The following is a 72,089-nucleotide window of genomic DNA, read 5'->3' as shown; positions in this document are numbered from 1 at the left end:
TTTTCTTTTGGGCTGCTGTGAACCCTTGGATCTCGCCAATACAGCCTCCTATGGTTTTCGTTACCGAGATATCTTTTCTTTTTTTCCCAGGGATTTTTTGGGTAATCAGCTCCCATGCTGCAAACAGTCAAATCTGAACCTTGTCGCTCTTCTTTCCTCGTGGGCAGGAAGCACACCAGCAGCGTGCGTTGCGTGATTCCACTGTGTTTTTTGCACTTGACTGGGTGGACAGTTGACCGGAAGATAACTTCGATTCGCCCGGCCAGCAGGCGGACGGCGTGCTTATCTTGTGTGACAACACTACAGAGCGAGTAGCTCTTCTAGTCGGGCAGCTGTGTGACAACACTCCTGAGAAAGCGGCGCTTTTGTGTAACATGCTATGGTCTCAACGCCCTTACGAGGTAGTGATGAGTTTCACGTGCTCTAAGCCCGGCCCGCGCGCAGTTAGGAGGATTGGCCGCTATCTGAGCGGTACCACCCACCCTACCCTACTACCTATAGGGGGCCGTCCGTCCTACAACCGCCCGAAAAGGAACTGCAGTAATCTTGAATAGGAATCCTACATCGATAAAAAGAATCCCCATAAAAATACCACTAGATCGAGCACCAGTGATTTCGTATCCGGTCAAAATCTTGGCTAATTGATCGAAGTGGGTAGCTCCAGTAGACCCATAGATCATGGAACAAATAGGGTGGGTAGGCCCAACCACCACACTACACGTATAGACGCGAACCCCCCTCCTTACCATACGTGTGACTCTCACCGCATACGGCTCGCACAAAGACTCCAAAATCCATCCCGAGCTTTTTATTCCACCTCTCCCTCCTCTCCAATCCTCGATCAAACTAGCCTTCCCCAGCAAGAAAACGTATCCGCTTTAGCAACAAAGCGCTCATCCCTTGCTTGTTCTTGAGCACGCAAGGCGCTCAAGGCGGTGATTCTTTCTTAAAAAAGGGCTAAAGCACTCCAGCTTTGAAGCTGGAGTTTGCAACTTCAAAACTACAGGTTTTAGCCCTCCTGCTGGGTGGGCGCTTCCTTCGTCTATCGTATGTCTCGCTTGGCTTCGTCCCGAACCAAGGAGGCATGATGGCGGGCGTGTGCGTGTGCCGACTGCAGAGACTACAAGCCGACGCCGGAAGCGACTCGCTTCTATTCTCGATTGGATATAGATGGGGAATCTCTATAGATCGTCTTTTTTCGACAACCTCTCTAAAACGCATACGAGAAAATTGCACTTCACGGCACGGCAAAAAAAAAGAGCTTCGCTCGGTTGGCCCTCCTAGGCTTCCGCCTACTTTCTCTTCTCTTAAGTCTACAACAAGTGGGAGAGGCAGGATTCGAACCTACGTAGAAAACCTTCAACAGATTTACAGTCTGTTGCTTTTGACCGCTCGGCCACTCTCCCCTTCCCGGGGATACGCCCTCCTCAAACAAAGGGTTCCTGAATAAGAAGGATGGCGGCCTTCGTTCTTCAGTTAAGAAGAGCAGATGGAACTATTAGATTTGCTAGCGTTCCGGGAGAATAAATAAGGTCATTTAGTAAGTTCATAACAATTTATGTAAAGCAAGGGACAAAGCTTCTACGACAGCTTCCCCCTCATTGCCATCGTCGGCCTTCCCCAGCTCCCCTCCTTCGTCGCTTCTGGCTAAGCATCTTTCGGCGGAGGAAAGGAGGCGACTAGTCGCTTCTGGCGAAGCAGCGAGTTCATGAGCAAGTGAATGAACGAGCAGCGAGTGAAGTGCAACAGTCGTAAGTAAGGCTCGCCATGTTCCTAAAAGGAGTGACCATCTTTTCTTCCCTTCTACTGACACTGAGCGAGCAGCAAGCATAGGCAATTGTTTCCGTAGGGGTGGGGCGCAAGCAAGCGTTTTCAGGCTCCGCTAGCTAGCGTACTCTTCTGCTATCAATGAAACCGAAAGAAAAAACCAGTGCCCTTTCGTATAGATCGAGACACAGTACTTTTTCTTTACTTCTTCCATACTAGGAAGAATGGAAGGAAATCCTTCGATAACACTTCTTCCTTATTTGAAGAAATGATATCCGACGCCCGTGGAAACTCTTTCATTTCAAAAAAATTCTTCTTCTTAAGAAGCAAATAGCATTTCCTATTGATTTGTCCCCTGGACTAGACCTATGTAGATTCGGAATTATCCGTCGCTACGTTGTTCCCAAGGACTAGCAAAATCGAAATAGCGAAATTCTTGGGTCATCTCAATGGGTTCAGAAACCACACGTTTCTCTGGATCATCATAGCGAACTTCCACATATCCACTCAGAGGAAAGTCTTTTCGTAATGGATGACCCTCGAAACCATAATCTGTTGATATACGGCGTAAATCCGGATGATTGATGGAAGAAACACCAGACATATCCCATACTTCTCGCTCCCACCGGCCGGCTGATGGAAATAGACTGACTACCGGAGATATTCGTGTTACTTCGTCTGCACTTGTTTGTACACGAATGCGTGAGTTATACCGAGTACTCTGTAAATTATGGACAACTTCAAATCTTCGTTTTCGAGAGGGATGATCCACTCCGCAAATATTGATCGAAACTTGAACCCTTGTATAGGTATGCCATTTTAGAAAGCACAACAATGGAAATGGGTAGTCAGTATTGGTATAAGATCTATTCCCATGTTCCGATCTTTTCATTTTATGTACCCATTTCTTGGGTAAAATCTCCCAACTATATTGGAAAATGGATTGGTTATCCATAAATGAAAATAAAGAAAGCTTTATTTTGGTTCCACTTCTTGCTCTAAGCAGAAAGACTTGTCGGAAATCGCCGGTTGGGTTGGTCCGACCAAGAAAGGCATGGGAGTGGAGAGGCAGAAGTGAAAGACTGGCTACCAATAAAGATCCAAAACTGCACACTTTATATAGTTATGTATCCAGGATCGGCTGCATGCTCTAGTGTTGAATCGGGTATAGAACCCAGGATGCTTGGTTACAATTCCGAATCCGCTAAACCATCGCTCGGGGAAAAGTATTATACAAAGCATTGGTACTTATTCTGATCCTTTCCTTATATTTAGATTCTAGTAGTTTATTTCAGTCGTATTCGTATCCTTACTACGGTTTAGTAAGGGTAACAAATAAAAGTATGCAGGTTCTATTAATTCGCACTGATTGAATGAATGAAATGCGTGCCCGCCTCCCATGCAAGGTGGGTTAATTCGTCCCTTCCTTTCTTTATTTCTGTCACGTCACTATTCTTTTCTTCACTTCTCTTTTCCTCCCATTTCTTCCTTATTTCTGCAACCTTACTTCTCCTTCCTTCTTTTATTTCTCATGTAATTAGCCTCAAATTATCTTCCCTCAATCGATCCAAGGCTGCTTGGTGATGTAATACAGCTCATGGGCCTATATAAATTAATGGAATTTAATTGAAAGGGGCAAGGTGGGACTAATTAGTTTAGCAATGAACCATGTTTTCTTACAAAATCATAAGCCTATTGAGTTGGATGCGCCCTTTGAGGTTAGAACGGAGGTCTTGAGATCGAGCCCCAATTAGTGAAGTTATATATTTTTTCTTTTTTTCGCTGCTCCCCAATCCATGAAAAAAAAAGTGTAGACCAGGCCCAGCTGGGCCCATGCGAAGGAACAGATGAGAGAAAAAAAAATCTCAAATAGGAAAAGTTTCCCTGTTTTGCATGAAACATCAGCTAGCTGAGTTGGCTAGCGGCTACGTGCTCTTTCCAAGACAACCTTGGTTTGACTCCGCTTGTTAGCGATTTTTTTTTACGTTCCGAGGATGACCTACAGGTACATGCTACGAACGAAGAAAACTCAGGAAATCGAAACGAACGAAAAAGACAACCCGGGTTTGACTCCGCTTGTTAGCGACTTTTTTTTGACGTTCCGAGGATGACCTGCAGGTACACGCTACGAACGAAAAAAAACTCAAGAAATCGAAACGGACGAAAAACAAGTACGCGATGGACCAAAAAAAGTGGAGGAACAATCCTCACTTTAATATTATATTTTCTTTTTTTCGCTGCTCCCCAATCCACGAAAAAAAAGTGCAGACCAGGCCCAGCTGGGCCCATGCGAAGAAACAGATGAGAGAAAAAAATCTCAAATAGGAAAAGTTTCCCTTATTTGCATGAAACGTCAGCTAGCTGAGTTGGCTAGCGGCTACGTGCTCTTTCCAAGACAACCTTGGTTTGACTCTGCTTGTTAGCGACTTTTTTTTACGTTCCGAGGATGACCTACAGGTACATGCTACGGACGAAGAAAACTCAGGAAATTGAAACGGACGAAAAAGACAACCCGGGTTTGACTCCGCTTGTTAGCGACTATTTTTTGACGTTCCGAGGATGACCTGCAGGTACACACTACGGATGAAAAAAAACTCAGGAAATCGAAACGGACGAAAAACAAGTACGTGATGGACCAAAAAAAAGTGGAGGAACAATCCTCACTTTAATATTATATTAGGTAAAGAAAGAAAAGAATTTTCGGCGAGCATGTCCCAAAAAAAACGAATTTTCGGCGAGCAACTGGCGGTGGGTACGGCTCAACTCGAGATATTTCGTTAGTTTTTGAAAGAGGAGACTTCCAGAAGCGTTCGCTTAACGGCGAACGTCGTCGACGCACGGCGGCCGTCCTTTAGAGCAGAGGATCCAAGGGCCTACTTTGTAAAACAATCTTTTGTGAGGTCTTTTGTGCAAGTTGTCTGCGATGGTGCCATTGGATGTATCCTCCTCGTATGGTGTGTTACCTGTATTTGTAACTGCATATGTGTACTGTTTTCCAGCTCCTATATATACAGATAAGCTTATGCCTACGTGAGTACGCTTTCAAAAAAAAAACACGAGTAGACTGGTCAAAATCAGTCTAAAACTTACCTCAATCTGTCTCTATAAAAACTGTAGCAAAACAGCTGTCAAGCTGTGGTAAACCTCAGCCTGACAGCACACCCCACCGGTTAGAAATGGTGTCAAACTTTCCTTATTGCCATTTCAGTGCTATTAGAAAATTTATTACACAATCTTGGTGCTTTCTTGTGAAAAAAATGATGGTGGTTATTTTAAGATAGGGAAATTGTCGGGTGAAAATGTGGGATTTTGTCCGGTCTTCGGTCGGGTGAAAAAAACTTTTTTTCATAAGATTCAACGTCTTGTTTTTTGGGTAACAAGGTGATCGCTTTGTCGAGTCAGGTCCCCAAGGATCAGACTTGTGAAAAAAGTGTTTGTTCTTGTGAAAAATAATTTTTGTGATCCGACTTGCTCGTCGCAACCTCCCACATGCGGATGTGTATGCCTTTTGTGAGCAGGCCCCGAGGATCTCCAACACCTCCTGGTTAGTTGCTCGTTCTCCCGCCAGGACTGACATGAGATTCTATCATGTCCACAGTCGCTCTGTCGTCGCCGGCGATGGCCTTCGCGGATTGGTGGAACAGCTCGTGCTTGCACTCCCCCAACACTCATCGCCATGGGTTCTCCTCCATCATCATACTCACCACCTGGTGACTACGGAACCATTGTAATGGTTGCATCTTCGATGGCCAGCGACCTTGTGTCTCGTGCCTCGTCCAAGCGACCCAGGAAGACGCTCGTCAGTGGGCCAGGGCGGGCACCATAGGGTTACCTAACATGTTATCTGAGTAGTCAGCTTGCATATGCTTCCGGCTGAGCAACCCATGTCTCCTACTCCAGTTATCACCTTCATGTCGGCTTGTGTATGTGTAATGGTGTAAACGCTGCAGCCGTGATGGCACCACCGCCTCCTCCTCCTCTGGAGCCAGATTAGATTTTGTTTTCTTAGCTTGTATTGGGGCTTGTTCTGTTGTGCCCCCAGTGAGACCTCCTCCTTTCCCCTTGCTGTGACTTATGCTTTATTTTCCTTTTCTTATTCTCGAACCTTGTTGTTGTCGGATGCTTGGTGTTGGTGCTTTATAATATAAAGCGGGGGGCAACCCTTTTTCGTAATGGTGTAAACGCTCCCTATTCAACTCTGTCTTCATATGGATGATTGTATGTTCGTGTGTGTATCTGAACATTTACGCTTATACAATATCTTTTTTTAAAGTCATCCGGACTGGACGTTTCATCGTCAGCCCTCACGAGATTGGCATCCGTGGCAACTTCGTTAATCTCAAGATGATATGCCGACTTAGTCTTTTGAAGATGCTCATAGGGATAGGGTGTGTGTATATACGCTTATAGGGGTGAGTGTATGTGTGTACATATGAGCATACGTGTTTGTAATGTGTTCAGAAAAGAAGATTGGGCAATACCATAAAACCAGCAAATGGGGCCCACGTGGCGGCTGGACAGCGTCAAACAAAGGGAAGGACCTAACTGCAAAACATCAGGAACTCATATAATAAAGTAAAAATAGGCAGACGGACGGATCGCCGGACCAGATGGACGTCAGGATCGTCGGACCAGACGGCGTGCGTCGAACGACGCGTCAAGCACCACCTGCACTCTCGCCGCAGCCACACTATATAAGGATACCGCGCGCCCGCTCTTCATTATCGCTCAATCACCTTGCAAATTCTTCCAACCCAAAGCTGTTGATACTGAAGTCAGAGAATCGATCAGGTCCCGTCCGAAAAGGATTTTTTCGATACGAAAAAGAATCGATCAAGTCCCGTTCTTGGGCCAGCGCCAGCAGCAGCAAGCGTAGGTACTCCGTACGCAGAAACCATCCCATTCCCATGGCTGAGCGCTTCCCGACGGTGACGATGGGGCGGGTGGCGATGGGGCAGACCGAGGAGCGCATCTACAGGGATGACGTCATCGCCCAAGACTACGGCAACCACCGCATGGAGGCCGTGATCATGCCACGGCCAATCAAGGACACCTTCTCCATCCTGTTCGGCGGCGACATTTACGAGGTACGTACTCCTCTGTCGACATACAGTGTAGAACATATAACATACGTTCTCGAGCTAGTACAAGGGCGCCGTAGCTAGCTAGGACGAGATCTTAATTAGCTTTGTCCTCTATATGCATCCTGCCCATGCCAGATTGCTGGAGTCGTGGCCACTGAGCTGACCAGCGTGGAGGCCGGTGAGCAGACGAGCGGCGGCCTCGTGGTTCCCATCAACTCTGCGCCTGCGCCTGCGCCTCCACCAGAGGTACTACCTGAGACCAGTTACTTCGTCGTGACGTACTTCTCTTGGCTTGATTGATTCTGAGATCCTCCAGCATACGTCCAATTTTTGTGATTATTAATACTTTGAACCGTTCTTTATTTCATTTTTCAAATTCTAATTTGCTAGAAATCGAATGACGGTCCTGAATCCCACCCCGGCCGGCACATAGTTTGTTCCTGGTAGTTTCTCATGCTATAATCCAGGACTGTGTGAACACCTATTTGTTAATCAAAAACAGATTTTTTATTTTCATAAATTCAGAGACAAAAGAAAATGCTCATCGTGTAGATGTGAACTATGTATGTGAATACGTTTGTTTGGGCAGCTTTTTTCAGTTGTAAGCTATACAGTAAACAGCACAAACATCTGGGAATCCAGTTACAGATTCACAATTTTATCTTTTCTAGCCTATGTATTATATACGAAATTGTACCGAGATATGAGGAACACATGGACATGTAGTACACATCAAAACGTTTCGTAACTTTCCGATTAATATATTATCATGGAATTTACAACATGGAATTTACATAAAATAACGGGCTCACTTGAGTACGTTATACAAATTTATGAACTCTTCTTCCAATAAACTATTGATTCCATTCACTTTCTTCCCAAATTTATTCTTGGGCACATTTAAATCGATACGTAACCATTCGCTGGTTTATGGAAGAACAACATGGCTGAAAATTCTACAAAAATACATATGTGAGGCTGCTTGGTTGGAGTATCACCTACATATACGTTTAGCTTTAAGAATGTGCAACTCCAACGGCGCGTTAGGAAGGATCTTGCTTTGCTTGATACACCTGAACCCCAAGTGTTTGGTCTTCCTGGCCATGGATGGCGTCCACCCGATCAGGGTTGGGTGAAGATTAACATGGATGGCGCGCTGAACTCTAAGGCAAGCATGGCAGGGGCTGGTGCTGTGGCTCGATCTGCCACAGCTTTGTTGGGTGCTTGGTGCAAACCCCATGTTGGGGGTTACTGATCCGATGATCGCCGAGGCCTTATCACTGAGAGATGGCACCATCTTTGCAAAATTGAGATGATACTCACATGTGATAATGAAAATGGATTGCCTGGAGGTGGTGAACCTCTAGAACGCTCGCGGGCAACTGATGTTCTGGTGTGGCACAGATACTCTTAGAGATTGGAGAGCTTACTTTGTTGTTTATTTCTTTAGTTATTCAACATGTAAACAAATCTGCTAATTTTCTAGCCCATCTAAGCGCTAAGCATGCCTACTCGCTGATGGTCACCTAGAGTTGGTTGGATTCTAAACCAACCTTCCTGGTGACCCGCCTTCTAGGCTTCTAGCTGATTGTCGCAGGAGTTCTTTTGTTTGAATAAAGCTCTCTAAATTTTCAAAAAAAACTATAAAATATTAAAAAATATGCTACTTGTTGTTTTTCACGGGTTACAAAATTGCATATTTTGAGATGAAATTTGTTCTCAGATACACTTCTTTTAGCTTTCCTCAGATATACTTCACCATATAAGCTACATGACGTGAGTGTTTTTCCCCAAAAAGAACGCCTTTAAAGGTTCTGTTTTACTAACAAAACGGGCTAGGAGCTAAAATGCTTCTCACATAGTTGTATTAATTATGGAAGGTTCAATGAGCCGAATCCCCCCCCCCCCCCTCCCCCCCAATTAATCACCTTGGATCTCGCATAGGGAATTGTGACATGCATAGTTGTTTGACTCCGTGAAACTAATTTTGTTAAGCAATATAGGTAAGGTATTGCAATTCATGGCCAGTACAATGGAATACACTACCACCTCCTGGCACATGTTCCATGTCCATCCATTTCAAAATGGGGAGCATCATGATCCCAAAAAACCAATCTCTATTGAGTCTACATCTGTCCCATGTTCTCATAAGAAAAATAATCCACTCGATCGAATTAGTTTGTACGCTGGTCCAATCCAAAGAATAGTTTGTACGTTGGTAGCTATATATTTCTTTCCTCGTATTTGCACTATACTGAACTACTCCACAAGTACTGATGATATGTGAGGCTCTTTCATTGTATAGGGCGACGACGACCACGAAGTGAGAATCAACATAGATCAGCATGTGAATGTACCCGCTCAGGAGTCTGCGTTGCAGTTAATCGCACGTGCGCTGGGAACAGTGGGTTCCCACACCCTGGTTATGGACGTGCACACGATGCTCCACAAGCCGCCCAGTGGAGTAGTCTTCGGCCACAACAAGCTTGCCTACTATGTCATCCTCACCACCATTTTTGTCTTCAGCATCGTAGAGGTCTTCACTGCACTCTGGATTTGCCAGTCTAGCCTCACCTACAGGCGCCGTATATGGATCGGGAGTGTTCTTCTATTAGTCTCCATTTGGGTGTTCGGCGTCATACTCAGCATTGGCGGTGTCGCTTAATATGACATGGTTAGTAAATTCCTTGAAGTTACATTTTTCTCTGTTCTTCACAAAATAGCAAAATAGTTTTTAAGAAATTGAATAGTTTCACAAAGCCACGCTTCCTTTTGTATCGCTGCTTCAACAGCCATGGTGCACTTGGGATTTTACAAAAAAAGTCCCACCTGTCAACCGTGCAGCCATGGACCTGAACAAGTTTGTTGGGTCAGCAAAACTTCTTATTCAAGGAAAATATTGTCATATAGACTTGATCGAACTTATAGAAGTTTGACTTTGGATGAAACTAGAATTTCAAATAATTTAGATTTGTGGAAGCACCAAGAGGCCATATAGAAAGTTGGCTGACATTTGGTTTGCTATGATCCCTCTGAAAGCAGCATAGTTCTAGTTTTGTAGCTGATTAGGGGGGAGGGGTTGGTTTCTGAATAGAAATGGGATGGCATATAAGCCTGTAATTGAGAAATCTACATTACCGTTAGCTCCTAACGCTATTAACAAATTGTTATCTTTAATTTAACAGTGTCAAGGAGAAGAACAGGGACGCTGATCAGTCTAGGTTCTCCCGCAAAAATAAAATAAAGAGATCAGTCTACGTTACTTCGTGATCAGTACTATCATCATGTTTGTATTTTTCTTATTTAATGTGTTGTTGTATGGAAATATTTCTTGATCTTGTTCTTTGTATATATGATTAAATAATCCTATTTATACTGATACCAATCTTAGGAGCTTTATTTTGGGTAAGCAGTTCACTTTGTACATCTTGCATGGCTCGCAAATGGGCATCTGGGACATGCAAATCGGCCGTCTGATAAATCACCCCAAAATTAATCCACACTCGAAGAATAAAAATATGTGCCCAAAATTTGAGACGGCAATTTGTTCCCGTCATATTACTTCAGCCATAGCTATGACACAAAACAATAACAACAGTAACAAAGAGATTAAAAAAATAGGGGCAAAGAAAAGATCAGAGGTTATTAGTACCCATAACTAGATTGATCGGGCAAGGCCCTAGAACAGCAACCACCTTGTTCCTATATATTTTGGCGCATTAGTCCCACCTATATGTGTTGTCGCTATCTCGCTTCTTCCCTTTTTAAGACCAACTTGCTAAGGCTTATTGATCATGAGAAATGTTTACAGAAACTATTATGTGATCATAAGGCTATACAATGCCATACATGGCAACCCAAACTGAAAGTTAGTACTCCCTCTGTAAAACAAATATAAGAGCGTTAGGAAGTACGTGCTCCGACGGAGGCCAGGGAGCGTTTGGTTACTGGATCTACCCGCTGGGAGATGGTAGCACGGGATATCTTCAACCGGTTTGGATGGCAGTCATGTAATAGGATATGCAATTAGTTTACCTGTCTCTCTTATGCCAGCTGGTTGTGGCTTTTCATGGCCAGTTTGTTTTTGGCCCTTTTGGCTCTTTGTGAGCTCTCCTTTATTTTCGTTTTGAGACTCTAAGATCTTGTTGAACCTATTTATCTTTTTAATAAGTTGCCCGTATGCATCGTTCTGATGCAGAGGCCAGGGAGTTCCCCCTTTTCGAAAAAAAAGGAAGTACATGCTTAGCTAAGTTGTGAGACTCATAGCTTCTTCCTTTTTGCGACGTGGGATTGTGGGAAGGCCGGAGCAGAGCGGGCTGCTCCAATTTTTTTTTTTAGTACCGGGATGCTCCTAGGTTGCTTACCAAGTATTCTTCCTTGCCCCCCTAAAAAAAGCATTCTTCCTTCAAACAGAAATACTTTATTTAACACACACGAACATTCACTCAAAACACACACACACCGACACACGTGCACAAATCTCACAAAACTGTATGAAGAAATGTAAGGACAGATAAAACATTTTTCATTGACTTATGGGCAGAGAGATTCTAATAGCAGATCTGACTGGTGGACTCCACATATCAGGCCTAACGTGGCGAAGGGAACATGAGAAAACAGTGCAGTACCTGGAAGGCTGCAGGCTGCAGGCACGATCGATCTCCACGCCGTGTGTTGTTGTTCGCCGGCGAGACCACGCGTACTGCTCCCTTGTTCTTGCTCTCCAGGATGTACCTGGAAGGATGCTCTATGCACGCCACGGCCGCGCCAGGCATGGAGTCGAGTTGTCCTACATGGCGAACATACCCGGCCCGGCTGAGAGAGTGATCATGGTCCATGGTCGGAGGAGAACGGGGCTGCGCTCTTGTATAAGAGATGTGGAAGCGCTAGAGATTCTGGACACAGTTAATTGGGTGCACACATGGTCTGAGTGCCTTTGAACAAGTCTTCTCATTACAAGCTTTGAAAAGTCTGAACGAAAATTCTGGACGTAAATCATCGCACGACGTGTTCCCTTGTGAACTACTACTCCATACCAGTTTCAATTGGACCCTTTTTCTTGAAGAATAAAGAAAAAAAAAAGATGATTTCTTAGCAAAATACTCTCTTTTTTTTGCGGTTGATTCTTAGCAAAATACTGTAGAACTTATCAACTCATAATATTGATATTGGTGTCCTGTCCCCTAGCTTCTGTGTTCAAATAATGTATTATAAATGTACGGATGCTCTTTGCTGTAAATATTCATTTGAATGTGCTTTCAGTCCATGGGGTGTGAGGGAAGGAGATTACTGTTGTCCTTGTTATCATTAACGTTTTAAATAGCGGGCTATGCCATTTAGAGGCAGCTCGGGTAGAAGCTGCTGGAATTTCGTTTATTTTGGGCCTAGTCCAATAGCAGTTTCAGAAATTCCTAATAAATCCTAAAGGCCCACGCAACCCATTTGTGCAAGGCAAGAGGTGGAACTAAAGTTTAGTCCCACATTGCTAGTTTAGAGGGAGTTGGACCTCTTTATACGGGAGGTTCTTTCCCCACATGTATGAGCATGAGAACAAGAGGGACATCCACGCGCGCTCCTCCGCCGCCCGCCGCGGCGCGCCGCGGGTTGCGGGAATGAGCCGAGCCGATGTCTAAATTTTTGCCACGCACTACGGGTATACGAAAGGCCACTCGGGAGCTGGAAAGTTATCCCTTCAGCTCCCGGCGCAGCCTCTCGCCTCCTTCTCTTGCGTCTATAAAAGGGGAGGTCGCTCCTCCCAGAGAGACGCACCAGAAGATCCTCTTCCTCTCGCACCAGAAGTTCCTGAGCACTGAGCTGTTGCTGTCTTCCTCATCCCGGCTTGTGGCGTGCACCGCGAGTCGGGACAGTAGGCCTCCGAAACCGCACCACTTTGAGTCATGTACGGGAGAAGGGTGATAAGGTTTTTGGGGAGCACTCCGCGCGACTACTGACTTTTCCATCACGGACTCCGACGACTTCTTCCCCGACGTCGACAACCTCATCGACGACTTGGCTGGAGAGGATGTCGACCCCAAGTCCAGTGCTTCTGCTGCTGCTGTCCCGTACGTGTTCTTCCTCTTTCTGTTAGAGACCCTGCTACAGTTCCTTGTTCTAGTGTTTGCCCTAGATATGTTAGACTCTGTTTCATATATGCAACTTGCTAAACTATATGCTCTAGATGTGTTTAGTTATATGTAACTTGCTATACTATCTGCTCTAGATGTGTTTAGGTTACAGTTCATATATGAAGATGTTGTTTACCTTCTCTTTATCAAATCGCATGACTTGTTTTATCACTACTATACTAGTCGTGTTTTATCTAATATTTTTGATAATAAAATCATTTGGTAAATTGCTCATATTTTCAACAATCCAAAAACCTTATTATTGGCAATTTACCCCGAGTGGTTTTGCTGCTTCCATGAAACCTCCTATGTTTGAGGGTATCCACTATAAGAGGTGGCGCGTGAGAGCAGTCTTATGGTTTCAAACCATGAGTTGCTATGACGCCACTCTTAGCAAACCTGAAGGAGAGCTTGATGCTCAACAGGCACAAGCTTTTCAGAAAATGGATACTCTATTTAAGGCTGCTCTCTTGAGTGTTCTTGGTGAGAACATAGTTGATGCGTATGCGTCAATTGATAATGGAAAAGATATGTGGGACGCACTCGAGGCCAAGTTTGGGGTCTCGGATGCTGGCACTGAGCTGTACATCATGGAGCAATTCTATGATTACAGGATGACTGAAGAGCGCTCCGTGGTTGAGCAAGCTCATGAGATACAGTCATTTGCTAGAGAACTTGAGCACTTCAATTGTATGCTACCGGACAAGTTTGTTGCCGGAGGTATTATCACTAAGCTTCCTCCTTCATGGAGGAACTTTGCTACCTTACTGAAGCATAAGAGACAAGAGTTTTCCGTCCCGGATCTCATTGGTACTCTTGATGTGGAAGAAAGGGCGAGAGCAAAGGACACACATGCTCGAGGTATTGAGGGAGGATCTAGTGCCAATTTGGTACAGAAGAAGAACTTCCAGCCCCACAAGTTCAAGAACAAGGGCAAGTTTGATGGAAAAGCAAAGTTTGATGGGAAGAACAAGGCTGTGCAACACACGAACTTCAAGAAGAAGAATGACAAGAAGAAAGGTGATTGTCATGTGTGTGGGGATCCTGATCATTGGGCTCCTAGTTGCCCTAATCGCTATGACAAGCGTCATCCTGGGAAAAGCGGCAAGACCGCTAATGTTGTCATTGGAGACACTGGCATGAAGGATGCTGGGTATGGTATATTTCCCACTATTCTTTCAGTATGTCATTCTCCTGATTGGTTGATTGACACGGGTGCTAATGTGCATGTATGCGGTGATATTTCCATGTTTTCGTCTTATCAGACCGCAGGGACTTCAACCGTGTTGATGGGCAACGGTTCAAGTGCTTCTGTTCGTGGTGTTGGCACGGTCGATCTGAAGTTTACTTCGGGGAAGATCGTGCGGCTGAAGAACGTGCATTATGTCCCCTCCGTCAGTCAAAATCTTGTCAGCGGATCTCTTCTGTGTAGAGATGGCTACAAGCTTGTCTTTGAGTCGAATAAATTTGTAATATCCAAGTATGGAACCTTTGTTGGTAAAGGCTATGAGTCAGGAGGCCTGTTTCGTTTATCCTTGTCAGACGTTTGCAATGAAGTTGTTAATCATATTTGCAACAATAGTGAATCAAATGTGTGGCATTCACGTCTTTGTCATGTTAACTTTGGTTGCATGTCGCGACTAGCAAAGTTGAACTTAATCCCTAGTTTCACCACTGTCAAGGGATCTAAGTGTCAAGTGTGTGTGCAAGCTAAGCAACCTCGTAAGTCTCACACAACTGCAGAAACGAGAAATCTTGCACCACTAGAGCTCATACATTCAGATCTATGTGAAATGAATGGTGTTTTGACAAAAGGTGGAAAGAAATATTTCATGACGTTAATTGGCGACTCCACTAGATACTGCCGTGTGTATCTTCTGAAATCTAAGGATGAGGCTTTGAACTTTTTCAAGATCTATAAAGCTGAAGCGGAAAACCAACTTGATCGAAAAATCAAGAGGCTTAGGTCCGACCGTGGTGGAGAGTATTTTTCCAATGAATTTGATGCTTTTTGTGCGGAACATGGTATAATCCATGAGAGGATGCCTCCCTATTCACCTCAGTCAAATGGGGTGGCCGAAAGAAAGAATGTACTCTAACTGATTTGGTTAACGCCATGTTAGACACATCGGGTCTCTCCAAGGCATGGTGGGGGGAGGCGATATTGACGGCATGTCATGTCCTAAACCGAGTTCCCACAAAGAACAAAGAGATAACTCCATTCGAGGAATGGGAGAAGAAAAGGTTAAAACTCTCTTATCTACGAACATGGGGTTGTTTGGCGAAAGTCAATGTTCCAATTCCAAAGAAGTGGAAGCTTGGACAAAAGATTGTGGATTGTGTTTTCCTGGGATATGCTTTTCATAGCATTGGCTATAGATTCTTGGTTGTAAAATCTAGGGTACCTGACATGCATGTCGGTACGATCATGGAGTCGAATGATGCGACTTTCTTTGAAGATATCTTTCCCATGAAGGATATGGCTACCTCATCTAATCAGGAGATGCCTAGTTCATCGAATCAGGAACCAGTTACAATTACCGAACCTACAATTTTGATGGAACACTTTGAAAGTCCTGTGGAGAAGAACAATGAAGTTCCTATTAGGAGCAAGAGACAGAGGACTGCAAAGTCCTTTGGTGATGATTTTCTTGTGTATCTCATAGATGACACTCCCAGTTCTATTTCAGAGGCCTATGCATCTGAAGATGCTGACTACTGGAAGGAAGCGGCTCGTAGCGAGATGGATTCCATCTTGGCGAATGAAACTTGGGAGATAACTGATCGTCCTTATGGGTGCGAACCTATAGGATGCAAATGGGTATTCAAGAAGAAGCTTAGGCCTGATGGTACTATTGAAAAGTACAAGGCTCGGCTCGTGGCTAAGGGATATACCCAAAAGGAAGGTGAAGACTTCTTTGATACTTACTCACCTGTGGCTCGACTGACCACTATTCGAGTTCTACTTTCACTAGCTGCCTCACATGGTCTTCTCGTTCATCAAATGGATGTTAAGACTGCTTTCCTAAATGGAGAGTTGGACGAGGAAATCTATATGGAACAACTAGATGGGTTTGTACTAGATGGTCAGGAAGGAAAAGTGTGCAAGTTGTTGAAGTCTTTGTATGGACTCAAGCAAGCACCTAAACAGTGGCATGAGAAGTTTGAAAGAACTTTAACAGCTGCAGGCTTTGTTGTAAACGAAGCTGACAAATGTGTGTACTATCGCCATGGTGGGGGCGAGGGAGTTATCCTTTGCTTGTATGTTGACGACATACTGACTTTCGGAACAAATCTGAATGTTACTAAGGAGGTCAAGAATTTCCTATCTCGCTGTTTTGAGATGAAGGATTTAGGAGTGGTTGATGTCATTCTGAACATTAAGTTGTTGAGAGACGATGATGGTGGGATTACATTACTTTAATCTCACTATGTGGAAAAGATCTTGAGTCCCTTTGGCTATAGTGACTGCAAGCCCTCTCCAACACCTTATGATGCAAGTGTGTTACTTCGAAAGAATCGAAGAATTGCTAGAGACCAATTGAAGTATTCTTAGATTATTGGCTCACTTATGTACTTAGCCAGTGCTACAAGACCTGACATCTCTTTTGCTGTTAGCAAACTGAGTTGGTTTGTCTCAAAATCAGGAGATGTGCATTGGAAAGCTCTAGAAAGAGTTTTGCGTTATTTGAAAGGCACTGCGAATTATGGAATTCACTACACCGGGCACCCAAAGGTGCTTGAAGGGTATAGTGACTCAAACTGGATCTCAGATGCTGATGAGATAAAGGCCACGAGCGGTTATGTATTCACTCATGGAGGTGGCGCTGTTTCTTGGAAGTCTTGCAAGCAGACCATCTTAACGAGGTCAACAATGGAAGCAGAACTCACAGCACTAGATACAGCTACGGTCGAAGCAGATTGGCTTCGTCGGTTCTTGAATGACTTGCCGGTTGTTGAGAAACCTGTACCGGGTATCCTTATGAACTGCGACAATCAAACTGTGATCACGAAAGTGAGCAGCTCAAAGGATAACATGAGTCATCAAGACACGTTCAGAGAAGGTTAAAGTCTGTCAGGAAAATGAAAAACTCCGGAGTTATTGCATTGGATTATATCCAACCGTCTAAAAATCTGGCAGATCCTTTTACTAAGGGTCTATCACGTAATGTGATAGATAATGCATCGAGGGAGATGGGTATGAGACCCACAATATGAGTTGTTCATAGTGGTAACCTATTCTTTGTGATCGGAGATCCCATGAATTAGATGTGGAAGACAAGCTGTTGGTCAACTGAGAGGAGAGTATCCTTGCTATTCACAATACCACTCCATGAAGATGCAATACTCTCCTAATCTGCATGGCAGGTTGATGTATATCTCAATATGTTCTAAGTGGCTCATTTAAGCAGAGATGTTATAACATCTTTTGAAGAACACACCTATATGAGTCTGATTGTCAAACGTCGCAATCTATGAGAGTCGGATTCTCTCTAGTAAACTCATGAAAGGTCATGGAGTATGACGCATAAGCTCCACCCGCGGGGAAGACCCACGGTAGCCACGTATCGGTCAAGGCTTTATGTGAAGCTAGATTCGCAGAAAACTTACAGTTCAAGGCCTAGTCCACTGTTCAAGTTGCTTACTAGTGTAGCATAGAGTTCTAGGTGGAAGTTCAACTTAACAGTCTCCACTGCAGTACCGGTATATAAAACAGTGTTTTGGAACCAAAGGCAAATTTTGTGTGCCTCTAGGATCCGGTGGGGGATTGCTGGAATTTTGTCTATTTTGGGCCTAGCCCAATAGCAGTTTCAGAAATTCCTAATAAATCCTAGAGGCCCACGCAGCCCATTTGTGCAAGGCAAGAGGTGGAACTAAAGTTTAGTCCCACATTGCTAGTTTAGAGGGAGTTGGACCTTTTTATAAGGGAGGTTCTTTCCCCACATGTATGAGCATGAGAACAAGAGGGACATCCACGCGCGCTCCTCCGCCGCCCGCCGCGCCGCGCCGCGGGTTGCGGGAATGAGCCGAGCCGATGTCTAAATTTTTGCCACGCACTACGGGTATACGAAAGGCCACTCGGGAGCTAGAAAGTTATCCCTTCAGCTCCCGGCGCAGCCTCTCACCTCCTTCTCTTGCGCCTATAAAAGGGAGGTCGCTCCTCCGAGAGAGACGCACCAGAAGATCCTCTTCCTCTCGCACCAGAAGTTCCTGGGCACTGAGCTGCTGCTGTCTTCCTCATCCCGGCTTGCGGCGTGCACCGCGAGTCGGGACAGTAGGCCTCCGAAACCGCACCACTTTGAGTCCTGTACGGGAGAAGGGTGATAAGGTTTTTGGGGAGCGCTCCACGCGACTACTGACTTTTCCATCACGGACTCCGACGACTACTTCCCCGATGACGACTTCTTCCCCGACGTCGACAACCTCATCGACGACATGGCTGGAGAGGATGTCGACCCCAAGTCCAGTGCTTCTGCTGCTGTTGTCCCGTACGTGTTCTTCCTCTTTCTGTTAGAGACCCTTCTACAGTTCCTTGTTCTAGTGTTTGCCCTAGATATGTTAGACTCTGTTTCATATATGCAACTTGCTAAACTATCTGCTCTAGATGTGTTTAGTTATATGCAACTTGCTATACTATCTGCTCTAGATGTGTTTAGTTGCAGTTCATATATGAAGATGTTGTTTACCTTCTCTTTATCAAATCGCATGACTTGTTTTATCACTGTTATACTAGTCGTGCTTTATCTAATATTTCTGATAATAAAATCATTTGGTAAATTGCTCATATTTCCAACAGAAGCTATGAAAAGCTACAGTGAAAGCGAAACCAAGCCTCATCTAGCGTTTTTCTTAAACCACGAGAAACTGAAGAAAAAAACGAGTATTCAGTCAGGCATCATATATGATATATCGCATATACATGAAATATACACATGTTTGAACATCAAAATCAGGTGTTCTAATTCAATAACCAAGCTTTGCATCAACACATAATATATATCAGAAACAAGAATAAAGAATAAGGCAGACGGATGGTTTTGTATAGAGGCTTAGCGGGCTAAATCTCTCCAAATTTAGCGCTATAGCGGGAAATAACAGGCTATTAGCGTCATTTTCAATTTAGCATTAAAAGTGCATAGCTTTGGCTGGAGAGCTCTTCAAAGGCTATAGCTTGACTATTTAAAACCTTGGTTACATACTAAAAGCAATCGCGCGCGTTGCTGCGCCATTTTCTTTGTTGCGTTTTTTCATTGACCATCCACTCATTGAACTGTTAAGGTGATACATAAAATATACATTTTTATGATGATATGTAAAAGATATTTGTCTTGCATGACAATATCCATCGGTTGCACCTTGTTTTGTCCTAAATATTGGTTATATATGTGATCCAGGAACAGTTATTTTGCTTGCTTGTGTTGTAAAACTATCAATTATCTACCAATGCAGTCTAAAAGCAATCACACAATTATGAATACAACTTTAGCAAACATGAAGCAGTATTATATACGATGTATAAAATGTTTCACCCTCACTCCCAAGGAACGCCAAATCATTTTTACGAAACATGACAGCCTTGCTTTATATCCCCCAAAACATAAAACACTCACCGCAAAAAAATCATCAAAATGCAAGTACACTTGGATTAATAGTTTCAAAAATAATGTATACTAGTGGATGCTTAAGCTTTACATGATTCACAAGTAGTTGTTTGTTCTGTCATAAGTCTACCAATATATCACCTTGACCTATGATCGCTGCATTCGAAAGGATGTTAAAAACATACTGGTTACTCCCATAAACAATTTAAGTGGATCAATTATTGCACTTGAATTTTCCAAGCATGAACATGTTTGCACATGGAGCCTATGTTCTCTCTCCTCTTCACCTAGTTCAGAAAGTTCTGAATATCTACAAAATATAATCATCGGCATATCTTGATACTATGTCAACATGAAAAAACTATGCAAATGTAATCATATGGCTCTTGCACAAATAGACATTCATACATCGTGTCAATGAAATGAAATGATACGCGAATCAAACTCTGCATTCAAAATCGAACCCTAAATGTAGTGGCCTTTTAAATTGTCCCTGCCAGAGAAACCGGAAAAAATCAAATTATTTGTTTTTGCTCATATTTCAGAGGTTATTTGAAGTATGTGGTATTCGTAATCCTATATCAACACTTCATCTGTACTTTTATCTTGCACACAGCGTGTCCGTACTGTACAGTATAGTACAACCACATAACAGGTACACATTTACGTTGAATGTATCGGCTACTCTGGCAGTAACCACTATACACTAAGCTTGGGACGGTAATACACACTCGCAAATTTCTTCGTAATTGAGTCAACACACGCCATTCTTATTCTTTCAGGCGTTGCCGGGTTGTCGAGAGGGAACCAGTCGAGATGACCCTCCTCCGCCCTAGCTGCCGCGATCGCGTCTTTTATCGCAAACAAGATGGCGGAAGCGAGGAAGAACGGTGGCTCTCCTACAGCCTTGGATGAGTGTATAGCCCTTGGATTTGGAACACCCTGCAGTGAAGAGAATAACATGCAGGTTAATCAAGAGACACCAGGCAAGCGAATATAAATACATGCCTTCCCAAACAACAAAATTCAGGAGTGCCTTGTGAGAAGACAGCTAGGAAGTTAATATGTACTCTGGAATGCCTATGGCCTCTGGAATGGTATCCTGTCAGGTATCAATTGCCATTCCTTTTGATAAAAAGCATTAATTCTTTTCAGATCCTAGTTACCATGATTCGATGATGAATTAGCTATGTAGCACAGGGTTACATTTAAACACCAAAGGCAACACAAGGCAGAATAGCAACAATTGACTGCTACGGATAGTATAAGACTGGTTAAACGATGTCTGATTTCATTTTAAAATGATTTTCTCAGTAGTTTCAGCGAGCATTTCTTGCGAGATCTGGTGAGCATGTTACAGTATGTGTATAACAATGCCAGATATGTTCAACGAACTGATGTTGTAGCAGCTCACTTCTAATGTTGCAGTACAAAACAACACTTTTCCGTTGTAATATTTTGAATCCAACTTCTTCAACCAGGTCTAATATCCCCCTACACACCTTGAAGACATAATGCGTTTATATATTGGGAACTTACCTTCAATAGTGAAACCTTGAAATTGAGAGGTATATCATTTACAGAGGGTATTTTGTAAGAGCCAGGACCACAAGTGAAAAGGTATCCAGGTCGAATCCACTTGTGGTTGTCATCCCCCCATTTTAGCTCTTCCATGGCAGCCCAACCCAAACCTTGGATGAAAGCTCCTTCAATCTGAAATAACGCATCGAAGCTGAAGAACAATACAAAAAAAAAGGGGGAGAGGATATCACTGCTCCAGAATCCTAATCCATCATATCCTGTAAACATACCTGGCCAATATCAATTGCTGGATTAATCGAATAGCCAAGATCCATGACAATATCAGCTGTCCTTGTGTGGAAATCCCCAGTTAGGGTGTCAATCTCAACTTCTGCAAATGCGGCTCCATAGGTGAAATAATTAAATGGACTCCCCTTGCCAGCAATCCAGTCAAACCCGATATCAGGGGTGATATAAAACCCATGAGCAGAGAGATCTACCCGTTCCATGTAGCATGCTTGAGCTAACTGAAAAACAGAAGATAAAAGGCCATACCAAAATTAATTGGACTGCTAATTTTTTAATGTTATAATACAATATTTTTGAATTAAGGTTAACTATCCATTAACATACACCTAGGTTATGTGTGCATAGCAGGAAGCATCACCAAGCCAGCTGCATCAATCAATCTAGAAGAATACTCGCATGCTCACAGCTGGCGACAGAGGCACCAAAAAGCTTGAGCTCAGAGAAGCTAATGGGATCATCTTGGCTCAAGCTACAACCCAGATGAGCTTGAGCATGGACTCAAAATTGTGAATCTACAAAGTTTGAATAGCCTGACAGGGTTCGCTTAGATGTATATCCCTAATTTTGACAACTTGTCAAGTTCAGCTTAACCTTTATCAAACGATTTATATTTCATATAAGTGAACATTATTCCTTCGATGGCACACTCACTTTTATCAAATTTTTAACAAACACAATCTCAAAGGGGGAGAGCTAGAGCTCTACTCATTGTCAGCCCTAGTTGTGAGCTGTCAAATGTCAGTACAGGGCAAATATGACATCACTGCCACTTCCTCAGATGAAGGAGAAATTCAGTACCTACAGCAAAGAAATGGGTTGTATACTGCAATCCTGGAGGTGGCAACTTCGTGGCAGTAAGCACTCTCCCAAAATGCAGGCATAGTATGCTAGGGAAGCACACAAAATTCTACAATATGGTGAGAGAACATATATTTGGGTTAGAAATCAACAGTCTTCGGTGCTTGGCGATCAAGGTGAGGGACTGAGGGTTTCAAGGGATTTCACAGAGGGGAAAGGATGATTTCAAGTGGCTAGATGGAGTTACAACGTCAAGCGCACTTTGTAACACCTCTTTACCCTTTTATTTTCAGAGTTAAAAGTCAATAGATGTCAAGAAGATGCGACACCGCCGACGTGCTCCTCAAGCAGGGATGCCCCACAGCCCTATCTGCTCTCTCTGTCGCATTCATCTGGAGTCAGCTTTGCACCTAGTCGTGAACTGCTCATTCGCACGGTGTGTAGGGACAAACTGCTTGCTGCACTTCGGACTGCACTTCGCCTCTCCTGCGCCTAAGGAGCACAACTCTGATGATTGGTGCTTCCGTTCCATCGGCAACACCTCCAAGCCTGCTGCCAGGAAGATTAACTGCAGTGACGATCTCTGGAGTAATGTCAACGGCAGAGGCTCCGTTTTATCCATCAGTCCTTCCAGAATATAGCCACCAATCCGTCACCACCAGTGCATATCGTGGAAGAATGGAATAATGGAGCATCATCGGAGGAGATGGGAACCTACAAACCTAACCAAGGATGGCCACTGTCGATGCGTGCAAGCCAGGACCAGCAAATGCGAAGAGCAGCGTTCAGTAGATGCATATCATGGATCTTTTTCATACTTGATGGTACAGACGTTACAAACTATTTTACGTGCTTACACTCCATTACACTGACTCCCGATGGTTTTACTAGTCAAAAGATTGGTACATTGCCTGTAGTCCTGTACTGGTTACCCAGTTGTTGGTCCCAACACTAGGCCTATACACCGGCAGTATCATTAGAGATAATGCATTGTACAAATGGAAAGAGCCATGACCGAAGGATTGCTACGATAGCATAACCAGGTAGTAAGCATTACAAGGTGTCAACATAGCATAATGACAGTATTGATCATATTTAGTTGTCTCAGAAATAAAATAATGAATTCATACAGTTCACCAAGATTCTTCAAGCAAGCATCAATAATGTTGCCCAACTACTCAAAGATATAGAATAGGATATTGGTAGAATTACCTCAGCGAAGGACTTATGATTCCCCCTACTAGCAATGGGTTCCATCCGAGCCTTTATTTGCTGACAAGCATCCAAAACTGCAGCACCATACAAATCCGAACTGGCAGAGGCTGCTGTTGGTGAAGCATTTGGAACCTAAACACATGAAATACATTATCATCCCATCGTTGCTAACACAAATAGTATAATTAAAAAAAAAAGTAAATATATCTTGTGTAGAGGGAGACTTGTTGGCCCCCCTTACCAGGCATGGGTTCCAAATCTCACCTTATCGGTACTTGTCTCTGAGATAAATACACAGCTTAGAGGGATATCTAGTGATGAGGCGGCAACTTGGGCTATCTTTGTGTGTAAACCCTGTCCCATCTCAACCCCGCCATGCGTTACCAGGACAGTGCCATCAGTGTAAACTTGCACAAGAGCACCAGCCTGCAATTGTTCATCCATCAAAACTTATGTTATATTCAATTACGATGCAAACAAACATATAATAATGTAACCCATAGCTAATTTTTTTACTTGTTTAATATTTTTCAGTGGAACATCTCTAATTTAAACAAGGATTCAAAATATCATCATGGTACTGGAGTATACACTGGCGAGAAATGGCACAAAATACAGCATATTAATGAAATTTCGTTCCAATTCACAATCCACACCGAGCACAAATGCTTCCCTAGTACCAGAACCAGCAACTACGATGGGCTTGTGACATGGTAGACACTGCTAGCACGTGTTCTGGGGTACATATGAGATGACTACGACACCACCCACACCGGGGATGCCCCCATTATCCGTTTAGCTATCAGGTGGAGGGCCCAACGAGGCTAAAATTCATAACCTCTCCACAATTTTGTTTTAACTTGCTTTATGATATATCTAAGTATAGCTGGTCCCAAGCCCGGGTAAAGGAGGAGGGTTGTGATAGGCTTGGCGAGCCAACGTAAAAACTCAGCCACTCTTATGGAGATGAAACGCAAAAGATTTTCGTTGGGGCGTAACCCTCTCAGCGACGCACCACATCGGAACCCGGGTGTGGTGGAAAATGGGCAAGGGCCGGGCCGTCACCCCCCAGGTGGCGCGCCGTATCTTGATCCAGATACGGTGGCAAGTGAGCAAGGATCGGGTCGTCGCATCCTTAGTGGCGCGCTACATCGGCGCCTGGATGTAGTGGAAAATGAACAAGGGTCTTCGCATTTGACTCGACGAGTGCGAAGGGTAAGGAAGCTAGCCGAGCCTAGGAGGATTCGCTTAGGTAGCTGGAAGTAGGGTCTCTGACAGGGAAGCTTCGGGAGCTAGTTGATGCAGTGGTGAGGAGAGGTGTTGATATCCTTTGCGTCCAAGAAACCAAATGGAGAGGACAGAAGGCGAAGGAGGTGGAGGATACCAGCTTCAAGCTGTGGTACACGGGGACGGCTGCAAATAGAAATGGCGTAGGCATCTTGATCAACAAGAGCCTCAAGTATGGAGTGGTAGACGTCAAGAGACGTGGAGACCGGATTATCCTAGTCAAGCTGGTAGTTGAGGACTTGGTTCTCAATGTTATCAGCGCGTATGCCCCGCAAGTTAGCCACAATGAGAACACCAAGAGGGAGTCCTGGGAAGGCCTGGAAGACATGGTTAGGAGTGTACCGATTGGTGAGAAGCTCTTCATAGGAGACCTCAACGGCCACGTGGGTACATCTAACACAGGTTTTGAAGGGGTGCATGGGGGCTTTGGCTATGGCATCAGGAATCAAGATGGAGAAGATGTCTTAAGCTTTGCTCTAGCCTACAACATGATTGTAGCTAACACCCTCTTTAGAAAGAGAGAATCACATCTGGTGACTTTTAGTAGTGGCCAACACTGTAGCCAGATTGATTTCATCCTCTCGAGAAGAGAAGATAGGCGTGCGTACCTAGACTGTAAGGTGATACCTGGAGAGAGTGTTGTACCCCAGCATAAGCTGGTGGTTGCTGACTTTCGCTTTCGGATTCGTGTCCAGCGGGATAAGCGTGCCAAAGTCGCTAGAACGAAGTGGTGTAAGTTCAAGGGGGAGGTAGCTCAGGCGTTCAAGGAGAGGGTCATTAAGGAGGGCCCTTGGGAGGAAGGAGGGGATGCGGACAATGTGTGGATGAAGATGGCGACTTGCATTCGTAAGGTGGCCTCGGAGGAGTTTGGAGTGTCCAGGGGAAGGAGAAGCGAAGATAAGGATACCTGGTGGTGGAATGATGATGTCCAGAAGGCGATTAAAGAGAAGAAAGATTGCTTCAGACGCCTATACCTGGATAGGAGTGCAGACAACATAGAGAAGTACAAGATGGCGAAGAAGGCTGCAAAGCGAGCTGTTGGCGAAGCAAGGGGTCGGGCATATGAGGACCTCTACCAACGGTTAGGCACGAAGGAAGGTGAAAGGGACATCTATAAGATGGCCAAGATCCAAGAGAGGAAGACGAGGGATATTGGCCAAGTCAAATGCATCAAGGACGGAGCAGGCCAACTCTTGGTGAAGGACGAGGAGATTAAGCATAGATGGCGGGAGTACTTCGACAAGCTGTTCAATGGGGAGAATGAGAGTTCTACCATTGAACTGGACGACTCCTTTAATGAGACCAGCATGCGTTTTGTGCGGCGAATCCAGGAGTCTGAGGTCAAGGAGGCTTTAAAAAGGATGAAAGGAGGCAAGGCGATGGGCCCTGATTGTATCCCCATTGAGGTGTGGAAAGGTCTCGGGGACATAGCGATAGTATGGCTAACCAAGCTTTTCAACCTCATTTTTCGGGCAAACAAGATGCCAGAAGAATGGAGACGAAGTATATTAGTACCAATCTTCAAGAACAAGGGGGATGTTCAGAGTTGTACTAATTACCGTGGAATTAAGCTGATGAGCCATACAATGAAGCTATGGGAGAGAGTCATTGAGCACCGCTTAACAAGAATTGACAAGCCTGACCAAAAATCAGTTTGGTTTCATGCCTGGGAGGTCGACCATGGAAGCCATTTTCTTGGTACGGCAACTTATGGAGAGATATAAGGAGCAAAAGAAGGACTTGCATATGGTGTTCATTGACTTGGAGAAGGCCTATGATAAGATACCGCGGAATGTCATGTGGTGGGCCTTAGAGAAACACAAAGTCCCAGCAAAGTACATTACCCTCATCGAGGACATGTACGATAATGTTGTGACAAGTGTTCGAACAAGTGATGTCGACACTGATGACTTCCCGATTAAGATAGGACTGCATCAGGGGTCAGCTTTGAGCCCTTATCTTTTTGCATTGGTGATGGATGAGGTCACAAGGGATATACAAGGAGATATCCCATGGTGTATGCTCTTTGCGGATGATGTGGTGCTAGTTGACGATAGTCGGACAGGGGTAAATAGGAAGTTAGAGTTATGGAGACAAACCTTGGAATCGAAAGGGTTTAGGCTTAGTAGAACTAAAACTGAGTACATGATGTGCGGTTTCAGTACTACTAGGTGTGAGGAGGAGGAGGTTAGCCTTGATGGCCAGGTGGTACCCCAGAAGGACACCTTTCGGTATTTGGGGTCAATGCTGCAGGAGGATGGGGGTATTGATGAAGATGTGAACCATCGAATCAAAGCCGGATGGATGAAGTGGCGCCAAGCTTCTGGCATTCTCTGTGACAAGAGAGTGCCACAAAAGCTAAAAGGCAAGTTCTACAGGACGGCGGTTCGACCCGCAATGTTGTATGGCATTGAGTGTTAGCCGACTAAAAGGCGACATGCTCAACAGTTAGGTGTGGCGGAGATGCGTACGTTGAGATGGATGTATGGCCACACGAGGAAGGATCGAGTCCAGAATGATGATATACGAGATAGAGTTGGGGTAGCACCAATTGAAGAGAAGCTTGTCCAACATCGTCTGAGATGGTTTGGGCATATTCAGCGTAGGCCTCCAGAAGCTCCAGTGCATAGCAGACGGCTAAAGCGTGCGGAGAATGTCTAAGAGAGGGCGGGGTAGACCGAATTTGACATGGGAGGAGTCCGTTAAGAGAGACCTGAAGGATTGGAGTATCACCAAAGAGCTAGCTATGGACAGAGGTGCGTGGAAGCTTGCTATCCATGTGCCAGAGCCATGAGTTGGTTGCGAGATCTTATGGGTTTCACCTCTAGCCTACCCCAACTTGTTTGGGACTAAAGGCTTTGTTGTTGTTATGATAAATCTAAGTAGAAATAAGTATAGCCGTATGCTGATCTGATAGAAAATGAGTTATAGAAGGATTACACAAATGCAAGGTTAGAGCAAAAATTCATGCTTTTAAAGTTTAGACACACAGGCACACCAATAGCATGTACATGAGCAAATCAGGGAGCGGGGTTGGGAAAGCATTCCCATCCATATCGACAGCAGGAACAAATCATCCGAATGCGCTAGACTCGTTTGCCATCCCGCCCCAAACATTCACCACAAAGCAAATAATGTAGTACTACATCGACAGCGGGAACAAATCATCACAATTCGCTAGACTCGTTGCCATCCCTCCCCAAACATTCACCAGAAAGCAAATAATGTAGTACTACATCTACCAACATCCATGGCACGATTGGCATCCCGGAGATCGGCGAATACCTCTGCCTTTGGCGCCTGATTGCCCAAACCAACCTCAGCGATGCGCCGGACAGCCTTCGCTCGAAGTGGACTGAGAATGGAGCGTACTCGGCCAAGTCCGCCTACCTCGCCACCTTCCACGGTTCCACCCATTGCCAGGCTTGGAGGCTAACTTGGAAGTGCTGGGCGGCACCACGGGTGCGTTTCTTCCACTGGCTTGCGAACCTCGACCGCTGCTGGACTGCTGACCGCCTCGCGCGCCGTAACCTGCCACACCCGCCCTGCTGTCCGCTCTGCGATCAGGCCCCAGAGACACATCACCTTCTCCTGGGATGCCCCTTCGCTCGACAGGTGTGGCACGAGATCCTCTCATGGCTGCGCCTCCCTTGTCCGCCGCCTAACAACGACGCCACGCTTCACGACTGGTGGCGACTGGCTAAACGGAACACGCCCAAGCCGATGCACAAGGGCCTCGCTTCCGCCACCCTGCTCGTGCACGATCAAGGCCGAGGCTGCACTTTGGGCCAGAGCAGGGGCCCTAGGCCTCCGCGTCATCCTGCCTCAAACCTGGGATGTTCAATAATGCTCCTGTACTTGCCTTGTAACTCGCCTCCTAGGAGGATTGTGACAAACCCCCTCTTTTCAATACAATGAAACGCAAATCTTCTGCGTTTTCTCAAAAAAAAAAAACATTGACATAAACTCAATAAACATTTAAGCAGAAAAACACGAAAATATGTTCTCAGACTTACAACTGGAAAAACAGAGCATGTGGACTGTATAGTTTTAACATATGTTGAATAACTTGTAGTCTTATGGAATTCCCAAACATTAAGTAGCCAAAACTGAGGCCCCAAAAACAGAGCTTTCTATGTGTAGTCTGTGAGGGGAAGCTATTCACCTGATTCATAAATTTTGCAGTGAAGGATATGCCAAATTTTGTGGGAACCATAGCAATGCCTCGCTTCCTCCAACGATTTTCACTGTTAAAAACATTTACAGCTTTGCGAGCCTCCAAAATATTACAAGATGCCTTCAGTTCATCCCAAACCGAATGCATTGTACAATTCTTGAGCAACTGGCCATAATAAAGCTCAGTTCCCTCACTTTGGAAATTAAGTTCCTGTAAACAGTATATTAGTTAACCAACAATGGTGTGACAAGGCTAGAATTATCCACTAAGCTGTGCATGCTTACTTTTATCTCCTCTGGACTCCGCTTGAGTTCTGTAGCCATGTGATGAATCCAATTCTCTGCAATCAACATGCCTTGTGGACCACCAAAACCTCTAAAAGCAGTATTGCTTGGGAAATTTGTAAAGCATACTTTCCCACTGACTCTGATATTTGGTATAGCGTACACATTTTCCGAATGGAAAACAGCACGCTCCAAGACTGCAAGGGACAGATCTAGTGAGTTACCACCGTTGTTGTAAATTTCAAGATCTAAGGCCTGTATCTTCCCGTCATTGGTAAATCCAAGCTGAAAGATCAACCATAGTTAGGTAGAATACAAAAAAGGAAAGTGAAGTTCAGTATTAGTCATATCAGAGCTAAGCATCCACTTGTTATTGTCCCCAATTGACTTCAACATTACATGACAGTGGTCCAGTGTATTTACTGGTTATCAATTAGCATTCAGATTTATCTTTCAAATCTCAAGAAATGATGCATATGGAGATATTGAGTCCTTCAGAACCAATCAACCAAGTTGCTGAGATTATTTGCTATAAACTCAGCAAACTCCAGTCATCAAACTCACAGTATTAACTATCAGACTGAAACGAATGTACTGTTTCAACTCCATACCTTATATTTCCCTAGGAAACTGTGCCTCTGTCCAGTTGTTATCATGTCAACATCCCTGTCCAAAACAATCTTTACTGGCCTTCTTAGACAATAGGAAGCTACAGATGCCGCGGCAGCAAATATTGCTGATCTAGTTTCTTTTCCACCAAATCCGCCACCAATACGCTTAGTCTTGCAAACAACTTTTGATAGTGGAAGACCAAGAGCATTAGCAACATACTTCTGATGCTTCTGGGGAGCCTTCAGATAGAGAACATTTAGTCAAATAAGAGTATAAGACCGACTACACATGTCATGTTGAACAAAACATGACATAAGACACCAGTAGCAAGAGACAAGTGACTAACAAATAAGGGCAGGAAAGGCAATACTACTAACCTACAAACTATAGCGAAATATACACCATTTTATATATGTGTTTAGTATGACATTGTTATGTTAGTGCTCCACATCCATCGTATTAAATAATGTCATACTTGTTTCTTGTATTTATTTTGCATATGTTCCCCGTGCATCTATGCCACACGCTGCACTGATAATTTTTCTAAACCTAAAGTTTGACAGATAACTAAAAAAAGTTTGTCAGCACCACCTTAACCAGCTCGGCAACTTCCACGTGGCCTGGATGAATGGCGGGTGATGGATTTGGGACCACGTAATAACTAGCAGCAGCATGTCGTGTTCACACTGAAATAACATCACGCTGAAACCTGCCAAGGTCTGAACCGAGACAGCACTCAACCTTAGGACACACTTCTCTTTGACGAAAGAACGCAGTGATGAACCTTGGGTAGATGTGATGCACATGAGGCTTAATTTATACTCCCTCTGTTCGGCTGTGTTAGGCCGGTAAGCACATCCAGGTAATCCCTGTTTGTAAGGTCATAGTTACGATACTCTCACCCTTCCACGTGGTAAGATTTCATGCCCCCATGGGCTGAAAAATTCAGGCCCAAATCGACTTGAATCCACCGATTTGGCCATCAACAAACCCGAACAGAGGGAGTACTGAAGATTACTGTGATTGAGTTATTAGGTGATTAAGGACTACATAATATACAAATTCTTAGAAGTGAAGGCTACTACGAAAATAAAAAGCAAAGCCTACTGCGAAAATTGAATGCACCAGATACTGGGCCATAGCCTACAACAAGCAGAAACACTAGTTGCAGTGGATCCCACTACCTCTACCCCTGCCTCTTAACCTGGCATGTTAGAAGAGTAGCAAGTGAGATGTTTCCCCTGCCCTGCATACTGATGTCCAGTAGGGTATTACTTTGCAATATCTCCAGGCAAGAGAAAGGTTCATACTCCTTTTATTTCTAGAGTGCTTACATTTGTGAAGAAGCTATAACTCTGGGAGCATGAACCATATTATCAACATGCAATTCACATTGTAAATTCAAAACTAAACAACAGAGCATACTTGAGTAGATGAGATCATATGAATTTCATTTCCAGAATCAACTGGCCAGACAAAAGTGCATTGAGGTTCCATGTAGAAGTGCTCTTGACCCCCGACTCGAATTTCTCCTTCTATAATTTTATCGCATGTATTGGATGCAAAACATTGTTCAACATCCCCATTTGAAAGGCATCTTGTGGTATTGGGATGAAAGCTACCAGCTTTGACAGCTTCCGATATTGAGAGGATTGCTGGCAGCTCAGAATACTCAATATTTACTTTATTTGCAGCAGCTTTTGCGTTATCATGGGTATCTGCCACAACAATTCCAATAATCTGCCAATGAGAAGAGAAAGGTGTAACTGAAAAATTAACAAAAAATGTGGGATTCCCCACCTCCCAAGTCATATCAAAACTTGTATGCCTAAAATATCAGATCTAGCAGATATACCTGGCCAACACAAGTAACAACATCAGATGCAAAAACCTCCTCGTCATGGATAATTGGCCCAATATGGTTAGAACCAGGCACATCTTTTGAAAGAAAGACACCAGCAAACCCAGGGGAACATTTGGCAACTGAATCGTCGATAGACAAAATGCGAGCATGAGCCTTCTTACTCAGCACCAGAGCAGCATGTAAGTTATTCGGGGGTGTTGGTGTGTCATCAACATATTCTGCCTCACCAGTGACCTAGCATATTGGATTGAGAGATCAAGCAAGTCAAAAAAGAAAAATATAGTTTCCTTTTTGCTGTTTCTTTTCTGTTTTTTTTCTTTGCTCCATTTGGAGTTTGGTTGTATTTTTGCGGCACTTGTAACAGAAAAAGGTGCACATTTGGATGTTTGCTCCAAAAATAATTTGTTACAGCGTAGGACAAATAATTATCCAGTAGTGGAGGAAGCTACAACAACATAACACGTTTCTTAGTTCAAGGCTCGTCCGTATTTATTTATTTGTGCCTTTTACAAGAAGGTTGATCCCACGTGAGAGTAAGAGTATGTGTTCACTTATAACTTTTGCAGCTGGTTCTGCATATGAGTAAGTGTGCAAACGTTATTTGTGCCTCTTGCAACAGTGATGGTCCCGCTTGCGAGTATATTGCATTTATTAGTTGTGACTTTTACAAGATTGTTAGCCTCATGTGTAAGTAAGAATGCAGAGAGGAGTGAACTCACCACCAACTCCAATCTTTATAAGTAGGAAAGGTAAATACTACAAGGTTAATAATACCTGAAGCATAGCTGACATATGAACCATTGGTTGTCCCACAGCAGTTCCTTGCCCCACTGATTCATAACCTTGAGTTCCAATAGAAACAGGTCTAGTGTAAGACTGTATAGCTGACATATTAGCTGCATCCAGCCCAACCTTCCGTAACCCTTTAATGTTCATCTCATGCGTAACATAAAGGAAAAATTTGAAAAAGAAACTCAAAGTGAGTGAACTGCGAAATTCAACCATTCCACCTGGTGCATTCTCTGCTAGTGGGATGTCCTCTTTTAACAAATTAAAGGTCTCATCCAGCAATCCATCATCCAACTTCTTTCCAACAAGGAATTTTTCAGTTTTTGCAGCAGTAAGTGGAACCACAGCTACCCCTCCGTAGACAATAGAGACATCGGATACTATCCAGTTTCCTTCAGCCTCTGTTATATGCATACGCATTCCAGCATTCACCAAAGCAATGTCATCCTCCCTTCTATGTGCCTGTTTAAATTCTTTTACATATTCATATGGTCTTGTCCATGGTAGTATAACAGAGAGCAATATTTCATCAGCCTTTAAATCAACTTTGCGATAGCCAAGAAAGAAATCTTTTGCAGCAGTAGTCCTAACATTATTGTTGACATCAATTATCTGGAAATTTGCACCAGTGGCCATCCAAAGTGGGTTTAGATCTGATATTGGACTAGCAGTACAAATATTACCACCAACAGAAGCAACATTCCTGATTTGTGTTCCTGCAAACCATTTTAACTGCCGTAGTATTGCGTGGCAAGACGAAGTTTCATGAGAACCACGCTCAGCAATAACATTTTTGAGGAACTTCTGGAGCTGTGCGAGTCTAACTGCAGAACCAATGTGTAAGCCATGTTCTTCCACTTTGAGGGTATGAAGTTCTGGAACATGGGTAACTGAGATCATGACCTTATATTGAGCATTCTTGAACTTTGTTTCAACTCCCACTTCGGAGTTACCAATGATAAGTTTCGCATCTGGGTAGCAAGATCTCAAATACAGTAGCTGCTCTAATTTCAGAGGTCTATACCATCTGATCCCATTAAACCCATTCAATTTAAGTGGCATAAATTTTCTCAACTGCAGTTCTGGGGGGAAAATGAGCTCCTTCTCGCTGTATGAATTTCCATCGATTTCGTTGTATGAACAAGGTAAGTAGACTTTCACGGAAGACAATGTTGAAGATTCATTAGCATTGACATCTGTCTCATTTCTGCATGAACATGGCTTTCCAGTTGAAGGGCAGATAGCTTGGCCATTAGCATTTTCTGAAGGTGAAGCTGTGTACAAAGAATCATCCGTTTTCGCAAAGACGCGGAAGGCATCTATTATTGGTCTGTAGCCAGTACAGCGACACAAATTTCCTGCAAGGCTATCTTCAATCTGCTCTTCAGTAGGAGGATGTTTACTTGATCTCAGCAGTGCATACATGGACATCACAAAACCAGGGGTGCAAAATCCACATTGTGAACCATGTGCCTTGGCTAAACGTTCCTGTAATGGACATAGTGTCACGAGAAAGGCAAATAGATACAAATGGATGTAGGGAACTGATGAGTAATGTTGCTCAATATTTCACTTAATTTTTCCCAGCATACAGAAGGCTGTAGAAACTTAACACAGCACGAACATGTGACAGCTTTATAGTTTATACATGACCACATTTTCAATAAATGGATTTCAAGTAATAAACTCTAGACAGTAAACTCGTTTAGTGAGAGGGTAGGTTTTTTGTTAGGGTGTGTATAATGGTGCTATTTTAGCAATGCCACCTAAGATAATTGCTGAGTTGGAGAACAGAGAAATGAGAAAAAAGACTTGCCTTCCCTTAGCTAAGAGCATCTCTACTCCATCCCCCAAAATCTAAATATGGGGGAAATTTTCTGGTTTGGGGAATTAAGCACTAGCTAGTCCATCCCCCAAACTCTACACCTCTAGCCCATTTTTGCTCCAAAGAAGCGCAAGTCTCAGCAAACTGGGACAGCCCACTCGTCCCTCTCGGCCATTGTACCCATTGTACTGTTATGGATGCAACTTGATTGTATTGAAGGACCACGGGGCATATGTATATTACACAAGACTTGGGGTACAAGGAAAGGAAACAAAGTCTAATAGGACTCCTAATACTAATATTCCTTAACATGTACAAGATGTCATCTCTTAGTTACATAGGAGTATTTTCTAGTATGAATGTATGATTCCATAAATTTAGGAGTAACAGTAACATACAATCCATTGCATAATATCTTTGTTTGTCTTCTCTAAATGATATGCATGGTATAAGATAAGGCTGTCTTATCAACAATTGTACATGCCCTTAGTCCACTTGACATCTTTGGAGAGTGGAGAGACTTGACCTGATTGCATAATATGGTGTATTCATATAATAAAAAATATAACCTATCAAAATAGAAAAATATATTTTCCTGTACTAAGCGTAGGTAATTCATCATTTGATCTACTCAATATTCCTAATATGCCAAATTGAGCTGCTTAGTTGTGCTCACCAAGTTCTGCAACTTCTTTTAATCATATTTTACCTGGATACTAGTCTTACAGTAAATAGTGTATCGGTGTGTCAATTATTTTATGACATTGTCGTCCTTGTATCAAGCTAAATGGGTTAATGTCACATGTCAGAATCAGACCTGATGATGTTCTCAAAAAAGAATCAGACATGATGTAAAACCACACCTGACCTACTGCAGTATACATGGATAGGTTTTACTGCTATAGAATCTTAACCTTTTTCAGTACGTTTTAATCAACAGAATATAGTATTATCATAAAAGAATTTAAATATTCCATATTCATCATTTCACTAGCCAGCATGGGAAAAAAAATACTACCTTCTACCTTGGTAGTCAGGATCATATCAGTAACAGATGTAGCTGCCACAAGTCATACAAAAACAGTGCATCACCTGGACTGGGTGCAAACCTCGCTGGCGATCTCCAATTCCCTCTACTGTGATTATGTGCATTCCTTCCAAAGAATAAAGTGGAGCCAGGCAGGCGTTTATTGCATAATGCCTACATAAAGTAAGTAAATTATTTGGGCCAAAATGGAGCTCAAATTCAAGGAATAGGCAATAACCACAAAAGATACATGGCAGTTAATATACAGGATTTACATTTGCCACTCAAAAATGGCTCATTAGCAATGCACACCACTATACCCTTTAAACACCACAGGTTAAGAAATGCATGCAAGCTACAGTATGCAAATGCATGTTGTGTTTCAGCTGGAAGAAAGCGGAATGAATAAGGGTGAATGTACTGCAGAATCTATTTCCATTGCTATGTGACCCACAGTTTTTTTAGGATTGTTTGGTTGGCGGATCCAAGTAGAATGGAATGGAATGGTTCCACCTCAGTGTTTTCCATGAAGAATGGAATTATTCCAGATTTTGTTTGATTGGAGGGATGGGATGGAACGGGACGGTTCCATTAGGTGTTTGGTTGGAGGAATGGGATGGAATAAATATTTTTTTGAGGAATGGGATGGGATAAATATGGTTCAAGGCACGTCGTGTATAGAAATAGCGAGGTTACCTCTAGCATTTGCAAATTTGCATATGTATAAATTTCAGCAACAGCTCATTTGCATTGTCAGCAACATTTATTCGGTTTTCCAGAAACAGTAATTCAAATTAGATAGAATGAGTATGACATCACTTGTTGAAGAAATATGATTCTCACTGTGATTTCTTTGTAGTTTGATCATAGCATGAAACCATGACAGTGCAGGCACCACAACCGCCTTCACCGCATCCAAGCTTTGTTCCTTGAAGACCGATATCTACAATACATAGCTACAGAGAAATTAGGAAGTAGTTTGCAAAGCACCAAATGTAAATGATGCAAGTACTATGTGTTACGTTATATCTTGAAGGCTTGAAGCTGACAAATGCAGCAGTCTACGACCCGAACGGATGCTCTTGAGCTGCTCACAAGAAGGTGGTCGCTGACTATGATGATGCTATAGCGTCCATTGAGGCTCAGTTTGCTGCCTACAAGACATGGGCTGAGGAGGATAGTTGTGCCTCCACTATTCTCGGTTTCTAAGCAACGTGGTTGTTCTTTCTTAGGCACAGTTGATGTGGGCACGTGTTCATGATCACTACGAGCCCCCTCTATGTACCTCGCTGCTATGCGACAGGAGCAGTGGTTGAATCAGAGTGATGCGACGGTTGATGACTTCTTATTACCCAGCTATCCTCGGCGTGACATCAGATTGACTCTCTTGGACCGGAGGTTGGACAAATCTACCAGTGCTCTGAATGTCAGCACTCTCACTTGGAGCTTCATTGCATCTACAATTTCTTGACACATCTTTGGGCTGAGTTTCAACAGTTTCATGCTCAGCTGCTAGCTCACCAACCTTGTGAGTCTGTTGGAGGTCCTTGAAGCTATTCATATGCATACCAGGCTTTATGGCGTGAGTCTGCTTCTTTATCCTTCAGTTCTGGCTGTCTGGGCTCCACCTCCTGCATCTAGTACGACACCTTCCATTGTCCGTTCACCACTGGCCCTTGGTGGTGGTTCTCTTTAGCGCTAGAAAGTTTGTCTTGTGCAACGTGGCTTTCATCAAGAGAATGGTCACTACTCAAAGAGCTGGGCCCACGACACTGAATCGAACGCATGGGCTATATCCAGCTTGAGCATGGCACGCGGCTCACCCAGCCAGTGCAGCTATATCGCCGTTTGCTGAACCAACATGAAATTATCATGTATGCAGCGTTTTCAGGTGAAAATGCATTGGTTCTCCTCTGCCAAAGCCCCCAGCCTAGGTGACAACCTGGCGGCCAACGTCTTCGCCACCAACATGGAGAAGATGTGTATTGAGACTGAAGGCGTTGGTAGTCGGTAAGGGCCAAGGCAGCCGGTCACTTGGGAAGGAGCATTAACAGGGCCTAGTTCGGTTCCTTTTTCTTTAGCAAAGGAGGATGGCCCCCGGCCTCTACATCTGGGCGATGCATGCGGCCACTTTATTAATTATTCTCACAAGACCTTACAAAGTCATGCAACAGTAAGACTAAAGCCACCGTCTAGGCAACATCTGCCGCTACTCCTATCCAGTTGATGTAGGGATGCTGATAGTCTGGGCCTAATACCAAACAGACCTCGCAGCCAAACCTAACAACTATGACCTGAGGTCCCAACCAGGACGCCTACCGGGTATGGGGCACCCACCAGTCCGGCGCACTCTTCAACCCGGACGCCTGCCGGGTATGAGGCCGCCGCAGCCACCTGCCACCAACCCATCTTCAGAGCTGTACTGCTGCATCTACCGTGCCAGGTCTCTCTGCCATCGACGCCACCACGACGCCAGACAGCGTCGTCCTCCTGCGCGAGTCCATCCTCGCACATCGGACGCCGAATCTGCACTGCGCCACGCCGTCGAGATCTGTCGCCATCAATGTGTAGGATGAAGCACCGCTCCACCTAAGATGCGGTCCACTGGTCCCTCGAGACCGTGCACACCTCCAAGAACGACGCCCCCAAGGGGGGAACGACATAAGAACGCCGCCGTCTTCCGATCAACTGATCTAGGGTTTCCCCCGGAGGTAGCAGACAGTGACCTTGAAACTCTCCTCGGCGATGCCTTCAAGAAGGGAATGTCGCAAAATAGCGCCGCCACCGCCGGCTTTGGCAGTAAGCCGAAAGCAAGTTTTCACCCGGATCTGTTCGAAGGACCTTCATCAAGCATCTCGTGCACGGATCGCCACCATCTCTGCCGGGGACTGGACGATGGATCCAGGCCGCCCCCACCTGACCGGCCACGGCACCACCGCGGTGCCTAAGCCGGCGCCGTCAGGCCCACCATGCCCGCCTGTAGACGCCTCTAGATCTGCCGGCCCGCGGACGAGGCCCGCGATCTGGGCTGCCGCCACAGGTGCTCCTCGGCCGCGGGGAGAATGCGCCTGTGCGCCTAGTTCAGTTCCTGGAACCCCCGTCCATAGCGAATGCGGCTTGAGAAAGGCAGCCATAACATCGGCCTTCATGGTCCCCGTGAAACCGTCTAGACCTAGCGCCTTCCCGCAGCAATCGACGCACCAGTCTCACACTTTCCCCTCCATAAAGGGTTCGCCAAGGCTAGCCAAGTCCTCTGAGCGTGAACCTTGAAAGTCCAGGTCCAGCAAGAACTCGCACCCCTCGGCCGTACCAAGAAGCATGGTGAAGTGGTCAAAGGCAGCCTCGGCCATGGCGGCATGGTCAGAGACCACCCCATCATCGACTGTGAGGCTATGAATCACCTTCTTCTGCTCCCTGTAGATGGCGTGTTTGTAGCACCCTCCCTTCACTTATTATCGGTTCAGGATTTTGATCAGTTTAACGAGCTCTTACACATTTTATATATTTTGGGAATAATGGCACCCACTCATCTTCCTGAACTTTTAGTGGCTATGAATCAGTTATGGTAGACTAACTACATCATGTCTGTTTGTCAGTTCAGTTTCATTTCTACATTAGCAGCACACTCCAAAATCAACTGTGTTCAGAGAACATTTTGTGTTGATTCCGTGTCCCACTGTACGATTTTTGTACAAGCAAGTATCCACCGTCGTGTGGTTGCATAAACAGAGCAAAAACATTACTTTGAAGCATATCCGACAAGTTTTCATTTGCTACAGGCTTTCGCCCGCTTTATAGATAAAGCTAAAGCCACAATCATGAAACAGAGTCTGAAAGTATCACGACACATGGGTTCAGGCTGGGGGCAGCAGCACAACCGATTCAGGTGCAGACAGCGCGCCACAGATGCTTTCGTGATACGATACAAGTTAGAGAGCGGGAAGGGGGGCGACCTCGGAGGTACTGGAGGAGGGTGAGGTGGGCGAGGCCGTCGGGAAGCACGCGGCGGACGCCGTTGACGTAGATGACCGCCTCGTCGGACCAGTCCACCGCCGCGGACGGCCCCTCCTCCGCCGCCTTCGTGAGCGAACCCATGGGCAATCACCGCGGGGCGAAGGCTTACTGGAAGCGCGCACCGCTCGCGCCGGATGAAAGACCGGGGTGGGGGAGGGAGGATCCCGATTTGGATCGAAGTGTTGTGTGGAAGGTTGTCTGCGGCCGCGGGACTCTGGCAATTGTTTAGAGACGGGTCGAATTGGACTCGTGGAGTGATGCGGCGAGGATGATACAGCACGTGCGGTAGTAGTGAGCAAGGCGGTAGTTCCACCTGCCGCTGAGTCACGATTCAGTCGACAACGACAAACCGCCAAAACCGACATAAAAATGGAGAAATTTAATCTTAACCCATACTCCGTCCGTCCGAAAAAACTTATCCCTACCTTATTTCTTAAATTAATGTGTCTAACACTAACTTCTAGGAGAGTGTGGCCTCGAGGATATGGGTTGTATTGGTGACCCTTTCACTTAAAGGAGAGGCGATACTAGAGAGAGACTCGACCGTGCGGTGTGTAATATGGAACGCAAACAAATTCCCTCAGGCAGCAATTTTCGGTGACGAACGTGTTCATTCGGAGCTGTTGAGAAATTAAGCAATTGTTCGATTAATTTAATCCAATAATAAATCATGAACATGACATAGGCAGTGCTAATGACATATTGAATTTTGATGATGTACGCATGTACTAAGCAGATAGTAGAAACATCTACGAAAACCACTAGTACTGCACACATGAAGATAAAATAGGAGCGGGGTAAATGTGTTATACCCTCCAGTAGGCCAGCCGGCCGTAGCAGCAGCGGAGGGGTTGGCCTCGTCGGCGATCGTCTTGTCAGCAGCGACCTTCTCGGCAGCAACACGATCGACGTCAGTACTCATGGTGAAGACGAAGATGACGCGGAAGTAGTCGACGTAGAGGAAGTAGACGAACAGAGGCGAGCAGTCGCGTAGGAGACGCTCCCCAAAAACATAATCGCCTCTCTCCCGTACAGGATCTGGAGAAGCGGGGTTTCGGAGGCCTGTTCTCCCGTCAGTCGTGTACGCTGTAGACGGGATGGGATCACCGAAGGCAACAGCAGTGAAAGGAACGACCAGGGAGCAGTAGAGGTGTGAAATGTTGTGTTTTTGGCTGAGCTGCGATGCCTCATATATATAGCCAGTCGGGTAGGAGAACGGTCCAGCAATAAACACGTTTAATTACAGACGTTTCCATCTCCACAATAAAACGTATTTATTATGGACGTTTCCATTTCCGCAATGAATATGACGTCTCATATTCATTTTGTGTCTGTAATGGACTCTCCAATTTTGACCGGCAAAACATTGCATCGGTTCGGCTCATTCCCGCAACCCGCGGCGCGCGCGTCATGACGAGGCGCGCAGCGGAGGAGGAGCGCGCGTGTGGAACACCTCTCCTTCCTTCACACCAACTCATACTAGTGGGAGAAGAGCTCACCTTATAAGTTGGTGTACATCTCTCTCAACTAGCCATGTGGGACTAAACTTTCCACCACTCCCTTGACAGCATGGGCCCTTAGGAATTTTCTAAAATTGTTAAATGGGCCTATAGCCCAACTAATATTCAGCAATCCCCCACCAGATCCCGAAGGCCCATGGTGTTGTCCTCTGTTCCAAACTCTGTTTTGATATACCAGTATTTTCAGTGGAGACCCGTTAAGGTTGAACATCCACCTAAAACAAATAGCTACACTCCTCCACAACTGAACAATGGACTAGGCCTTGAATTGTCAATTTGGCATGAAGGGGTTTCACCAAGTGTCTTACCAGTACTAGGTTGCCGAAGGCTGACCCCTCGGGTGGAGCATATTGGTCACTCCTGGCCTGTTCATGAACTTACTAGAGATCACCCTAATCTCATAAACTGTGACCAGCAATCAGGCTCATATAGGTGTATTCCTCCAAAGACCGTTCTGTAGGATAGCATCTTGCTTTTACAAGCCTTGGAACACATTAAGACAAAAGCCAACCCGCCATACAGTTACCGAGAGTTGTGCATCTCCAACGGAATGGGTTAGTTAAAATACTCTCCTCAGTTAACCACTAGCTCGTTTTCCCAGGTCCTAATTCACGGGATCTCCGATCACATAGGTTGGGCTACCACCATGGAAACTCATGTGGGTCTCATACCCATCTCCCTCGATGCATTATCTATCACAACACGCGATGGCCCTTTTGGAAAGGGATCTGCCAGATTCTTAGCCGTATGGACATAGTCCAATGCTATCACTCCGGAGTTTCTTAATTTTCTGACAGCTTTTAATCTCATTCTTATGTGTTTGTTGGACTTCATGTTGTCCTTTGAACTCTTCACCTTGGTGATGACAGTCTGATTGTCACAATTCATAAGGATAGCCGGAACTGGTTTATCAACCAATGGCAAGTCCATCAAAAGATCTCGAAGCCATCCTGCTTCGACACCAGATGTGTCTAATGCTGTTAATTCTGCTTCCATTGTCGATCTCGTTAAGATCGTTTGCTTGCAAGACTTCCATGAAACAGCGCCACCTCCAAGAGTAAACATATACCCAGTTGTGGCCTTCATCTCATCAACATCAGAAATCCAATTCGCGTCACTATACCCTTCAAGTACCGACGGGTATCTGGTATAGTGAAGTCCATAGTTCATAGTACCCTTCAGATAGCACATAACTCTTTCAACAGCACGCCAATGTACATCACCCGGTTTTGAAACAAACCGACTCAGTTTGCTCACAGCAAAAGTGATGCCAGGCCTCGTAGCGCTCGCTAGGTACATAAGTGAACCAATGATTTGAGAGTATCTTAATTGATCTATAGCCGTGCCTTTGGACTTTCGAATCAACACACTAGGATCATATGGTGTTTGAGATGGCGTGCAGTCCGCATATCCAAAACGACTCAACACCTTCTCAACATAATGGGATTGCAGAAGTGTAATCCCACCCTCATTATCTCTCAGTAGCTTGATGTTCAAGATAACATCAGCCACACCAAGGTCTTTCATCTCAAAGTTCTGAGATAGAAACGACTTGACCTCCTCAATGACTTTCAGGTTGGTTCCAAATATCAGTATGTCATCAACATACAAGCACAGTATAACTCCTTCGCTCCCACCATGGCGATAGTATACACATTTGTCAGCTTCATTAACAATGAAACCAATAGATGTCAGAGTTGTATTAAACTTATCATGCCATTGCTTAGGTGCTTGTTTTAGGCCATACAAAGATTTCAGCAACCTACATACTTTTCCTTCCTGGCCATCTATCACAAAGCCATCTGGCTGTTGCACGTAGATTTCCTCGTTTAGCTCTCCATTCAGGAAAGCCGTCTTAACATCCATCTGGTGGACGAGAAGACCATGTGAAGCCGCCAACAAGAGTAATACTCGAATGGTGGTCAGTCTGGCCACATGTGAATAAGTATCAAAGAAATCTTCCTCTTCTTTCTGGTCGTAGCCCTTGGCCACAAGCCTAGCCTTGTACTTTTCAATCGTACCATCGAGCCTAAGCTTCTTTTTGAACACCCATTTACATCCCAATGGTTTACAGCCATAGGGGTGATCTCCCATGTCCCATTAGCCATGATGGAATCCATCTCGCTAAGGACCGCTTCTTTCCAGTAGTCAGCATCCGGAGACGCATAAGCTTCTGAAATAGAAGTGGGAGTATCATCCACAAGGTACACAAGGAAATCGTCACCAAAAGACTTTGCAGTACTCTGTCTCTTGCCCCTACCTAGGGTTTCCTTGTCATCCTCCTCAGGATTTCCATGATGTGTTTGTTCATAATATTCCATCGGAATAGCAGGTTTAGGAGTCTCATCAGATTCCAGCCTAGAAGTGCTTTGCATATCTCTCATAGGAAAAATATCCTCAAAGAATGTAGCATCTTTAGACTCCATAATCGCACCGACCTTCACGTCAGGTACCTCATATTTCGCTACCTGAAATCTATAGCCAACGCTATTCTTAGCGTAGCCCAAATTAACGCAGTCCACAGTCTTTGGTCCAAGCTTACGCTTTTTGGGGATTGGCACATTGACTTTCGTCAAGCAGCCCCAAGTACGTAAGTATGAGAGTGTCGTTCTTCTCTTTTCCCATTGTTCATAGGGAGTGATCTCATTGTCTTTTGTCAGAACTTTATTTAGGACATGATATGATGTCAATATAGCCTCCCCCACCATGCCTTGGATAAACCCGATGTATCTAACATGGCATTAACCAAATCTATTAGAGTACGGTTTTCTCGTTCGGCAACCCCATTTGACTGAGGTGAATAGGAAGGCGTCCTCTCATGAATAATTCCGTGTTCCGCACAGAAAGAATCAAAACTCATTTGAGAAATACTCTCCACCACGATCTGACCGGACTCGTTTTATTTTCTTTTCAAGTTGATTCTCAACTTCTGCCTTATAGATTTTAAAGTAGTGTAGAGCCTCATCTTTAGTGTTTAAAAGATATACATATCAATATCTAGTAGAATCATCTATCAGCGTCATGAAGTGTCTTTTTCCACCTTTAGCCAATACACCATTCATCTCACAAAGATCAGAATGTATGAGTTCTAACGGCGCCAAATGTCTCTCCTCCGCAGCCTTATGGGGCTTGCGAGGTTGCTTTGCTTGCACACACGAATGGCACTTAGAACCTTTAGCTAAAATGAAACTTGGGAATAAATTCAATTTTGCTAATCGCGTCATACTACCAAAACCAATGTGACAAAGACGTGAATGCCAAACTTCTGTTTCATTAACACTCGAATGAATATTGTTCACGACTTTATTACAAAAATAAGCGAGGGAAAAGCGGAACAGACCTCCGCATTCATAACCTTTTCCAACAAACAGTCCATATTTCGTAACAGCTACTCCCTCTGTCCCAAAATAAGTGACTCAAGTTTATACCAACTTTGTACTAAGGCTAGTACAAAGTTGAGTCACTTATTTTGAGACGGAGAGATACTTTATTAGACTCGAATACCAACTTAAACCCTTCTTTACATAGAAGGGAACCACTAACGAGATTCTTCTTGATGGCGGGACATGCTGCACGTTCTTCAGTTGCACGATCCTTCCCGAAGTAAACTTCAGATCGACCGTGCCAACACCATGAACAGAAGCACTCACGTCATTCCCCATCAGTACGTACCCGTTCCCTGTGGCCTGATAAGAAGAAAACAATGAAATGTCAGCACACACATGAATATTTGCACCTGTGTCAATCCACCAATCAGTAGACTGACAAACTGAAAATACAGTAAACAAATTATCGTACCCAGATGGCCCACTCTCATCGTTGCTCACAATCATGTTGAAAGTCTTGGAGTCATGTCCTGGCTTCTTAAACTTGTTTGGGCACTTGGCAGCCCAATGTTCATCTGAACCACAAGTGAAACAGCCACCCTTCTTCTTATCTTTCTTGAAGGTCTTCTTGCCCTTCTTCTTAAACTCGGTATTCTGTTGGACACCAGTCTTCCCCTTGGGCTTGTGGGGGTTGAAGTTCTTCTGCACCACATTGGTGATAGAGGTCCCTTCGGTCCCTTTTCCATGCGAGTCCTTTGCCCTCGAATTCTGCTCGACACTCAGATGGCCAATGACATCCTCAACTAAGAATTCACGCCTCTGATGTTTTAGAGTAGTGGCAAAGTTCCTCCAGGAATTGGGTAATTTAGCGATAATGCAACCCGCGACAAATTTGCCCGGTAGCACACACTTGAGAAGCTCAAGCTCCTTAGCGATGCACTGTATCTCATGAGCCTGTTCCAATACAGAACGGTTTTCGACCATTTTGTAATCGTGGAACTGCTCCATAATATACATCTCGCTCCCAGCGTCCGTTGCGCCGAATTTAGATTCGAGCGCCTCCCACAAGTCCTTGGCAACCCGCATATGTAAGTATGCCTCAACCAGCTTATCTCCGATCACACTCAGAATGCATCCAACAAAGACGACGGTGGCCTCCCTGAACGCCTTCTCCTGTTCAGGAGCGATCGTTCCCGTGGGAGTAACACCGGCGACCCAGAACACGTTCATCGTCGTGAGCCATAAGACGGTTTTGGTCTGCCAACGCTTAAAATACGTCCCCATAAACGGGGCTGGTTTCAGTGAAGCAGCAAAACCATGGATCGAAAATTCCCTACATATATTAGGTTTTTTGGATTGTTGAGAAATTAATCAATTGTTCGATTAATTTAATCCAATAATAAATCATGAACATGACAAAGGCAGTGCTAATGACATACTGAATTTTGATGATGTACGCACGTACTAAGCAGATAGTAGAAACATCTACGGAAACCACTAGTACTACACACATGAAGATAAACAGGAGCGGGGTAAATGTGTTATACCCTCCAGTAGACCAGTCGGCCGTAGCAGCAGCGGAGGCGTTGGCCTCGTCGGCGATCGTCTTGTCCGCAGCGGCCTTCTCGGCGTCAGTGCTCATGGTGAAGACGAAGATGACGCGGAAGTAGTCGACGTAGAGGAAGTAGTCGAACAGAGGCGAGCAGTCGCGTAGGAGACGCTCCCCAAAAACATAATCGCCTCTCTCCCGTACAGGATCTGGAGAAGCGGGGTTTCGGAGGCCTGCTCTCCCTTAAGCCGTGTACGCGGTAGAAGGGATGGGATCACCGAAGGCAACAACAGTGAAAGCAATAATTACAGACATTTACATCTCCACAATGAATATGACGTCTCATATTCATTTTGTGTCTGTAATGGACTCTCCAATTTTGACCGGCAAAACATTGCATCGGCTCGGCTCATTCCCGCAACCCGCGGCGCGCGTCGTGACAAGGCGAGGCGTGGCGAGGCGGGTGGCGGAGGAGGAGGAGCACGCGTGTGGAACACCTCTCCTTCCTTCACACCAACTCATACTAGTGGAAGAAGAGCTCACCTTATAAGTTGGTGTACATCTCTCTCAACTAGCCATGTGGGACTAAACTTCCCACCACTCCCTTGATGTAACACCCCGAGAATCATGCTACAGTAATCTCCCCCTAATGGTGACCATGTCATCGTGATTACTATGCAGCTTGCCACTTGTCCAAAAATCAAAGCCTTTTTCAAATTTTAAAATAAGTCAAATAAATTATTTCTTCGAGCAGGAAAACTAAAATGTTCATCATGTGCGAAATAATCCATAACTAATATTGGTGGTGAACCAACATTTTTGCAAAATGTTTAAGTGGCCTAAACTAGTTAAAACAGTGACCTAAGCGATAAATTAAATGCCTTTTAAATTTATAAAAATTGCAAACTTTTTCAAAAGCCTCACAATCTTTTTATGGCAGTGCACAATAATTCTTTGAAATTGTTTTGGCTAGTGGCATATTTTTGCAAAGTCCTTTGTGGATAAAAGAAAGAGCAAAAGCTGCTGAAAAAAAGAAGGTAAAAGAAAAGGAAAAACAGAGGGGAGAGAGAGAGAGAGAGAAAACCCCTGCTCCACTGGGCCAAACGGCCCAGCTGGCCCCTAGCCGGCCCACTCCCCCTCCCCTGTTGTCTTCCCCTTTCTCCTGTTCGACCGACCCGCGCGAGTGGTCACCGTCGAACCCGCTCATCGCCGCGAGCCTCGCCTACGAGGGGATAAGGATCCCTCCCTCCCCGTTGCCTCGATCCTCTCTCCCCACCCCCACTTGCGCCTCTCCTCCCCCAGATCCACCTCCCCCTCTCCCTCCCCTTCGTTCTGGAGAGGAGACCGACGCGGTCGTCGCCGTTCTCCGTCGTCCACGCGACCATTGCGCCCCATTCGTCTCTCCGTCTCGTCCTCCGGGCTCGCTGACGTTGGCCACGTCTTCCTCGACCACGTACGAGGGACGAGGAGCCCTGCATCACCGGCAAGCCGTCTTCTTCCTCCTCGGATCCCGACGCACTGCCGCCACCGATCCGCTCCGCTCTGCTGCTCCTAACCTGTCGAGGGCTTTTCTTAGCCGCTCTGAGCATTCCCCTCTCTTCCTCTCCCTCTGGCCGCCTGCTTTTCGCCGTAGCTTGCGGTTGACGCCGCCGTTCATTGCCGGAGCTTTGCCCTGCTAGTGAACTCGTTGCCGGCGTTGTGGTAGCTGTCGTGGTCACCCGAGCCCACCACCGTGCTCAGGGCACTTCCGTGGTGCGGCCGAGCCTCTTAGATCACTCGCGCACGCGCCGTTTCACCGATTCCAAAGATCGACCGAGAGCGCCGCCGCCTGCTGCCGCCGTCGCGCCCGTTTCCGGCCATGCCAGCCCGTGCCACCACCGCGGTTGGACGCGGCCCGGTCGTCCCGTTCTAACACGCCCAAAACCGCGCGCTTTGGTCGTCCCTAGCGCGAATCCGACCGCCCCCGTGGTCCTCCTCCGCACCTGGAGGTCGCCGGTCACCGCTGGCGTGGTTGGACGGGGCCACTCCCTAGGTCGCTGGCAAGTGAGCCCAGGGGCCCCAGTTGACCACGTTGACCGGTCAACTGGCTGACGTGGCAGCATAGTGCCACTGACACGCGGGCCCCACCGCATAACTAACCTAATTAAAACATTTTCCTAAGTAAAAAAATTAGTTAAACTAAATAGTCACTAACCTGTGGGGCCCAGCTGCTAATTAACCTCATATTAGTTTTAAATAAACTCTGTTAAGGCCTCTTTCTATGACAGGTGGGACCCATTGGTCAGTTTGACTAGTCAGCGGGTCCGTTGACTGCTTACCTCACCCTGACATCATGCTGATGTCATAATGAATTTATGTTAATAATAATAATTCCAGAAAATGATTTAATCTTTGAAAATTCGTAGAAATAAAACCGTAACTCCGATGAAAATGTTTTCTACATGAAAGTTGCTCAGAAAAATCCAACGAATCCAAATACGACGTCCGTTCATCTGTCGCATGCCCCTAGCATGCTGAACATGGAACATCCCCCTCCGGTCATTTGTCTGACACAGGTCTGGAACCGAGAAAACATTCCCGGTTGAATTCCCCTTCACATATATCATGGAGCACTTCGTTAGGTCAACCCTAGTTCTGTTTTTCGTCATGTCATGCTTTATGATGCTTTGTTTGCTTTATATTTATTGTTTCTTCCTCCTCTTCTCTCCGGTAGACCCCGAGACCGATGCTGCCCCTGTGATCGACTACGTCGACGACGGCACTTCTTCCTTTTCAGCAGATCTTCCAGGCAAGCCCCCCCTTTGATCATCCCGATATCGCCCATTCCATTCTCTCATGCTTGCATTAGATTTTGCTACTGTTATTGTTTATTCCTATTCTGATGCATAGCCTGTTTATTGTAACCTGCTGTTGTTACCTACCTGCTTATCCTAAACTGTTTAGTATAGGCTGGGTAGAGACCCATCAGAGACCCCCACTTTGTCCCGACTGCCCCGCTGGATTATTAGAAGACCCAATAAACGGGATCGAAGACCAGGCCCCGGCACCGCACATCACTTTCCCCTTGGTGTTAGACACACGGTTACTAAGGTTACTATGACTTTACACTGAACCATGTTACTAAAGACGGGTTGGCCCTGAGGGGTACCCGCGCGAGCTTAATTGCGAGTGATGAGGAGTCGGGTTGACCTGGAGGGTGCCCGTGAGATAATTACAAGGCGTGGACGGGCATTCTTAGCCCTTGCCGCAACTCCTCGAGACGGGGCGAGGGGTCACATCTTTCATGAGTCTCTACTTGTTACTGCGCATTCCTAGTCCACTACCATTTGGATATTTGATTCGAGGGGCCTCTAGCCTGATAGCACTAACCATCACGTGGGCATAGTATGGGCGTTCTGCGTCGTATGCATCAGCCGAAGCTTAATAGACGTCATGCGACTGAGCGGCGCGCACCGGGTTGGACTGGTAAGCACCTGCCTTTTTTAAGGAGGTAGCTAGATCTGCTCACCGGCCGCGTACGCGACATGCAGGAGTTCCCGGGGCGATGGCCCAAGACCCCCAGGGGCATAGGTTTAGTCCGGCGTGCTGATCTCTCTATTAAGCCTAGGTCGGGTTGCGGCGTATTGTTTGGCCGAGGCCGGGCATGACCCAGTAAAGTGTGTCCAGCTAGAGTTAAGCAAGCGTGCTGGGTAAGTTGGTGCACCCCTGCAGGGAAGAAAACATCTATCGATAGCCCGTCCTACGGTAACGGACACTCGGAGTTGTATCCCGATCGATACAACTAGAACTGGATACTTGTGATGAGAAATGGATAGTATGGCTCTGGGATTGCTTTCTCATAGGGAGTCGAGGAAGGATCTTTGGGTGAGGATGATAACACCACTGCTACTTTATATTATGCTATTCTATACTCTTCTAATGCTGCAAGACCATTGGAGATGCTTGAAGATGCTGAAGATGCTAGTCTTTGATAGGACTAGACTCTCCCCTCTATTCTGGCATTTCTGAAGTCCAATCCACATATACAGCCTCCCTTTGATAATGTTGCATATGTAGTGTAGATCCTTGCTTGCGAGTACTTTGGATGAGTACTCATTATTGCCTTGCTCCCCTTTTTCCACCTCTTTCCTTTATTCCCTGATGCTGCAACCAGATGGTGGAGCCCAGGAGCCAGACGCCACCTTCGACGATGACTACTACTACCACAAGGGTGCTTACTACTAAGTGGAGGCCGCCAACGACCAAGAGTAGTTAGGAGGCTCCTAGGCAGGAGGCCTTGCCTTTTCGATAGATGTTGCTTTTGTGCTAGCCTTCTTAAGCCAAGTTTGTTTAACTCATGTCTGTACTCAGATAATGTTGCTTCTGCTGACTCGTTTGTTCTCGAGCTTATGTATTTGAGCCCTCGAGGCCCCTGGCTTGTAATATAAAGCTTGTATTATTTTAATTTCTGTCTAGAGTTGTGTTGTGATATCTTCCCGTGAGTCCTTGATCTTGAGCGTACGCATTTGCGTGTATGATTAGTGTACGATTGAATCAAGGGCGTCACAAGTTGGTATTGGAGCCGACTGCCTGTAGGACCCCCCTTTCCAACTCCTTGGTCAAAGTTGAGTCTAGTCGTCCAAAATTGTTTTACTAACTTGGATGTGTGGCTTACGGGCCCACGTCGCCACTTGGTGGTATTAGGATCTTTTTATTTCTCGTCTATACTCTAGGACTTTGATCTCTCTTTTATTCAGGTTAAATAATTTTGCTAACTCTAACACTAGGTTCTCGTAACCGCTTCCTCCCGGAGAGCTCCTTCAACACAGATGATCGTCTGCTACATCAGAAGACTCTGAAGATACTTCTCGATGTATCCCGAGACCCTGTGTCCACTGCCTTGCAGTTTCTAACCACTGGTAATCCCCGTGAATAACATCCTTGCTGCTTGTACCTTCATCCCTAGTTGCTCCTGTTGTTACGAGATACCCCTAGTACTCTCCGTTGTTCCGAGAATCCTTTGTGCCTTCTGCTTTGCAGCTTCTTTTTGCACTGCGGATAATTCACTTAACCGGGGTCCGTTCATCCCTAGTTGTTCATATGCTTTGCAAAATACTTGGAAATACTATCTGATCTTCCGAAAATCCTCTGCAACCTATTGCTCTTAATTCTCCTTGCCTGCTTGCATTAGGATTAATTCCATATGTCTAGCAATATTCTTTAAAATTCTTTGTGACTGTCATTCTGTTCCTATGGATTCAACGTGTGAGCGAATACTCGCAATCATCAATTAATCCTTGAAAATTTTCTTTCCGGCTCCGAAATCGCTCCGCATATGAGCTGGTTCTTGCCCAATCAAGATTTGATTGGGTGCCTCTAAGTCTATTCAACTTACTCATCTTTTGATCAGAGCCTCTGCTTCAAATCCTTCGTCTTGAAATCATAATTCCTTTGTACCCAAGCATCGGATCATTCAGACGTTTCTATAAGCCGATGCCTTTGCATCCCCTTCTTCGTCTGATTGATTACCGATACTCACATCAACTCTGTCGTGAATCGCCAGATCCATTGTTGGGTTGTTGTCCGACAGTGTCCTTGACATCCAAAATCTTATGAGTTTTTCCCCGATACATAATACCTTCGGTAAATTGTATCATCTTCTTTGACTTCGATACTCTGCTTTCGAACTCGTATCTTTTGCTTGGTTGATGGTTGTAGATTCGTAAAAATGCCCTGATGGGTTGAACTTATGCCTTTGATAATCTGTGTGAACCCGAGAGGTCTCACGAGTCTTACTCTTCTGGTACTTCACTAGATAAATCTTCTGCACTACAATTTCTTCGAAAACGAGGAGTGGATGAAAGGTTATGCATTGAAGAAATGGGAGTCAACCTTGAACCTTTGTGTTCATGCCCATGTACCCGTTGTAGAACTTATCATGGAAGCTGCTCATAAAAATAATTTCCCGTTGGTATAAGTTCATCTTGTATCTGTAAATTGATCCTTTACAATCGTGGTTCAGATCATATTTCTCGTTGATTTCTTTTCCCGGACAAGTTAAAAGTACTTGTCTTCTGCAGATCATTTCACCTGTCCAACCCCTATTCTGATCTACCTTCAAGAATTTCCCCATGTTATATCAAGGATATTGCATCATTGCACTACCTCTTGTGGATTCTTTTTCTTGGAATGATTCTCCATCACGTCATTCCTAGCCTGCTCGGCTATATCATTATCGTGCCAAATTTTAACTGTGCTACTTCTTCCCGGAGCACAAATTTCGACGATGAGCTAAGCTTACGTCGATCTTCCTCGCCATATCACTTCGCCTTGAACAACAAGCTTGATTTCAATGTTTGTGTCGTACCCGTGGTTCCAATAACCTTTCGCTTCGTCATTCCTTTGACTTAATGTCATCGTTGATTGATTACATCTTCATGATATCTCTCGACAAAGGTGTCGTGATCATCATCAACATTCTGATGCTCTTCCAGGATATCAATCGAATTCATGATGAGAAGCACCATCCTTGCCCCTCGATGATTTGGGTTGTCATCGACAACATTCTTGCCTTCCCCCCAACACGAACTTGTTCATATCATTTTGGCATTACATCCTTTTGACATGTTGATGGATTGCTGCTGTACCCATCGGCCACATCCTCATCTTGTCCATGATGAAATTTTACGGACTATTCTAGCAGTTCCCGTGGGATCCATTGTGAATCCAAAAGTCTGACTTTTACCTGATGACCATGTCAATGCTATCCCGGAGCATGTCTGTGGTACTCCGATCGTCAACAAGAACATTGGAAGCACAATGCGAAATGTTTCATGATTGATTATCCAAACCCTCTTGTATGGGTAACAACATGAATTCCCTCGCCGCTTTACCTAGTTGGTTATCTACTTACTATAATGCCATGGATATCGTCCTCTGCTTGTCCTTGGGAAGGGAATACTCCTTACAATTGTGTTTAAACACATTTTCCTTTCTATTGTTCTGTTTAAACTAACAATCATATTTTCCCTTCCATTGTTTTGTTTAACCTTTCATACAATTTATGAGATCTAAGCAGTAATAGTTCCCTGCTTATGTAAACACCTCGGTGTACAATTTGTCAGTAAGACCATGTTATTATTGTTGTTGACATTCTGGTAACCACCGATGGATGAGAACTTTGCCTATTGGTCCGCCTCGTTTCAACGAGCAGGAAAATGGTTCTATTCGTCCCTTGCCCTTGGTACCAACGTTGTTGCCAACATAACTGACAGGCCTCGGCACCGCACATCACTTTCGCCTTGGTGTTAGACACACGGTTACTAAGGTTACTATGACTTTACACTGAACCATGTTACTAAAGACGGGTCGGCCCTGAGGGGTACCCGCGCGAGCTTAATTGCGAGTGATGAGGAGTCGGGTTGACCTGGAGGGTGCCCGCGAGATACTTACGAGGCGTGGCTGGGCATTATTAGCCCTTGCCGCAAGTCCTCGAGACGGGGCGACGGGGTCACATCTTTCGTGAGTCTCTGCTTGTTACCGCGCGTTCCTAATCCACTACGATTTGGATATTTGATCTGAGGGGCCTCTAGCCTTATAGCACTAACCATCACGTGGGCATAGTATGGGCGTTCTGCGTCGTATGCATCAGCCGAAGCTTAATAGACGTCATGCGACTGAGTAGCGCGCATCGGGTTGGACTAGTAAGCACCTGCCTTTTTTAAGGAGGTAGCTAGGTCTGCTCATGGGCCGCGTATGCGACGTGTAGGAGTTCCCGGGGCGATGACCCAAGACCCTTGGGGGCATAGGTTTAGTCCGGCATGCTGACCTCTCTATTAAGCCTAGGTCGGGTTGCGGCGTATTGTTTGGCTGAGGCCGAGCATGACCCAGTAAAGTGTGTCCGGCCAGAGTTAAGCAAGCATGGTGGGTAAGTTGGTGCACCCCTGCAGGGAAGAAAACATCTATCGATAGCCTATCCTATGGCAACGGACACTCGGAGTTGTATCCGATCGATACAACTAGAATTGGATACTTATGATGAGAAATGGATAGTATGGCTCTGGGATTGCTTTCTAGTAGGGAGTCGAGGAAGGATCTCTGGGTGAGGATGATAACACCACTGCTACTTTATATTATGCTATTCTATACTCTTCTAATGCTGCAAGACCATTGGAGATGCTTGAAGATGCTGAAGATGCTAGTCTTTGGTAGGACTAGACTCTCCCTTCTATTTTGGCATTTCTGCAGGCCAATCCACATATACAGCCTCCCTTTGATAATGTTGCATATGTAGTGTAGATCCTTGCTTGCGAGTACTTTGGATGAGTACTCACGGTTGCTTTGCTCCCCTTTTTCCACCTCTTTCCATTCTTCCCGGATGCTGCAACTAGATGGTGGAGCCCAGGAGCTAGACGCCACCTTCGACGATGACTACTACTAGCACAAGGGTGCTTACTAATAAGTGGAGGCCGCTGACGACCAGGAGTAGTTAGGAGGCTCCCAGGCAGGAGGCCTTGCCTTTTCGATAGATGTTGCTTTTGTGCTAGCCTTCTTAAGCCAAGCTTGTTTAACTCATGTCTGTACTCAGATAATGTTGCTTCCGCTAACTCGTTTGTTCTCGAGCTTATGTATTCGAGCCCTCGAGGCCCCTGGCTTGTAATATAAAGCTTGTATTATTTTAATTTGTGTCTAGAGTTGTGTTGTGATATCTTCCCGTGAGTCCTTGATCTTGATCGTACACATTTGCGTGTATGATTAGTGTACGATTGAATCGAGGGCGTCACACTTGATAACATGGGCCCTTAGGGATTTTCTGAAATTGTTAAATGGGCCTATAGCCCAACCAATATTCAGCAGGATCATCGTTGTTGCTGCGAGAAATTTATCCGCGCAGCAGCACTGATTCCTCGCTTTCGTGGAGGTAAACCGACCGTTTTTCAATGCAAAAAGGCAAAGATGAGCCAAACCCCTAGGTTTTCTAGGGCTGGGCAGAAGCTACGAGCTAGACGCTGGAAAGAAAAGAGCGTTGGAGAAAAGTAACGTAAGGTTGTGAAAGGATCGATTGGGTTTTCAATCGGCCATATACCCACATATATAAGGGTATGCCTGGTCTTTGGCAAATTGGAGTAGGACTCCTGACGTGTTGTTTCCTTGGCACATAAGCCAAAAGGATTTTCCTAATCTTTCTGTAAAAGCATCAGCCTGGGCCCAATACTAGTAGACTTTCCATATTAGCTCTGTTTTGGCAGAATAGCTGATTATGCAAAATCTTTTCCATCTTCAGTTTTCCAAACTAGACCTCTTTCCTTCTTTCTCTCCATGTGTGAGCTCTAACACACAATTCTGTTCCATCCATCCCGCTGGACCTAGCCTCTGTAATTGCAAGCATGTGTGCATTCTCAAACCATTAGCTTGACCACAAAAACTAAATAATCTGGGCAACTCCTCAAGCCAGATCCAAATTAGACTATCAACACATGCCCCCTGTTTTTGGTGTAATTTTATTTACCAAAAACACCACGACAATGCCTTAGGACGATGTCAACCGCTTCACCGGCCATATCAACTGCTTAGGGCAATGTCTAAATAACACATCAGCCAAATTTTGCTTAGGGCAATATCAGAAATCATATCGGCCATATAGTGACGTCAAGCTTCTTGCCACATGCTAGGATAGTACTTCTTCAAATATTTGCCATTGAGAGCTGATACGTCTCCGTCGTATCTACTTTTCCAAACACTTTTGCCCTTGTTTTGGACTCTAACTTGCATGATTTGAATGGAACTAACCCGGATTGACGCTGTTTTCAGCAGACTTTCCATGGTGTTATTTATGTGTAGAAACAGAAGTTCTCGAAATGACCTGAAACTCCATGGAACGTATTTTTGGAAAATATTAAAAATACTGGAAGAAGAATCCATGTCAGGGGGCCCACACCCTGTCCACGAGGGTGGGGGGCGCGCCTGCCCCCTGGGCGTGCCCCCCTGCCTCGTGGGCCTTCTGACGCTCCACCGACCTCAACTCCAACTCCATATATTCACTTTCAGGGAGAAAAAAATCAGAGAGAAGGATTCATCGCATTTTACGATACGGAGCCGCCGCCAAGCCCTAAAACCTCTCGAGAGGGCTGATCTGGAGTCCGTTCGGGGCTCCGGAGAGGGGGATTCGTCGCCGTCGTCATCATCAACCATCCTCCATCACCAATTTCATGATGCTCACCGCCGTGCGTGAGTAATTCCATCATAGGCTTGCTGGACAGTGATGGGTTGGATGAGATCTATCATGTAATTGAGTTAGTTTTGTTAGGATTTGATCCCTAGTATCCACTATGTTCTGAGATTGATGTTGCTATGACTTTGCTATGCTTAATGCTTGTCACTAGGGCCCGAGTGCCATGATTTCAGATCTGAACCTATTATGTTTTCATGAATATATCTTGATCCTATCTTGCAAGTCTATAGTCACCTACTATGTGTTATGATCCGGCAACCCCGAAGTGACAATAATCGGGACCACTCCCGGTGATGACCGTAGTTTGAGGAGTTCATGTATTCACTATGTGTTAATGCTTTGGTCCGGTACTCTATTAAAAGGAGGCCTTAATATCCCTTAGTTTCCGCTAGGACCCTGCTGCCACGGGAGGGTAGGACAAAAGATGTCATGCAAGTTCTTTTCCATAAGCACGTATGACTATATTCGGAATACATGCCTACATTACATTGATGAATTGGAGCTAGTTCTGTGTCACCCTATGTTATGATTGTTACATGATGAACCGCATCCGGCATAATTCTCCATCACCGATCCAATGCCTACGAGCTTTTCACATATTGTTCTTCGCTTATTTACTTTTCCGTTGCTACCGTTACAATCACTACAAAACCCAAAAAATATTACTTTTGTTACCGTTACCACTACTATCATATTACTTTGCTACTAAATACCTTGCTGCAGATACTAAGTTATCGAGGTGTGGCTGAATTGACAACTCAGTTGCTAATGCTTGAGAATATTCTTTGGCTCCCCTTGTGTCGAATCAATAAATTTGGGTTGAATACTCTACCCTCGATAACTATTGCGATCCCCTATACTTGTGGGTTATCAAGACTATTTTCTGGCGCCGTTGCCGGGGAGCATAGCTCTATTCTTTGAGTCACTTGGGATTTATATCTGCTGGTCACTATGAAGAACTTGAAAGACGAGAAAACAAAAAACTATCCGTCAACTATGAGGGGAGGTAAGGAACTGCCATCTAGCTCTGCACTTGATTCACCTTCTGTTTTGAGTAAGCTTGCGACACCTAAACCTGCTTCTGCTATTCGTTCTGATATGTCACATGTTATTGATGATGCCACTTCTGCTATGCATGATACTTATGATGAAACTACTTCTATGCTTGATACTACTGTGCCACTTGGTGAAATTTCTTGATGAACAACTTGCTAGGGTTAGAGAGAATGAAATTATTGAAACTGATAACATTGATGAAAGTGATGATGAAGACTCTCCCCCTAATAAATATGAATCGCCTGTTATTCCTGAGGGTTATGTTTTGGAAAAAGAAGCTGCTATAGCTATTTTAGCTTGCAAAGATAGATACGAGCTCAAGAGGTTATTAGCTAAATGGAAGCAGCAATCTCTTAATGCTAGAATGAAACCTGACCCTGCTTTTGCTACTTCACCTATCTGTGTTGCTGATAAGGATTATGAATTCTCTATTGATCCTGATGTAATTACTTTGGTTGAATCTGATCCTTTTCATGGCTATGAATCTGAAACTGTTGTGGCACATCTTACTAAATTAAATGATATAGCCACCCTGTTCACTAATGATGAGAAATCTCGCTATCTATATATCCTTAAAATATTTCCGTTCTCATTAAAGGGTGATGCTAAGATATGGTTTAATTCTCTTGATCCTGGTTGTGTGCGTAGTCCGCAGGATATGATTTATTACTTCTCTGCTAAATATTTCCCTGCTCATAAGAAACAAGCTACTTTAAGGGAAATATATAATTTTGTGCAAATTGAAGAAGAGAGTCTCCCACAAGCTTGGGGAAGGCTTCTCCAATTACTTAATGCTTTGCCTGATCATCCTCTTAAGAAAAATGAAATACTTGATATCTTTTATAATGGACTAACCGATGCTTCCAGAGATTACCTGGATAGTTGTGCTGGTTTTGTTTTCAGGGAAAGAACACCAGATGAAGCTGAAATTCTATTGAATAATATGTTGACAAATGAAAATAATTGGACACTTCCTGAGCCAGCTCCCGAGCCTATTCCTAAACCAACTCCGAAGAAAAGAGGTGTTCTATTTCTCAGTCCTGAAGATATGCAAGAGGCAAAGAAATCTATGAAAGAAAAGGGTATTAAAGCTGAAGATGTTAAGAATTTACCACCTATTGAAGAAATACATGGTCTTAATTTACCGCCTGTTGAAGAAATATATGATCCTAATCCATTACCTATTGAAGAAACACATGGTCTTGATAACCCGACACAGGTAGTAAAGGTAAATTCTCTCTATAGATATGATAAATCTGAAATCCCTCCTACTAAGTTTGCTAGCCAATGCTTAGATGAGTTTGATAATTTTATGGTTAAGCAAGAAGACTTCAATGCTTATTTTGGTAGACAATTAAAACAAAATGCTTATATGATTGAACACTTGGGTGATTATATGTCTAGAGTTAAGGGTGAACTTAAACTCATTAGTAAACATGCTTCTATGGTTACCACTCAAGTAGAACAAGTACTTAAAGCTCAGAATGATTTGCTCAATGAATTGAATAATAAGAATAATGACTATGCTGTTAGAGTGGCTACTAGAACTGGTAGAATGACTCAGGAACCTTTGTATCCTGAAGGCCACCCTAAGAGAATTGAGCAAGATTCTCAGAGAAATAATATTGATGCACCTAGTCCTTCTAAAACGAAGAAAAAGAAAAATGATAGGACTTTGCATGCTTCTAGTGAACCTATTGCTGAACCACCTGAGAATCCAAATGATATTTCTATTTCTGATGCTGAAACACAATCTGGTAATGAACATGAACCTAATGAAAATACTAATGATGATGTTCATGATGATGCTCAACCTAGTAATGATAATGATGTAGAAATTGAACCTGTTGTTGATCTTGATAACCCACAATCAAAGAATCAATGTTATGATAAGAGAGAGTTTGTTGCTAGGAAACACGGTAAAGAAAGAGAACCATGGGTTCAGAAACCCATGCCTTTTCCTCCCAAACCATCCAAGAAAAAGGATGATGAGGATTTTGAGCGCTTTGCTGAAATGATTAGACCTATCTTCTTGCGTATGCGATTAACTGATATGCTCAAAATGAATCCTTATGCTAAGTATATGAAAGAAATTGTTACAAATAAAAAAAGATACCGAAAGCTGAAATTTCCACCATGCTTGCTAATTATACTTTTAAGGGTGGAATACCAAAGAAACTTGGAGATCCAGGAGTACCAACTATACCATGCTCCATTAAAAGAAACTATGTTAAAACTGCTTTATGTGATCTTGGAGCCGGTGTTAGTGTTATGCCTCTCTCTTTATATCGTAGACTTGACTTGAATAAGTTGACACCTACTGAAATATCTTTGCAAATGGCTGATAAATCAACTGCTATACCCGTCGGTATTTGTGAGGATGTGCCTGTTGTGGTTGCAAACGTTACTATTTTAACGGACTTTGTTATTCTTGATATTCCCGAGGATGATAGTATGTCTCTTATTCTTGGAAGACTTTTTTTGAATACTGCAGGGGCTGTTATTGATTGCAACAAAGGCAATGTCACTTTTCATGTTAATGGCAATGAGCATACGGTACACTTTCCGAGGGAACAACCTCAAGTCCACAGTATCAATTCTATTGGAAAAATTCCATCGATTATTTTTGGAGGTTTTGAATTTCCTCTTCCTACTGCCAAGAAGAAATATGATATTCTTATTATTGGGGATGTGCATATCCCCGTTGAGGTAACATAGTGTTATTCAAAATTTCTCCGGTTCCATGTTATTCGGAATGAGTTTGTTAACAAGACTTGATCAACCTTGTTAGTGGATTCCTTTTGATGAGCATGAGATGGATGAAACTAGAAGGCACAAACTTCTGTACCCTCTTTCTACTTTCTGTTATTTAGTTGAAATAAAGTAAAAATAGTATTTTTCTGTCTGTTTTCTGATTTATCCGTGCAATATAAAAATACCCCGAAAATAAAAGTTCTCCAAATGCCCTGAAAATGGAATATGATTTTTTCTGGAATATTTGAGAATATCTAGCACTGAGAACACAGCAGGGGGAGCAAGCACCTGGCCACGAGGGACCAGGGCGCGCCCCCTGCCTCGTGGGCCCATGGTGGCTCCCCTCCACTTATTCCTGCACCCACACACTCCTTCTTCCTCCCAAAAAAATCACCATCCAGCTCAAGCACGAGTTCTAGCTCATTTTGCTGCGATTTTCGATCTCCTTGCTCAAAGCCCCTCTCACAAAACTGCTTGGGGGGATTGTCCCTTGGTATGTGACTCCTCCATTGGTCCAATTAGTTTTTGTTCTAGTGCTCTATTCATTGCAAATTTGTGCTGCCTAGGTGACCATGTTCTTGAGCTTGCATGTCAAATTTATATGGTTCCAAGTAGTTCTAATGCTTGATATAGTCTCTAGGCACTTGTAGGAGTAGTTGCTATCAATTTTATTGAGCTTGGTTTACTTTTGTTTGAAGTTACTAAAAATTTCAGAAATTTTTCAGAGGAAGAAATATGCTTAGGAAAATGTACCAAGGTGGTTCTTCAAGGAAGCAAGGACCCAGGCTTGCAATGCGTGATGCTGACGATGAGCCACCAAGGGATGCCCCAGTGCGGCCCTGTGAATGGCCTTCAGAAAACTTTATGGATCGAGCAGGAATCAAGGAAGAATTTAACGCATATTTGTGTAACGCTGATCTTGTGAGCTTCGAGGCAGAAAAATGCCGCCAGTACCACTATCTCACTAGTTCCTTTGTGAGGAGGTTTGAATTTTCATTTTCACGTAATTCTCCAACTGTCCTGTTTGATCTTTATGAAAAATCTTATACGATGGACTTAGAGGATTTTACCACTGCTTGCAAACTTCCGCAATGGGGTAGTGCTAGTGAACCCCGCAAATCTGAATTTAGAAATTTTCTTGCTAGTATAACTGTGGGGGAATCTAGAGATATAACACAAGCTACCATAGGGAGCATTCATTTTCCTGCTATACATTATTTTGCTCTCTTCATAGGTAGGTGCATAAATGGTAAAGATGAAGCATGCCATATGTGTGTTCCTGACCTCAGTATTCTTAGGAGTGCTGTGTTAGGAGACAAATCTTATAATTTGGGAGCCATTGTTGCACGTAGGTTGCATAATAATAGATTTAATGGAGATTTCTTCGGTGGAATTTATGCAACCCGCTTAGCTGATTTTCTTGGTGTAACCATACGTAATGATGATATTGAATTGCCTCCTGCTTACCTAGACTTTAATGCTATGGTTCACCACCAGTTTGTTGAGAGGAATGAATCACCTCTCCAGTATCGCTTAATCTTTGACACACGTCGTGCTGTCCGTATTACTCTCCCTGCTCCTGTCTTCTTTGATTATCAGGCAAAAGGAAGATATGTTATTACCAGAGAGGAGGCAGATGAGTACGAGAGGAGGGCGGAGGCAGCTCGCCGCCATGCTGCAGCCCAAGAGGCAATAATTGCTGCATCGCAGTACGACCCCGGCTACAACTACGGATATCCGCCAGGCCATCCGTGGCAATAAACCAACTTAGGCCAAAAGCCTAAGCTTGGGGGAGTACGTATTTCTCACCGACATTACATTCATGTCCACACACTCATTGCCAGATGTCGGTGCTCATACTCTTTCACTGTAATATCCATGCTAGTTTATTTTCTTTTTCTTGCTCTCTTCTTGTGTGTTTGATAAACCTTAAGAAAAACCAAAAAAATTAGTTGTAACTTTTAGTTAGTTTACCTTTCTTGCTGTAGTAGTAATAATTAAAAAGAAAACCCAAAAAGATTTCCTGTTCTTCTTTTTGCTTGTTGGGAGCTTTCCCGTGTAAATAGTTTTTATTTCTTTTCTTTTCTTTGGGGGTCTATAGGAGAAGACCATAATTAAATTGTTGAAGTGGCTCTTATATGCGTTGTTGTTGATTTAACCAAGAGCCCATATTGCCTTGTCTTCTCCTATTTATTGAATGCTCGCAGATTCCAGCTTAGTCCAATGCATGTGCACTCTTATTATTATTCACATCGTTCGGTCGTGCAAGTGAAAGGCAATTATGACGATATATGATGGACCGACTGAGATGAGAGAAGCTGGTATGAACTCGACCTCTCTTGTTTTTGTAAATATGATTAGTTCATCATTCCTGATTCAGCCTATTATGAATAAACATGTTTGCAATGACAATTAGAGATCATAGTTGCTCGTGCCATGCTTGATTAGCTATGAGTTATAATGGTTTACCTTGCGTGCCAACATGCTATTAAAATGGTTGTGATGTGGTATAGTGGGGTGGTATCCTCCTTTGAATGATTTAAGTGACTCTACTTGGCACATGTTCACACATGTAGTTGAAACAAATCAACATAGCCTTCACGATATTTATGCTCATGGTGGATTATATCCTACTCATGCTTGTACTCAATGTTTATTAATTTTAATGCATGTTCATGACTGTTGTCGCTCTCTAGTTGGTCGCTTCCCAGTCTTTTGCTAGCCTTCACTTGTACTAAGCGGGAATACTGCTTGTGCATCCAATCCCTTAAACCCCAAAGTTAATCCATATGAGTCCACTATACCTTCCTATATGCGGTATCTACCTGCCATTCCAAGTAAATTTGTATGTGCCAAACTCTAAACCTTCAAATAAACATTCTGTTTTGTATGCTCGAATAGCTCATGTATCAACTAGGGCTGTCCGTATCTTCCATGCTAGGCGGGTTATTCTCAAGAGGAGTGGACTCCGCTCCTCACTCACGAGAAAATGGCTGGTCACCGGGATGCCCAGTCCCATGCTTTATGCAAACTAAATCAAAATAATTGCAAACAAAACTCGTTGTTTCAAGCAAGCCATGGATTGATTCTTGTTGGTGGAGGGGGAGTATAAACTTTACCATTCTGTTTGGGAACCGCCTATAATGTGTGTAGCATGGAAGATATCGCCATCTCTTGGTTGTTATGTTGACAATGAAAGTATGCCGCTCAAAATATTATTTATCTCTATTTCAAAATCGAGCTCTGGCACCTCTACAAATCCCTGCTTCCCTCTGCGAAGGGCCTATCTATTTACTTTCATGTTGAGTCATCACCCTCTTATTAAAAAGCACTAGCTGGAGAGCGCTGCTGTCATTTGCATCCATTACTATTAATTTATATTGGGTATGACTATGACTGGATCTCTTTCACCATGAATTACAATGTTTAGTCAGTCCTTGATCTTTAAAGGTGCTCTACATTTATGTTTTGCGGTCTCAGAAAGGGCTAGCGAGATACCATCTTATTATATCATATCATGATTGTTTTGAGAAAGTGTTGTCATCCGAGATTTATTATTATTGCTCGCTAGTTGATTATGCCATTGATATGAGTAAACATGAGACCTAAGAGTTATTGTGAATGTGGTTAGTCATAATCTTTGCTGAAAACTTGAATGTTGGCTTTACATATTTACAACAACAAGAGCAAACAGAGTTTGTAAAAGTTTTTCTTTATCACTTTCAGTTTATCAACTGAATTGCTTGAGGACAAGCAAAGGTTTAAGCTTGGGGGAGTTGATACGTCTCCGTCGTATCTACTTTTCCAAACACTTTTGCCCTTGTTTTGGACTCTAACTTGCATGTTTTGAATGGAACTAACCCGGACTGATGCTGTTTTCAGCAAACTTTCCATGGTGTTATTTATGTGCAGAAACAAAAGTTCTCGGAATGACCTGAAACTCCACGGAACGTATTTTTGGAAAATATTAAAAATACAGGAAGAAGAATCCACGTCAGGGGGCCCACACCTTGTCCACGAGGGTGGGGGGTGCGCCTGCCCCCCTGGGCGCCCCCTGCCTCGTGGGCCCCCTGACGCTCCACCGACCTCAACTCCAACTCCATATATTCACTTTCGGGGAGAAAAAATCAGAGAGAAGGATTCATCGCGTTTTACGATACGGAGCCGCCGCCAAGCCCTAAAACCTCTCGGGAGGGCTGATCTGGAGTCCATTCGGGGCTCCGGAGAGGGGGATTCATCGCCGTCGTCATCATCAACCATCCTCCATCACCAATTTCATGATGCTCACCGCCGTGCGTGAGTAATTCCATCGTAGGCTTGCTGGACGGTGATGGGTTGGATGAGATCTATCATGTAATCGAGTTAGTTTTGTTAGGGTTTGATCCCTAGTATCCACTATGTTCTGAGATTGATGTTGCTATGACTTTGCTATGCTTAATGCTTGTCACTAGCGCCCGAGTGCCATGATTTCAGATCTGAACCTATTATGTTTTCATGAATATATGTGAGTTCTTGATCCTATCTTGCAAGTCTATAGTCACCTACTATGTGTTATGATCTGGCAACCCCGAAGTGACAATAATCGGGACCACTCCCGGTGATGACCGTGGTTTGAGGAGTTCATGTATTCACTATGTGTTAATGCTTTGGTCCGGTACTCTATTAAAAGGAGGCCTTAATATCCCTTAGTTTCCGCTAGGACCCCGCTGCCACGGGAGGGTAGGACAAAAGATGTCATGCAAGTTCTTTTCCATAAGCACGTATGACTATATTCGGAATACATGCCTACATTACATTGATGAATTGGAGCTAGTTCTGTGTCACCCTATGTTATGATTGTTACATGATGAACCGCATCCAGCATAATTCTCCATCACCGATCCAATGCCTACGAGCTTTTCACATATTGTTCTTCGCTTATTTACTTTTCCGTTGCTACCGTTACAATCACTACAAAACCCAAAAAATATTACTTTTGTTACCGTTACCACTACTATCATATTACTTTGCTACTAAATACCTTGCTGCAGATACTAAGTTATCCAGGTGTGGCTGAATTGACAACTCAGTTGCTAATACTTGAGAATATTCTTTGGCTCCCCTTGTGTCGAATCAATAAATTTGGGTTGAATACTCTACCCTCGAAAACTGTTGCGATCCCCTATACTTGTGGGTTATCGAGAGCTTTGGGCAACTTTCCCCCTGCAAAGATTGTACAAAATATGAATTTCCAGGAACAACCTCTACAACCTTATACGGACCTTCCTAACTCGGTGACCACTTGCCGAATTTAATATTTCTAGTTCCAATAGGCAAAATCGTTTTCCACACTAAGTCTCCTATTTGGAACGATTTTTCCTTCACTCTTTTTGTTATAAGCTTTAGCTATTCTTAATTTTTCTTTTTCAATCTCTCGTAAGGCTCTTAATCTTTCTTCTGGAACATCATCAATTCTATCCATCATCAAATTATTATAGTCTACAGCCAACAAATCGTTTTGTCTGGCTACTCTAAGAGCTTGCAAATTAACCTCTATAGGTAACACTGCTTCCTGTCCATACACTAACTCATACGGTGTCACTTGAATTGCTCCATGCTTAGATATCCGATGAGCCCATAAAGCCTCCGAAAGCACTTCATGCCACTTTCTTGGATGCTCCTTAATATTCTTCTTTATAAGCTCAATTAAAGTTTTATTGCTAGATTCAGCTTGTCCGTTAGCTTGAGCATAATAAGGCGACGAATTTAACAATTTAATTCTAAAAGATTCGGCAAACTCACGAAGTTGATGAGACATAAAAGAAGAGCCTTGATCTGTAGTCAAAGTTTGAGGAATACCGAATCTGTGAATAATATGCTCCAAAACAAAATTAACCACTTCCTTATGGGTCATATTTCTTAAAGGAATCGCTTCAGTCCATTTCGTAGAATAATCTGTAGCTACTAGGACGAAGCGATGACCTTTAGTTGAAGCCAATTGAACATTTCAAAATTTTTGGCATTCTTCACACCCTTTATAATAGCGAAAACAATCCCCTAACATCGTCGGCCAATACAAACCTACTCTTTTCAATAACCATTGCATCTTATGAGCCGACTGATATGTTCCGCATAGCCCTTCATGTACTTCACCCATAGCTACTCTGACTGATCAGGACCTAAGCACTTTAAAAGTAATCCATCTATCGTTTGGTGGTAAAACTCACTATCTAGCAAAGTATATTTTAAAGCTTGTTGCCGAATTTTTCTATCTCTTGTTTGCCCAGGATCCTTTAGATGATTAACCAGAGGAGTTCTCCAATCACTTAGTTCTAAATTAGCCGCTGATTCGGTTATTTGTGACTCCTGAACGGAATCTTCTTTGCCATGTACTATTTGCTGCTGGATTGAAAAAGGACCTGCTGCATCCTTTAGCAAATTAATAGCCAATAGATTAGCATTACTATTAACAACATGTAGCATCGGTTTCTCTAATATGAAAAACTTTCCCCTACCAATTTGGTATCCGGATGCTTGCTGCGCTAAGCAATTAGCTCTAGAATTCTCTTCCCTAGGTATATGACTGATAGTGAAAGTATTCAGAGACTTAATTATATCTAAACATCGGTCCAAATAGTTGTTTAATAATCCATCAAAACATTGAAATTCACCACCAATTTGCCGGACTACCAGAAGTGAATCTCCAAAAGCCTCTATATCCTTTACACCCATATCTACTAAATTTTGTAAACCAAACAACAAAGTTTCATATTCAGCTTGGTTGTTTGTACAAGGATATTCCAAACGGACCGATGGTTCATAAACGACATTGTCTGGTGAAATTAAAACTTTACTGATGCCTCGTCCCTCCCTACAAACCGATCCATCAAAATAAAACTTCCATGGGCACACACTAACATAATTAATATCTTCTTCATCCTTAATCCTATGATCAACAATAAAATCAGCGATGACTTGACCTTTCATAGCACGCAACGATTCATATGCCAAGTCATATTCTATTAGTGCATAAGCCCATTTTCCAATCCTACCACTAAGAATCGGCTGCTGCAGCATATATATATATAATCACGTCGGCTTGGAAGCTACTACACATGTACTATAAAGTAAATATGGCCAAAATTTTGTGCATGCATAATATAAAGATAAACATAATTTTTCAATAAATACGTACCAAGTCTCAGCGTCAAGCAAGCGGCGGCTCAAGTATGCAATGGTGTACTCCTTCCCGCCGTCCTCTTGTGCTAAAACTGCGCCGATCACCTTGTCTTGTGCGGCAATATATAACCTGAACGACACACCAGACTTGGGTGCTCGAAGCATCGGAGGACTTGACAAATACCATTTTATATTATTTAAAGCCTCTTGTTGTTCTGCCCCCCAAGTGAATTCGGCTTCATGTTTTAACCGAAGTAAAGGAACAAACAATTCAATTTTTCCCGCAAGGTTATATATGAATCGTCTCAAGTAATTGATTTTTCCTTACAATTTCCGCACATCCCTTTTACATGTGGGCTCCTCCAATTTTCTGATTTCCTCTACCTTCTTAGGATCAATCTCTATGCCATGCTCATGAATTATAAAACCTAAGAACTTACCAGCCGATACACTGAAAGCACATTTGAGTGGATTCATTTTCAGCCCATACCGACGCATTCTTTCAAAAGCTAATCGCAAATCGGCTAAATGATGATCAAACCCATCCGATTTAACAACTACATCATCAATATATATTTCTAATATGATGCCTAGAAGATCATGAAAAATCAGATTCATAGCACGCTATTATGTAGCTCCAGCATTCTTCAATCCAAAAGTCATAATAGTCCACTCAAATAAACCAACAAAACCAAGGCATCGAAAAGCAGTCTTAAACATATCTTCTTCGGCCATAAATATCTGATTATAACCAGCATTACCATCTAAAAAACTGATTACTTTATGTCCAAAAGCATCGTTAATCAACATGTCGGCTATAGGCATAGGATATTCATCTTTAGGGGTAGCCTTATTCAAATCCCTAAAATCAATACATACTCTAATCTTATCAGTATTTTCTTTTCAACAAGAACAATATTAAAAATCCATTGCGCATATCTACATGGCCGAATAAACCGAGCTTTTAACAACTGATCAATTGCATCTTTGATGCGGTCATATATCCTAGGATTGAATCGCCGAAGGGGCTGTTTATGGGGCCTAAACCAGATTTAATAGGCAATCTGTGTTCAACGAAGTCCCTACTCAAACCGGGCATCTCAGTATAATTCCAAGCAAAGCAATCAACAAATTCCCTAAGTAATGCACATACCTTTTCTCTCTGATCGCCCCCCATATTAGCATTAATAAATGTAGGTCTAGGGACACTTCCATCACCAATATCAATTCCTCAAGTGGGCCAACCGATGAGAATCCTTGTCCAAGCTTCTCCATGTCATCGAAATCCTCAATAGCTTCATGCACATCGTTCTTTCCTGAACGATACTCCTCAACACGCCTTTGCATCCATTTAACACCATCTTCCTTATTCATTGTTCATAAGGATAAGTCATTAAGCCGAGCTACACTAGACGGCTATGCATGTACAGGAAAAAAACCATCTCTGCCAATACTAATATAATCGTAATCTGATAAATCTCTACCCGTCAAGCATCGCATCTCACCGTGTTGCCAATCAACCGGAGCCTCAGCCAAAGCAATGCAGGCCAAATTATCCGCATCAACCACTTCAACATCATCATAAACCCACTGAATCAAACATTGATGTAGAGTAGAAGGGATGCAACAATTCACATGAATCCAATCGCGCCCAAAAGAATATTATATCGGCCTTTGACATCAACAACGAAGAAAGCAGTCGGCAATGTTTTGCTCCCAACCATGAGCTCCATAGAAATAACACCCTTAGCTTCAGACAAGTCTCCTGAGAACCCACTAAGTCCCATATTGGTTTTCATTAGTTCTTCCTCTTTTCGGCCCAATTTAGAAAAAGCTGAAAAAGGCATGATATTAACACTGGCACCACCATCAACAAGCATGTGACCAATAGGCTTACCATCAATGTGACCCTTGATAAACAAAGGCTTTAGGTGTTGTCTATGCTTCTCTGGTTTCTCAAATGTAACACTTTTTGGGCCAAGAACAAGCTCTGCAACTTTAGCCTCTTTAGCCTTAGGCGCACAAAATTCAACGGGCAGCCCAAATACCATATTAATGTCCATATCTGCAGGCATATCCTCTTTATCCCCAGAGTTTCCATCCATGACCATGTCATCAGCAATGTTGCCTTTCTCCCTTGCAATGCGCTTCTCTTTCCAAGTCATATTCGAAGGCACCATTGGTTTATCTTGATTGAACCACTTGTCACGCTTCTTCTCAGCTAAGTCCTCTCTAATTTCCAATGCCCGCAGCCGCTGCCCCCTTCTTTTCTGAGTACGTGTGAGCCCCGTTGGGCACCATCGAAGCTTCGGTTTAGTTCCTGGTGCCACTGACCTAATTATGCTGCCCCCCGAGTTCCTCGGTCTGTACTGATGTCCTGCTGCTTGGGGAGCAAACATTCTGTCTTTGGCCGACAGAATTATGTATTGATCAGTTGTGCTAGCGGTCCCATCTTTCTGCATATTTGGCCCCAAATTAGCATGTGAGTTGCTTTCTTTTGTTGGAATTTCCTCTTGCTACGATGTATCAGGCCCCTGTTGCTGCAATGTATCATTACTAATCTTTTCTGAACCTGGAACTCTTTTCTGAACTGAACCAAATCTGAAACCGCCAATCATGATTGTTTCTGGATCAGGGGCAACACCTGCAGCTGATTTGAGCATACCATTATCAACATTATGAGCAGCACCCAACCCAGGTTGGTTCATAATAGCACAACCGGACCTACATTAATCATGTTCAACTGATTTTTTTACACCACCCTTAGATCTGACCGGTACCCATGCAAACTTCTGGCCACCTATGTGAACCTTGCCATCCGCATTGTGTGTAGGCAATCTGCTCTACGCAAATCTTTTGCTGGATGAGCTATCTTAAGCCCCTTTGCGTGAACCATCTTTTCCTCGAACCACAATAGCATCACGGGATCTTGCTTCATGATTAAATCGAGCCCTTTTCTCATGCATGTTTGGTCTGAACATAGGCCTAGGCGGGATCCATCCCGGTTGAAAATAACCTGGTGGCCCTATAGGATATGGCGCCCAAGGATTAAAGCCCCATGGAGGAATTTGCGGATACATAGGAGGTGCACAGCCCCAATATACTAGCTCCATTTCGAAATATGGCTGCTGGTCGTATGAATTTCTTTGCCATTGCTCATGACCGGCAGGTCTAGAAGGAGATCTAGGACGTTTATTACCTCCAAGCCGGTTAAATACATTGGTGGCCTTGCATGAAGTGTATTTCTCCAACAACATGTTAACTGTCGACTTTGGCCTCGGAGCTTGTCTCCTTCTTCCATTAACTTTCCACACTCCTACTTCTGGTTTCTTTGGTTTGATCATCCTTGGAGGAGCACTATCATCAACAACATTTTTTTCTCTTGGGGATTTGGTCTGATCCGACTGAATAAGCATTTTCTTATTCTCAAACTCAACCACGTTGATAGGAAAAGGATCACTATCGAGCTTCATCTTAGTACCTTCTGTAAATACCAATCGTCTGTCATTAATGGCCGATTGCACCTGTCGACGAAACACATTACAATCATTAGTAGCATGAGAAAAAGAGTTATGCCATTTACAATAAGCTCTTCTACCCAGTTCTTCTTGAGATGGAATCACATGCCCTTCTTTTATTCTAATTAACTTCCCTTGCAACAACATGTCAAAAATCTTGTCACACTTACTAACATCAAAATTATATTTGATTTCCTCTCTTTTAGCTGGTGTGGGTTTCAGGGCAGCACATGCAAAAGGTTTGACTTCGGTACTCGAACCCATTCGACCATACATATATCAACATCATATTCACTAGCTGAATCAGTATCATGCTCTACAACATTAACCGTAGGTTTTTCCTTGTCTTTGTTCTTATTATCTCTAAACTGGTTGTATGGTTTAACTTCTTTAGCACGGTTTTCCTGTGCCCAAGCCTTTTGCAAAACTTGGTTAACATCTGAAAATTCTTGCCCTTCCAATTTATCTCTAATATGAGCAAGCAAACCCGAAAAGGCAAGATCATCTAAATCTTATTCGGCTATGGTCAAACTGAAGCATCGGTTTTTGACATCTCTAAATATTTTAATATGATCATAAACAGATTCATTGTGTTTTTGCTTAACCATTGTCAAACTTGAAAGTCTAAGTTCAGTCTCACCACCATAAAAGTACTCATGAAATTTCTGCTCCAATTGAGCCCATGTTGCAATAGAGTTAGGAGCAAGCGATGTAAACCAAGTAAATGCAGTACTAGATAAAGACAAGGGAAATAATTTCACTCTAAAAATATTTGATGTACCAACTTCACTGCATTGTGCTAAAAATTGTCCTACATGCTCAAAGGTTGATCTACCGTCTTCTCCTGTGAACTTAACAAAATCTGGAATTCTAAACCCACGAGGATAAGGTGTTGTGTTGAAATATTTAGGTTAGGGTTTTTGATATGCATGTGCTCTACCCTTAGGTTCCAAGCCGAATTGTCTAAGTATATTAGCAAGTTGATCCTTAAAATTTTCAGTAGGCTGCGGAGAACTAGCTTGTGGCATAGATGCACCATAAGTACATGTCCGTAACTCTGACAAAGAAGTTTGAGCATGATACATTTGCTGCGGAGAACCATTAAAACACGCATCTGGCACCGGCCTGTAAGGAACCCCGATACCAATAGGAGGCAAGGGTGGTGTGCTATATGCTACTGTTTGATAGTAGGGTTCCTGCAGATTGGAATTAAAGCCAACACTTTGGTTATTGCTACTGAAATTTGGTGGAACCGAAGTCAGAGTAGGAGTAGCAACAGTAGGTACAAAATTATTGGCCAAATTGCCAATGTAATTCTGGCCACTTTGGTTATAGCTTAACAGGATGTGGGGCTGCACAACATTGGGTACTGCAATGGGTGTATGCATAGGGTTAGGTACATTAGTGAACCTACTATTTTCTGGATGCACCGACTGTTTCTCATAACGTTCATCATTGGCCTGTAGTACCATTGAACGAATTTGACGAGGCAAGCTAATCTGAATATCCTTATTAAATTGCTCTCTGAACTCATCAAATTTGCTAGCTAATTCAGTAATTGTGTGTGCCATGTCTGTCATTTGTTTGCCGTATTTACTAGCTATAGATGCATCAATTAGATGTGCAATCTCTTCTGTACAGGCAGTTTTACTTACCCCAACAGGATGACTTGGTGTAGCTACCTTCTGGATGACGCCA

At 43.9% G+C, this 72,089-nt stretch overlaps 1 protein-coding gene, 1 long non-coding RNA gene and 1 other non-coding gene across 3 annotated transcripts; all 3 read right to left on the bottom strand.

Moving 5' to 3' along the window:
• Window positions 1–1,323: 1,323 nt before the first annotated feature.
• Window positions 1,324–1,406, bottom strand: TRNAY-GUA (transfer RNA tyrosine (anticodon GUA)). Its single transcript has one exon. It is a non-coding gene; the product is annotated as a tRNA-Tyr (tRNA).
• A 7,411-nt stretch (window positions 1,407–8,817) lies between these two features.
• LOC109742038 (uncharacterized) lies at window positions 8,818–11,790 on the bottom strand. The gene is made up of 2 exons (XR_012181330.1): window positions 11,480–11,790; window positions 8,818–9,703 (listed from the first exon to the last, which is right to left on the bottom strand). It is a non-coding gene; the product is annotated as an uncharacterized lncRNA (long non-coding RNA).
• An 8,300-nt stretch (window positions 11,791–20,090) lies between these two features.
• LOC109742032 (xanthine dehydrogenase) lies at window positions 20,091–39,587 on the bottom strand. The gene is made up of 14 exons (XM_020301115.4): window positions 39,240–39,587; window positions 36,130–36,229; window positions 35,352–35,460; window positions 32,420–33,922; window positions 31,637–31,879; window positions 31,207–31,521; window positions 29,781–30,020; window positions 29,170–29,454; window positions 28,874–29,095; window positions 23,686–23,847; window positions 23,419–23,553; window positions 21,390–21,626; window positions 21,118–21,291; window positions 20,091–20,520 (listed from the first exon to the last, which is right to left on the bottom strand). The coding sequence occupies exons 1-14, from the start codon at window positions 39,379–39,381 to the stop codon at window positions 20,278–20,280; spliced, it is 4,110 nt and encodes a 1,369-aa protein (XP_020156704.1). The 5' UTR covers window positions 39,382–39,587; the 3' UTR covers window positions 20,091–20,277.
• Window positions 39,588–72,089: the final 32,502 nt, after the last annotated feature.

This window comes from Aegilops tauschii, chromosome 1, assembly GCF_002575655.3.
Source record: "Aegilops tauschii subsp. strangulata cultivar AL8/78 chromosome 1, Aet v6.0, whole genome shotgun sequence".
Lineage (NCBI taxonomy): Eukaryota > Viridiplantae > Streptophyta > Magnoliopsida > Poales > Poaceae > Aegilops > Aegilops tauschii.
The sequence above is the reverse complement of the archived record's forward strand: the minus strand, read 5'-3'. Positions and strand labels throughout refer to the sequence as shown.

Excerpts from the sequence above, each read along its gene's own strand:
- LOC109742032 (XM_020301115.4), bottom strand. The coding sequence starts at position 39,381 with ATGGGTTCGCTCACGAAGGCGGCGGAGGAGGGGCCGTCCGCGGCGGTG. Across the intron at positions 31,522-31,636 it reads TTGTTACTTGTGTTGGCCAG|ATTATTGGAATTGTTGTGGC; the intron begins GTATATCTGCTA and ends TCTCATTGGCAG. Across the intron at positions 20,521-21,117 it reads TCAAGGTTTCACTATTGAAG|GGTGTTCCAAATCCAAGGGC; the intron begins GTAAGTTCCCAA and ends TCTTCACTGCAG.